Source organism: Lampris incognitus, chromosome 4, assembly GCF_029633865.1.
Source record: "Lampris incognitus isolate fLamInc1 chromosome 4, fLamInc1.hap2, whole genome shotgun sequence".
Taxonomy (NCBI): Eukaryota; Metazoa; Chordata; class Actinopteri; order Lampriformes; family Lampridae; genus Lampris; species Lampris incognitus.
In genome coordinates this window covers 1,668,253-1,737,500 of record NC_079214.1, presented here as the reverse complement: position 1 = coordinate 1,737,500, position 69,248 = coordinate 1,668,253, and the positions used below count along the sequence as shown (strand labels likewise).

Genomic DNA, 69,248 nt, shown 5'->3' with positions numbered 1-69,248 from the left:
CATGAGACATGGAGGTCAGGTGACTCAAAGACATGTAGGTCAGGTGACTCAAAGAAATGGAGGTCAGGTGACTCAAACACAGGTAGGTCAGGTGACTCAAAGACATGGAGGTCAGGTGACTCAAAGACATGGAGGTCAGGTGACTCAAAGACATGAGACATGCAGGTCAGGCGACTCAAAGACATGAGACATGGAGGTCAGGTGACTCAAAGACATGTAGGTCAGGTGACTCAAAGACATGGAGGTCAGGTGACTCAAAGACATGAGACATTGAGGTCAGGTGACTCAAAGACATGTAGGTCAGGTGACTCAAAGACATGGAGGTCAGGTGACTCAAAGACATGAAGGTCAGGTGACTCAAAGACATGTAGGTCAGGTGACTCAAAGACATGGAGGTCAGGTGACTCAAAGACATGAGACATGGAGGTCAGGTGACTCAAAGACATGTAGGTCAGGTGACTCAAAGACATGGAGGTCAGGTGACTCAAAGACATGGAGGTCAGGTGACTCAAAGACATGAGACATGGAGGTCAGGTGACTCAAAGACATGGAGGTCAGGTGACTCAAACACATGTAGGTCAGCTGACTCAAAGACATGAGACATGGAGGTCAGGTGACTCAAAGACATGAGACATGGAGGTCAGGTAACCCAAACACATGGAGGTCAGGTGACTCAAAGACATGAGACATGGAGGTAAGGTGACCCAAATACATGGAGGTCAGGTGACTCAAACACATGTAGGTCAGGTGACTCAAACACATGGAGGTCAGGTGACTCAAAGACATGGAGGTCAGGTGACCCAAAGACATGGAGGTCAGGTGACTCAAACACATGGAGGTCAGGTGACTCAAACACATGGAGGTCAGGTGACTCAAAGACATGTAGGTCAGGTGACCCAAAGACATGGAAGTCAGGTGACATGGAGGTGAGGTGACTCAAAGACATGTAGGTCAGGTGACCCAAACACATGGAGGTCAGGTGACTCAAACACATGTAGGTCAGGTGACCCAAAGACATGGAGGTCAGGTGACCCAAAGACATGTAGGTCAGCTGACTCAAAGGCATGTAGGTCAGGTGACTCAAACACATGTAGGTCAGGTGACTCAAACACATGTAGGTCAGGTGACTCAAACACATGTAGGTCAGGTGACTCAAAGACATGTAGGTGAGGTGACTCAAAGACATGGAGGTCAGGTGACTCAAAGACATGTAGGTGAGGTGACTCAAAGACATGGAGGTCAGGTGACCCAAAGACATGTAGGTCAGGTGACTCAAAGACATGGAGGTGAGGTGACTCAAAGACATGGAGGTCAGGTGACTCAAAGACATGTAGGTCAGGTGACTCAAAGACATGGAGGTCAGGTGACCCAAACACATGTAGGTCAGGTGACCCAAACACATGTAGGTCAGGTGACCCAAAGACATGGAGGTCAGCTGACCCAAACACATGTAGGTCAGGTGACTCAAACACATGGAGGTCAGGTGACTCAAAGACATGGAGGTCAGGTGACCCAAAGACATGGAGGTCAGGTGACTCAAATACATGGAGGTCAGGTGACTCAAACACATGGAGGTCAGGTGACTCAAAGACATGTAGGTCAGGTGACCCAAAGACATGGAAGTCAGGTGACATGGAGGTGAGGTGACTCAAAGACATGGAGGTCAGGTGACCCAAACACATGTAGGTCAGGTGACCCAAAGACATGTAGGTCAGGTGACTCAAACACATGTAGGTCAGCTGACCCAAACACATGTAGGTCAGGTGACCCAAAGACATGGAGGTCAGCTGACCCAAACACATGTAGGTCAGGTGACTCAAAGACATGGAGGTGAGGTGACTCAAAGACATGGAGGTGAGGTGACTCAAAGACATGGAGGTCAGGTGACTCAAAGACATGTAGGTCAGGTGACCCAAACACATGTAGGTCAGGTGACCCAAAGACATGGAGGTCAGGTGACTCAAAGACATGTAGGTCAGGTGACCCAAACACATGGAGGTCAGGTGACCCAAAGACATGGAGGTCAGGTGACTCAAAGACATGTAGGTCAGGTGACCCAAACACATGGAGGTCAGGTGACTCAAAGACATGGAGGTCAGGTGACCCAAACACATGTAGGTCAGGGGACCCAAAGACATGGAGGTCAGGTGACTCAAAGAAATGGAGGTCAGGTGACCCAAAGACATGTAGGTCAGCTGATCCAAACACATGTAGGTCAGGTGACCCAAAGACATGGAGGTCAGGTGAGTCAAAGACATGGAGGTCAGGTGACATGGAGGTCAGGTGACAAGGAGGTCAGGTGTACTAAATTGCCCTAGGAATGAATGGGTGGGTGTGTGTGTGTGTGTGGGGGGGCTGTGTAATGGCCTGGCGGCCTGTCCAGGGTGTCTCCCCGCCTGCCGCCCAGTGACTGCTGGGATAGGCTCCAGCATCCCTGAGAGCAGGATAAGCGGTTTGGATAATGGATGGATGGATGGACGGATGGATGGATGGATGATGGATGGATAATGGACGGATGGATGGATGGACGGATGGATGGATGGATAATGGATGGATGGATGGATGGATGGATGGATGGATGGATAATGGATGGATGGATGGATGGATGGATGGATGGATGGATGGATGGATGGATGGATGGATGGATAATGGATGGATAATGGATGGATGGATAATGGACGGATGGATGGATGGATGGACGGATGGATGGATGGATGATGGATGGATAATGGACGGATGGATGGATGGATGGATGGATAATTGATGGATGGATGGATGGATAATGGACGGATGGATGGATGGATGGATGGATAATTGATGGATGGATGGATGGATTCATCTCTCTGTCTTTAATAGTTCAGTCAGTAAAAAACATGGCAACTGGTGTGTAAAGTCAGATGAAATACTTTACAGTGTGTTCTATCACTACTACTACTACTACTACCACTACTACTACCACTACTACCACTACTACTACTACTACTACCACTACCACCACTATTACTACTACCACTACTACTAGTACTACAACTACTACTACTAGTACTACTACTACCACTACTACTACCACTACCACCACTATTACTACTACCACTACTAATACTACTGCTACTACTACCACTACTACTACCACCACTATTACTACTACCACTACTACTAGTACTACAACTACTACTACTATTACTAGTACTACCATTCCTACTACTACGACTCCTACTAGTACTACTACCACTACTTCTAGTACTACTACTACCACTACTACCATTAGTACCACTACTACTAGTACTACCACTACTACTACTGCTATTAGTACCACTACTACTAGTATTACCACTACTACTACTACTACCACCCCTACTAGTACTACTACCCCTACTACTACTATCACCACTACTAGTACTACCACTACTACTATTACTACTACTACCACTACTAGTACTACCACTACCACTACTACTACTACTTCTACTAGTACTATCACTACTACTATTACTACTACTACCACCACCACCACCGCCACTACTACTACTACCACTACTAGTACTACCGTTACTGCTACTAAAACTACCATTACTACTACTAGCACTACTACTACTAGTACTACTACTTTCGGCTGCTCCCGTTAGGGGGCGCCACAGCGGATCATCCGTTTCCATCTCTTCCTGTCCTCTGCATCTTCCTCTGTCACACCAGCCACCTGCATGTCCTCCCTCACCACCTCCATAAACCTCCTCTTTGGCCTTCCTCTTCTCCTCTTCCCTGGCAGCTCCATATTCAGCATCCTTCTCCCAGTATACCCAGCATCTCTCCTCCACACATGTCCACACCATCTCCATCTTGTCTCTCTTGCTTTGTCTCCAAACCGTCCACCCACTCCACCCTGCCTGCACTCTCTTCTTCACCTCTCTTCTTCACCTCTCTTCTTCACCTCTCTTCTTCACCTCTCTTCTTCACCTCTCTTCTTCACCTCTCTTCTTCACCTCTCTTCTTCACCTCTCTACTGCACTCCCCGTTACTTTGGACAGTTGATGCCAAGTATTTAAACTCATCCACCTTCGTCACCTCCACCCCTTGCATCCTCACCATCCCACTGTCCTCCCTCTCATTCACGCATATGTATTCCGTCTTGCTCCTACTGACTTTCATTCCTCATCTCTCCAGTGCATACCTCCACCTCTCCAGGCTCTCCTCCACCTGCACCCTACTCTCACTACAGACCACAATGTCATCCGCAAACATCATCGTCCACGGAGACTCCTGCCTGATCTTGTCCGTCAACCTGTCCATCACCACTGCAAACAAGAAAGGGCTCAGAGCCGATCCTTGATGTAATCCCATCAATCAATCAATCCGTCAATCAATCAATCAATCAATCAATCAATCAATCAATCAATCAATCCCAAGGTCAAACTTTAATACAAATACTTATCTAATGCTTGGAATGAAGGTTACAAAAAGTAAGACGCATAAGCATTGAACATAGGCTCAATTTAAATTGTAAAATAATAATAATAATAATAATAATAATAATAATAAATTAAACTTATACAGCGCTTTTCTGACGCTCAAATTCGCTTTACAATAAACTGGTTGAAACAAGACAACAAATTAACACAACACAGACGTACAGGCATGAATGGAAGGGGGGCTACGAGAGGGAGAAGACATACAGGGGTGGAGGGGAAGGGGGCTACGAGAGGGAGAAGACACACAGGGGTGGAGGGGGAGGGGGCTAGGAGAGGGAGAAGACATACAGGGGTGGAGGGGAAGGGGGCTACGAGAGGAAGAAGACATACAGGGGTGGAGGGGAAGGGGGGCTACGAGAGGGAGAAGACATACAGGGGTGGAGGGGAAGGGGGCTACGAGAGGGAGAAGACATACAGGGGTGGAGGGGAAGGGGGCTACGAGAGGGAGAAGACATACAGGGGTGGAGGGGGAGGGGGCTACGAGAGGGAGAAGACATACAGGGGTGGAGGGGGAGGGGGCTACGAGAGGAAGAAGACATACAGGGGTGGAGGGGAAGGGGGCTACGAGAGGGAGAAGACATACAGGGGTGGAGGGGAAGGGGGCTACGAGAGGGAGAAGACATACAGGGGTGGAGGGGAAGGGGGCTACGAGAGGGAGAAGACATACAGGGGTGGAGGGGGAGGGGGCTACGAGAGGAAGAAGACATACAGGGGTGGAGGGGAAGGGGGGCTACGAGAGGGAGAAGACATACAGGGGTGGAGGGGAAGGGGGCTACGAGAGGGAGAAGACACACAGGGGTGGAGGGGGAGGGGGGCTACGAGAGGGAGAAGACATACAGGGGTGGAGGGGGAGGGGGCTACGAGAGGGAGAAGACATACAGGGGTGGAGGGGGAGGGGGCTACAAGAGGGAGAAGACATACAGGGGTGGAGGGGAAGGGGGCTACGAGAGGGAGAAGACATACAGGGGTGGAGGGGAAGGGGGCTACGAGAGGGAGAAGACACACAGGGGTGGAGGGGAAGCGGGCTACAAGAGGGAGAAGACATACAGGGGTGGAGGGGGAGGGGGCTACGAGAGGGAGAAGACACACAGGGGTGGAGGGGAAGGGGGCTACGAGAGGGAGAAGACACACAGGGGTGGAGGGGAAGGGGGCTACAAGAGGGAGAAGACATACGGGTGGAGGGGAAGGGGGCTACGAGAGGAAGAAGACACACAGGGGTGGAGGGGAAGGGGGCTACAAGAGGGAGAAGACATACGGGTGGAGGGGAAGGGGGCTACGAGAGGGAGAAGACATACAGGGGTGGAGGGGAGGGGGCTACGAGAGGGAGAAGACATACAGGGGTGGAGGGGAAGGGGGCTACGAGAGGAAGAAGACACACAGGGGTGGAGGGGAAGGGGGCTACGAGAGGGAGAAGACACACAGGGGTGGAGGGGAAGGGGGCTACAAGAGGGAGAAGACATACAGGGGTGGAGGGGAAGGGGGCTACGAGAGGGAGAAGACACACAGGGGTGGAGGGGAAGGGGGCTACAAGAGGGAGAAGACACACAGGGGTGGAGGGGAAGGGGGCTACGAGAGGGAGAAGACATACGGGTGGAGGGGAAGGGGGCTACGAGAGGGAGAAGACACACAGGGGTGGAGGGGAAGGGGGCTACAAGAGGGAGAAGACACACAGGGGTGGAGGGGAAGGGGGCTACGAGAGGGAGAAGACACACAGGGGTGGAGGGGAAGGGGGCTACAAGAGGGAGAAGACACACAGGGGTGGAGGGGAAGGGGGCTACGAGAGGGAGAAGACACACAGGGGTGGAGGGGAAGGGGGCTACGAGAGGGAGAAGACACACAGGGGTGGAGGGGAAGGGGGCTACAAGAGGGAGAAGACATACAGGGGTGGAGGGGAAGGGGGCTACAAGAGGGAGAAGACACACAGGGGTGGAGGGGAAGGGGGCTACAAGAGGGAGAAGACATACAGGGGTGGAGGGGAAGGGGGCTACAAGAGGGAGAAGACACACAGGGGTGGAGGGGAAGGGGGCTACAAGAGGGAGAAGACATACAGGGGTGGAGGGGAAGGGGGCTACAAGAGGGAGAAGACACACAGGGGTGGAGGGGAAGGGGGCTACGAGAGGGAGAAGACACACAGGGGTGGAGGGGAAGGGGGCTACAAGAGAGAGAAGACATACGGGTGGAGGGGAAGGGGGTGTAACTTGTGGTACATGTCGTGGATACAACGACGCTAAGTGGACGGATTCACAGAACAGGGGAACACGTATTTAATTCCCAACTATCAAGTCTTCACCTACAAGGTTTAGGGTGCCTATGCAGGTCCTGACCGAGACCTTCTCACCAGCCAGGAGCCGTCACCCGTACTGCAGCTAACAGTCCTGCTTATGGTCTGGGATGTGATTCACTAGTTGAAAGAACATGCAGAGTTTGTGGCTCCTGTCAGCTGAGGTCTACTGAGTAACGCCCAAAACTTCCCCAGATCAGAGCCGTTCAGCGTCCGCTGCACCAGACTGTCAGGTGGATCTGAAGCTGATTCAGAGCCGTTCAGCGTCCGCTGCACCAGACTGTCAGGTGGATCTGAAGCTGATTCAGAGCCTTTCAGCGTCCTCTACACCAGACTGTCAGGTGGATCTGAAGCTGATTCAGAGCCGTTCAGCGTCCGCTGCACCAGACTGTCAGGTGGATCTGAAGCTGATTCAGAGCCTTTCAGCGTCCGCTGCACCAGACTGTCAGGTGGATCTGAAGCTGATTCAGAGCCTTACAGCTTCAGATCCACCAGACTGTCAGGTGGATCTGAAGCTGATTCAGAGCCTTTCAGCTTCAGATCCACCAGACTGTCAGGTGGATCTGAAGCTGTACCATATTCAAGCTGGGTGTGGAAGTCTTCGTAACTGCTTTGCTTTTGACAGATCCGTGATTAATACTGAGGCTGAGGCGGCAACATAGAGACGGACAGATGGATTCATGGGAGAGAGGCAGCGCCCCCTGTGTTTGTTTTGGTCAGCCCTCCCATGTTAAAACTCCATTTTCCCGTCCCCTTTCTCTGCCTATTTGGCACCGATGTTCAAGCCGCTTAGCACATAAAGTGGTCCGCCCGACGCCTCGCCACGGCGCGAAGACCGGCAGGATTACTGCGCCGTGTTCTTGGTGAGATGCTTCACGCCAGCGTCACAGGGTTGAAACTCTTTCATCGCCACCGTCGTCTCCATTCGACACCGCAGAGCCCGATGATGGACAGAATTCCTCCATTCATGACAGCCTGCAACGTCACCAACGCAGACGCCGCTTCCTCCATTCGTTACCCTGGCAACGAAAACACCTCGGACACCTGCTGCTGATGAGGACATTTTACACAACTGAAATAAATAGTGTGTGCTGAAAGCAACACTGATGCCAGCACAACATGTGTTCGCTTGAAATGTGTGTAACATGTCAATCAGAACCACAATCACGGTTACTGGCCATGTAGGTCTGCACACACATGGACTGTGACTCTGGTGTCATAACTCCCTCAGCAACAACACTACAACACAACTCTCTCAGTGTACTGAACACAGAATAACAACACTACAACACAACTCTCTCAGTGTACTGAACACAGAATAACAACACTACAACACAACTCTCTCAGTGTACTGAACATAGAACAACAACACAACTCTCCCAGCGTACTTAACATAGAACAACAACACTACTACACAACTCCCTCAGTGTACTGAATATAGAATAACAACACTACAACACAACTATCTCAGTGTACTTAACATAGAATAACAACACTACAACACAACTCTCTCAGTGTACTGAACATAGAATAACAACACTACAACACAACTCTCTCAGTGTACTTAACATAGAATAACAACACTACAACACAACTCTCTCAGTGTACTGAACATAGAATAACAACACTACAACACAACTCTCTCAGTGTACTGAACACAGAATAACAACACTACAACACAACTCTCTCAGTGTACTGAACATAGGATAACAACACTACAGTACAACTCTCTCAGTGTACTGAACATAGAATAACAACACTACAACACAACTCTCTCAGTGTACTGAACATAGAATAACAACACTACAACACAACTATCTCAGTGTACTTAACATAGAATAACAACACTACAACACAACTCTCTCAGTGTAATGAACATAGGATAACAACACTACAGTACAACTCTCTGTGTACTGAACATAGAATAACAACACTACAAAACAACTCTCTCAGTGTACTGAACATAGAATAACAACACTACAACACAACTCTCTCAGTGTACTGAACATAGAATAACAACACTACAACACAACTCTCTCAGTGTACTGAACACAGAACAACAACACAACTCTCCCAGCGTACTTAACATAGAACAACAACACTACTACACAACTCCCTCAGTGTACTGAATATAGAATAACAACACTACAACACAACTCTCTCAGTGTACTGAACATAGAATAACAACACTACAACACAACTCTCACAGTGTACTGAACATAGAATAACAACACTACAACACAACTCTCTCAGTGTACTGAACATAGAATAACAACACTACAACACAACTCTCTCAGTGTACTGAACATAGGATAACAACACTACAGTACAACTCTCTCAGTGTACTGAACATAGAATAACAACACTACAACACAACTCTCTCAGTGTACTGAACATAGAATAACAACACTACAACACAACTATCTCAGTTTACTTAACATAGAATAACAACACTACAACACAACTCTCTCAGTGTACTGAACATAGAACAAAAACACTACAACACAACTCTCTCAGTGTACTGAACATAGGATAACAACACTACAGTACAACTCTCTCAGTGTCCTGAACATAGAATAACAACACTACAACACAACTCTCTCGGTGTACTGAACATAGAATAACAACACTACAACACAACTATCTCAGTGTACTGAACATAGAATAACAACACTACAACACAACTCTCTCAGTGTACTGAACATAGAATAACAACACTACAACACAACTCTCTCAGTGTACTAAACATAGAATAACAACACTACAACACAACTCTCTCAGTGTACTGAACACAGAATAACAACACTACAACACAACTCTCTCAGTGTACTGAACATAGAATAACAACACTACAGTACAATTCTCTCAGTGTACTGAACACAGAATAACAACACTACAACACAACTCTCTCAGTGTACTGAACATAGAATAACAACACTACAGTACAACTCTCTCAGTGTACTGAACATAGAATAACAACACTTCAACACAACTCTCTCAGTGTACTGAACACAGAATAACAACACTACAACACAACTCTCTCAGTGTACTGAACATAGAATAACAACACTACAGTACAACTCTCTCAGTGTACTGAACATAGAATAACAACACTTCAACACAACTCTCTCAGTGTACTGAACACAGAATAACAACACTACAACACAACTCTCTCAGTGTACTGAACATAGAATAACAACACTTCAACACAACTCTCTCAGTGTACTGAACACAGAATAACAACACTACAACACAACTCTCTCAGTGTACTGAACATAGAATAACAACACTACAACACAACTCTCTCAGTGTACTGAACATAGAATAACAACACTACAACACAACTCTCTCAGTGTACTGAACATAGAATAACAACACTTCAACACAACTCTCTCAGTGTACTGAACACAGAACAACAACACTACAACACAACTCTCTCAGTGTACTGAACATAGAATAACAACACTACAGTACAACTCTCTCAGTGTCCTGAACACAGAATAACAACACTACAACACAACTCTCTCAGTGTACTGAACATAGAATAACAACACTACAACACAACTCTCTCAGTGTACTGAACATAGAATAACAACACTACAACACAACTCTCCCAGCGTACTTAACATAGAACAACAACACTACTACACAACTCCCTCAGTGTACTGAATATAGAATAACAACACTACAACACAACTCTCTCAGTGTACTGAACATAGAATAACAACACTACAACACAACTCTCAGTGTACTGAACATAGAATAACAACACTACAGTACAACTCTCTAAGTGTACTGAAAATAGAATAACAACACTACAACACAACTCTCTCAGTGTACTGAACATAGAATAACAACACTACAACACAACTCTCTCAGTGTACTGAACATAGAATAACAACACTACAACACAACTCTCTCAGTGTACTGAACATAGAAAAACAACACTACAACACAACTCTCAGTTGTGCTGAACATAGGACAACAACACTACAACACAACTCTCTCAGTACACTGAACATAGAATAACAACACTACAACACAACTCTCTCAGTGTACTGAACATAGAATAACAACACTACAGTACAACTCTCTCAGTGTACTGAACATAGAATAACAACACTACAACACAACTCTCTCAGTGTACTGAACATAGAATAACAACACTACAACACAACTCTCAGTGTACTGAACATAGAATAACAACACTACAGTACAACTCTCTCAGTGTACTGAAAATAGAATAACAATACTACAACACAACTCTCTCAGTGAACTGAACATAGAATAACAACACTACAACACAACTCTCTCAGTGTACTTAACATAGAATAACAACACTACAACACAACTCACTCAGTGTACTGAACATAGAATAACAACACTACAACACAACTCTCAGTGTACTGAACATAGAATAACAACACAACAACACAACTCTCTCAGTGTACTGAACATAGAATAACAACACTACTACACAACTCTCTCAGTGTAATGAACATAGCATAACAACACCACAACACAACTCTCTCAGTGTACTGAACATAGAATAACAACACTACAACAAAACTCTCTCAGTGTACTGAACATAGAATAACAACACAACAACACAACCCTCTCAGTGTACTGAACATAGAATAACAACACTACTACACAACTCTCTCAGTGTACTGAACATACCATAACAACACCACAACACAACTCTCTCAGTGTATGAAACATAGAATAACAACACTACAACACAACTCTCTCAGTGTACTGAACATAGAATAACAACACTACAACACAACTCTCTCAGTGTACTGAACATAGAATAACAACACTACAGTACAACTCTCTCAGTGTACTGAACATAGAATAACAACACTACAACACAACTCTCTCAGTGTACTGAACATAGAATAACAACACTACAACACAACTCTCTCAGTGTACTGAACACAGAACAACAACACTACAACACAACTCCCTCAGTGTACTGAACATAGAATAACAACACTACAACACAACTCCCTCAGTGTACTCAACATAGAATAACAACACTACAACACATTTCCCTCATTGTACTGAACATAGAATAACAACACTACAACACAACTCCCTCAGTGTACTGAACATAGAATAACAACACTACAACACAACTCTCTCAGTGTACTGAACATAGAATAACAACACTACAACACAACTCCCTCAGTGTACTGAACATAGAATAACAACACTACAACAAAACTCCCTCAGTCTACTGAACATAGAATAACAACACTACAACACAACTCCCTCAGTGTACTTAACGTAGAATAACAACACTACAGTACAACTCTCTCAGTGTACTGAACATAGAATAACAACACTACAACACAACTCCCTCAGTGTACTGAACATAGAACAACAACACACCTCTCCCAGTGTACTTAACATAGAACAACAACACTACTACACAACTCCCTCAGTGTACTGAATATAGAATAACAACACTACAACACAACTCTCTCAGTGTACTGAACATAGAATAACAACACTACAACACAACTCTCTCAGTGTACTGAACATATAATAACAACACCACAACACAACTCTCTCAGTGTACTGAACATAGAATAACAACACTACAACACAACTCTCACAGTGTACTGAACACAGAATAACAACACTACAACACAACTCTCTCAGTGTACTGAACATAGAATAACAACACTACAACACAACTCTCTCAGTGTACTGAACATAGGATAACAACACTACAACACAACTCTCTCAGTGTACTGAACACAGAATAACAACACTACAACACAACTCTCTCAGTGTACTGAACATAGAATAACAACACTACAGTACAACTCTCTCAGTGTACTGAACATAGAATAACAACACTTCAACACAACTCTCTCAGTGTACTGAACACAGAATAACAACACTACAACACAACTCTCTCAGTGTACTGAACATAGAATAACAACACTACAGTACAACTCTCTCAGTGTACTGAACATAGAATAACAACACTTCAACACAACTCTCTCAGTGTACTGAACACAGAATAACAACACTACAACACAACTCTCTCAGTGTACTGAACATAGAATAACAACACTACAACACAACTCTCTCAGTGTACTGAACATAGAATAACAACACTACAACACAACTCTCTCAGTGTACTGAACATAGAATAACAACACTTCAACACAACTCTCTCAGTGTACTGAACATAGAATAACAACACTACAACACAACTCTCTCAGTGTACTGAACATAGAATAACAACACTACAGTACAACTCTCTCAGTGTCCTGAACACAGAATAACAACACTACAACACAACTCTCTCAGTGTACTGAACATAGAATAACAACACTACAACACAACTCTCTCAGTGTACTGAACATAGAATAACAACACTACAACACAACTCTCCCAGCGTACTTAACATAGAACAACAACACTACTACACAACTCCCTCAGTGTACTGAATATAGAATAACAACACTACAACACAACTCTCTCAGTGTACTGAACATAGAATAACAACACTACAACACAACTCTCAGTGTACTGAACATAGAATAACAACACTACAGTACAACTCTCTAAGTGTACTGAAAATAGAATAACAACACTACAACACAACTCTCTCAGTGTACTGAACATAGAATAACAACACTACAACACAACTCTCTCAGTGTACTGAACATAGAATAACAACACTACAACACAACTCTCTCAGTGTACTGAACATAGAAAAACAACACTACAACACAACTCTCAGTTGTGCTGAACATAGGACAACAACACTACAACACAACTCTCTCAGTACACTGAACATAGAATAACAACACTACAACACAACTCTCTCAGTGTACTGAACATAGAATAACAACACTACAACACAACTCTCTCAGTGTACTGAACATAGAATAACAACACTACAACACAACTCTCTCAGTGTACTGAACATAGAATAACAACACTACAACACAACTCTCAGTGTACTGAACATAGAATAACAACACTACAGTACAACTCTCTCAGTGCACTGAAAATAGAATAACAACACTACAACACAACTCTCTCAGTGAACTGAACATAGAATAACAACACTACAACACAACTCTCTCAGTGTACTTAACATAGAATAACAACACTACAACACAACTCACTCAGTGTACTGAACATAGAATAACAACACTACAACACAACTCTCAGTGTACTGAACATAGAATAACAACACAACAACACAACTCTCTCAGTGTACTGAACATAGAATAACAACACTACTACACAACTCTCTCAGTGTAATGAACATAGCATAACAACACCACAACACAACTCTCTCAGTGTACTGAACATAGAATAACAACACTACAACACAACTCTCTCAGTGTACTGAACATAGAATAACAACACAACAACACAACCCTCTCAGTGTACTGAACATAGAATAACAACACTACTACACAACTCTCTCAGTGTACTGAACATAGCATAACAACACCACAACACAACTCTCTCAGTGTATGAAACATAGAATAACAACACTACAACACAACTCTCTCAGTGTACTGAACACAGAACAACAACACTACAACACAACTCCCTCAGTGTACTGAACATAGAATAACAACACTACAACACAACTCCCTCAGTGTACTCAACATAGAATAACAACACTACAACACATTTCCCTCATTGTACTGAACATAGAATAACAACACTACAACACAACTCCCTCAGTGTACTGAACATAGAATAACAACACTACAACACAACTCTCTCAGTGTACTGAACATAGAATAACAACACTACAACACAACTCCCTCAGTGTACTGAACATAGAATAACAACACTACAACACAACTCCCTCAGTCTACTGAACATAGAATAACAACACTACAACACAACTCTCTCAGTGTACTGAACATAGAATAAACCCACTACAACATAACTCTCTCAGTGTACTGAACATAGAATAACAACACTACAACACAACTCTCTCAGTGTACTGAACATAGAATAACAACACTACAACACAACTCCCTCAGTGTACTTAACGTAGAATAACAACACTACAGTACAACTCTCTCAGTGTACTGAACATAGAATAACAACACTACAACACAACTCCCTCAGTGTACTGAACATAGAACAACAACACACCTCTCCCAGTGTACTTAACATAGAACAACAACACTACTACACAACTCCCTCAGTGTACTGAATATAGAATAACAACACTACAACACAACTCTCTCAGTGTACTGAACATAGAATAACAACACTACAACACAACTCTCTCAGTGTACTGAACATATAATAACAACACCACAACACAGCTATCTCAGTGTACTGAACTTAGAATAACAACACTACAACACAACTCTCTCAGTGTACTGAACATATAATAACAACACCACAACACAGCTATCTCAGTGTACTGGACGTAGAATAACAACACTACAACACGACTCTCTCAGTGTACTGAACATAGAATAACAACACTACAACACAACTCTCTCAGTGTACTGAACATAGAATAACAACACTACAGTACAACTCTCTCAGTGTACTTAACATAGAATAACAACACTACAACACAACTCTCTCAGTGTACTGAACATAGAATAACAACACTACAACACAACTCTTTCAGTATACTGAACATAGAATAACAACACTACAACATAACTCTCTCAGTGTACTGAACATAGAATAACAACACTACAACACAACTCTCTCAGTGTACTGAACATAGAATAACAACACAACTACACAACTCTCTCAGTGTACTGAACATAGGATAACAACACTACAACACAACTCTCTCAGTGTACTGAACATAGAATAACAACACTACAACACAACTCCCTCAGTGTACTTAACGTAGAATAACAACACTACAACACAACTCTCTCAGTGTACTGAACATAGAATAACAACACTACAACACAACTCTCTCAGTGTACTGAACATAGAATAACAACACTACAGTACAACTCTCTCAGTGTACTGAACATAGAATAACAACACTACAACACAACTCTCTCAGTGTACTGAACATAGAATAACAACACTACAACACAACTCTCAGTGTACTGAACATAGAATAACAACACTACAGTACAACTCTCTCAGTGTACTGAAAATAGAATAACAACACTACAACACAACTCTCTCAGTGTACTGAACATAGAATAACAACACTACAACACAACTCTCTCAGTGTACTTAACATAGAATAACAACACTACAACACAACTCTCTCAGTGTACTGAACATAGAATAACAACACTACAACACAACTCTCTCAGTGTAGTGAACATAGAATAACAACACTACAACAAAACTCTCTCAGTGTACTGAACATAGAACAACAACACAACTCTCCCAGCGTACTTAACATAGAACAACAACACTACTACACAACTCCCTCAGTGTACTGAATATAGAATAACAACACTACAACACAACTCTCTCAGTGTACTGAACATAGAATAACAACACTACAACACAACTCTCTCAGTGTACTGAACATAGAATAACAACACTACAACACAACTCTCTCAGTGTACTGAACATAGAATAACAACACTACAACACAACTCTCTCAGTGTACTGAACATAGAACAACAACACAACTCTCCCAGTGTACATAACATAGAACAACAACACTACTACACAACTCCCTCCGTGTACTGAATATAGAATAACAACACTACAACACAACTCTCTCAGTGTACTGAACATAGAATAACAACACTACAACACAACTCTCACAGTGTACTGAACATAGAATAACAACACTACAACACAACTCTCTCAGTGTACTGAACATAGAATAACAACACTACAACACAACTCTCTCAGTGTACTGAACATAGGATAACAACACTACAGTACAACTCTCTCAGTGTACTGAAAATAGAATAACAACACTACAACACACCTCTCTCAGTGTACTGAACATAGAATAACAACACTACAACACAACTATCTCAGTGTACTTAACATAGGATAACAACACTACAACACAACTCTCTCAGTGTACTTAACATAGAATAACAACCCTACAACACAACTCTCTCAGTGTACTGAACATAGGATAACAACACTACAGTACAACTCTCTCAGTGTACTGAACATAGAATAACAACACTACAACACAACTCTCTCAGTGTACTGAACATAGAATAACAACACTACAACACAACTCTCTCAGTGTACTGAACACAGAATAACAACACTACAACACAACTCTCTCAGTGTACTGAACATAGAATAACAACACTACAGTACAACTCTCTCAGTGTACTGAACATAGAATAACAACACTACAACACAACTCTCACAGTGTACTGAACATAGAATAACAACACTACAACACAACTCTCTCAGTGTACTGAACATAGAATAACAACACTACAACACAACTCTCTCAGTGTACTGAACATAGAATAACAACACTACAACACAACTATCTCAGTGTACTTAACATAGAATAACAACGCTACAACACAACTCTCTCAGTGTACTGAACATAGGATAACAACACTACAACACAACTCTCTCAGTGTACTTAACATAGAATAACAACCCTACAACACAACTCTCTCAGTGTACTGAACATAGGATAACAACACTACAGTACAACTCTCTCAGTGTACTGAACATAGAATAACAACCCTACAACACAACTCTCTCAGTGTACTGAACATAGGATAACAACACTACAGTACAACTCTCTCAGTGTACTGAACACAGAATAACAACACTACAACACAACTCTCTCAGTGTACTGAACATAGAATAACAACACTACAACACAACTCTCTCAGTGTACTGAACACAGAATAACAACACTACAACACAACTATCTCAGTGTACTGAACATAGAATAACAACACTACAACACAACTCTCTCAGTGTACTGAACATAGGATAACAACACTACAGTACAACTCTCTCAGTGTACTGAACATAGAATAACAACCCTACAACACAACTCTCTCAGTGTACTGAACATAGGATAACAACACTACAGTACAACTCTCTCAGTGTACTGAACACAGAATAACAACACTACAACACAACTCTCTCAGTGTACTGAACATAGAATAACAACACTACAACACAACTCTCTCAGTGTACTGAACACAGAATAACAACACTACAACACAACTATCTCAGTGTACTGAACATAGAATAACAACACTACAACACAACTCTCTCAGTGTACTGAACATAGGATAACAACACTACAGTACTCTGTCGTGTTTCTAAGCATCCGGTGAGAAAAAGACAATCCTCTATTTTGTTGTTCCAAACTTAACTATAACATCTGAAGGGTGAGTTGGCGGGCAGTCGTGGGTGAAGAGGGGGAAAAGGAGGGGGCTCAGAACACAGCCTTGAGGGGCACCTGTGCTGAGGGTCAGGATGGTGGAGGTTTGGTCACCTAAGCTAACAGACTGAGGTCTGTTGGTCAGGAAGTCCAGGATCCAGCTCCAGAGGGAGGGGTTGAGGCCAAGGGGGAGGAGTTTGGTGGTTAGTTTGGTCGGGATGATAGTGTTGAAGGCAGAGCTGTCATCTGTAAACAGCATCCGGATGTATGTGTTGTTAAGTTCAAGGTGGGTCAGAGCAACGTGCAGGGCAGTGGCAATGGCATCCTCAGTAGACCCTTTGGGACGATAGGCGATCTGATGTGGGTCAAATGTGGGGGGATAATGTTTTGATGTGAGCCAGAACCAGTCTCTCAAAGCACTTCATGGCAATGGGGGTGAGTGCTATGGGTCGGTATGTTGGTAGACCAGTTAGGCCTGTAAACAGGCTTGTTCAGATTACGTCCACACAAAAGGTTAAGGATGTTAGTTAAGGAGTATTTTCTCCTTGTGGGTGATTTTTTTTCCAGTACTTATGTGTTGTTTGGGGGTATTGTGCAAGAGATCTTTATTAGATGTACGGTACATAGAGAGGTACTACATGCAGTTGTCTAATACTGGGTGCGCATTATTAGTACTGTGTGTTTCATAGCCTTGAAATGTGTATACGGCATGTTTTCCTGTGGGTGACCGTGTGACTGATCACCTCACTTTCACCCTGGTCCTCAGCTGGGTAGCTTCCTAACTGCTCGGGCTAGCTTGTTGTGAGTTTGCAGTAAGGGGGTTGCATAGTTGCACCTGTGGACGCTGTATGTGATGGTACTTATGTAGTGTGCGCGTCGGTAATGTAAGGCATGTTCATCATACAGCGTGAAAGCAGTGGGGGTGAATGTAGTAGTGTGAAGCTGCTGCCTTGTGTTGTGAACTTGGCATGCTATACTACTAGTTCAGAGAATGTTGTATGGGTTGAAACACAAGCTTTTATTCTGAAAGACACAGGTCAGCGTGTTTTCTTCTCGGGGTTCCTGTGTTCGCTCAGTGTTGTTAATATGTGTTAATATGTCTTTATAAAATGTAAATAATTAATGGTTCATTTGGGTTTTCACATTATGAGTGGGCACCTTTCTCTGGGAAATCGCCGGGATGTATCCAAGCGGAGGTCGCGAGCATTTTATTGTGAAATACACGTGTCTGGAGGTCGAAAGCATTTTATTGTGAAATACAGGTGTCTGGAGGTCGCGAGCATTTTATTGTGAAATACACGTGTGTGGCGGTCGCGAGCATTTTATTGTGAAATACACGTGTCTGGAGGTCGCGAGCATTTTATTGTGAAATACACGCGTCTGGAGGTCGCGAGCATTTTATTGTGAAATACACGCGTCTGGAGGTCGCGAGCATTTTATTGTGAAATACACGCGTCTGGAGGTCGCGAGCATTTTATTGTGAAATACACGTGTCTGGATTCCGCTGGCTTGACTTCCTCTGCGCTGGGATTTCTTGGGGAGCGGTGCGTGGTTTCTGCTCGCTATAATCTCGCCGTGTATATTTGCGAAGAGACGTGAAAAGTACTTGAAAACACGTGTAAAGTCGGCGTAACAACAGCGTTGTGTTTTAGAGTCGCCATTTCAGTTGTTATAGGTGTAAATCTGCTGCAGAAGTGTGTCGAGGCTTTAGTGTGTGGCAGGGCTGCCGTGTGTCTCGTCACGCTGGTGTGTGCTGCTGCTGAGACTCGTTGTGCGGACCGCTGCACTTCCGCGTTGGAACGTTAGAGCGGGGGGGGGCGCTAGAGGGGCATAGAAGCCGGCAAGTTTGAACACGGTTTAAATGGCTAACTATGTCGCTACGTTGGCTGCTGCGGACAAGAACCGATATTTGCGAAAAATTCGCAGTATCGGTGGTGGCCAGTGTCCTTTCAAGGGACAGGAGTCCGGGTGCATGGGGTCCTTCGCATTACACCCTGAAATGATAAGAGGCAAACATTAAATCACACGTCATGACCCAGAGCAGCCATGGGGAAAAGACACAGGAACTAGGCTACATTTTCAACACGTGTTTGCATTTTATTCAGTTATGACTTTTTACTGGATTCCACATGGCTGCATACAATGATGCATGATGATATACTGCTCAATAAGGATGACCATAATAATGTGATAACACTGTCTGCATTGTAACTGGGTAAGGGAGACCGGGGTAGTGACCCCTTGTTTCTTGGAAAGAGAAACAAAGTTGAGCACGTGACCAAATATTCAGGGGGGGCGGGGCCATTTTATGATGTTTAATGGATAAAAATGCATATGGGTTTGAAGAATGTGATCCCATTCAGACAGGTTTAGCTAACTGTGGACTGCCACATAGCCACCGGCTCTTGACATGTTGGTGATGATAAAATGTAGAATAGACGTCACCTATTATTAGCTACTAGTTAAGCTAGCTAACATTAGCAGTGATGACGTGCAGACCGCAGACGTAAACATGTCTGCTGTCAGGATCCCAAAGTTGTCCATCCTTGTCTTCCCTTCTGATCGCCTGGAGCCATTTCAGTCGTTGTTCTCCCTCCTTCTGCCTTTTAGGCAACACAACAAAACGAGTATTTGGGTTGTTTATCTTGTTAACAGTACAGTCCACCACACACACAGCAGCTTGTGGGCATGGTAGCTACTACGGCTAGGCTGCGTGTCTAATACAGCGCGGCTTGGGTTTTCTAGCCCCCTCTCCTGGCGGCCTGTTGTCACGGTACCCGGAAGTGTTCCGGTGGTCTATCGAGCGTGTAGTGGCTGTACTCATGTTACGCAGGCGCGGAATGAGAGCATGTCTGAAACTCATAATGTGAATGTTTCTCCATACACAAATACAGATCACATAATATGTGAATCTCCGGAATGTCTGTCTTCATTTATGACACAACGCAGTCAGACCTACTACATCTAGATGCCACTGTTACAGCCCAGAATGGACCCGAGCCACGTGACCAGCACCACCATGGAGACAAAAACAAACAACAACAAAAAACTCATCTCATCTCGTCATCAGCCGCTTCTCCGGGGTGGGGTCGCGGTGGCAGCAAGCTAAGCAGGGCACTCCAGACGTTGCTCTCCCCAGCAACACGCTCCAGCTCCTCCTGGGGGATCCTAAGGGGTTCCCAGGCCAGACTGGACATACAGTCCCTCCAGCGAGTTCTGGGTCTACCCCGGGGTCTCCCCCCAGTTAGACCTGCCTGGAAAACCTCCAAGGGAAGGCGCCCAGGAGGCATCCTAATCAGATGCCCGAACCACCTCAACTGGCTCCTTTCAACGCAAAGGAGCAGCGGCTCTACTCCGAGCTCCCTCCGGATGTCCGAGCTCCTCACCCTATCTCTAAGTGGTTCCACACACAGAGTAAGAAGTAGCGGGGAAAGAGGATCCCCCTGCCTGGTATACGTCATATATTCCCATTCCACCCTATCAAATGCGTTCATGGCATCAAGCCAGAAAGCAGCAACTGGTGCGTCTTTTGTATGACTTAACCATATAAGATGGAGTAGGCATCTAAGGTTGTCATTTGACGAAAACCGACCTGGTCATCATTAATAACTTGTGGTAGAGCTTTCTCCACTCTTATTGCTAATACCTTAGTCAAAATCTTGCAATCTACATTCTCCAGAATAATTGGCCGAAAGCTGCTTGGCTCACGGGGGCTCTTGTCCTTTTCCGCAGTACAGTGATTACTGCGTCAGTAGATGGTGCTGGCAGCTGTCCCTGTGCCAGCACTTCTGCTTAGTCTTCAGTCCCAATAGGTGCTACTGTGCCAATGTTCTTCCTATAATACTATAATATTTGAATGGAAAGCCTGGTGATTTACTGGACTTCACTGATAATATAGCCTCCCTAACTTCAGACTCAGCTACAGGCACATGCGACATGTCCACTTGAGCTGGGGACATTGTAGGAAGATCTGTTTTCGGAAGAATAAAACAACTCCTAATATTTGCCTTCATCTACATATGCCTCTGACTTGTACAAATTCTCATACAAGCTTTGGAAGACCGTGTTGATTTCCACCTTATCTGTTCAAAGGTTCCCCTTGTCATCATTAATCGCTGGAATTAAAAGCTGGCTGCTTTTTGTTTCAGTTGTCAGCTCATCTTCAGCGTTTATAATCTGAGACTCAAGCTCTTCAATTCCCATGTTGGTCAGTTTTTCATAGAACTAGAGTGTGAAATGATCCTGCCCCTTATGTGTGTTTTGAAGCTTCCCACGCCGTCCTCAGTCTCTTGATTTATGATTTAAGAAATCCTTAAGGCAGGTTTCTAAAAGTCTTAAAGGAGCAATAGGCGGCCGTTGGTTTTGGGCAGAATTTAGAAATATTTTCAAATCCTTAAACCTGATTCGACGCCGCCCTTCCCGGTCAGAAGGCATCGGGATGCCTCCAAAGCCACGCCCAGAAAACACATGCACGCGCTGGACACACCCGCTGATTGACGCGAAAGCATCGTTGTGCGCCGAGCCGAATTAGCTGTACCGGATGGACGTCACACAAGTAAGAGAAAACTAACTTTGTTTGGGTTTCTGGATTCCTCAGGATCCAGCTCCGTTGCTGTAGCAACCACGACTGGCTCACTAGGTAGCCAGCAGGCAGCTATGTGTTAGCAACCGGCCTTTGTGTACGCGCAAGTGTTATGCACATAACAAACGCGCGTGTCGCTGAGGGTTTGATTGACAGCTCGCTCGTTCCAATCATTTGACTTGGTCGTTCGTTTGATTGGATGGATGTCGTTGTTTTAGCTCCTGCCTCTTACGGGAACGACGGATTTTGTTCATTTCGGTGTCAAACTTCTTCTCTTTTTTTTGAGTACTATCGATTACTGTCGAGATATAATAAGAAATTAAAAATGTTGCCAAAAATCAGCGGCCGCCTTTATGTGGGGTCCTGAAGCACTGATGTATTTAGTCTCCACCTATTTACCCTATTTCCACTCAACTTAACCCCTATGGTTAACTCTACCGGAGCATGATCAGACAGCTATCACCCCAATCTTACAACCCGTCACTTCCTCAGTCATTAATCATTTCTCTGGAGACCAGGAAACATCCTAGCCTTGAGTATGATGTATGCATATGTGAAAAGAAGGTATACTCTTTCTCAGGGATTGACCAACCTCCATATGTCTACCAGACTCAGATCTTCCATCATCAACTGTATAGCTAATCTGTCCCTCGGCACAACTCTATGATATGTTGTTCAGTCTAATTGGGTATCTTGTACCTGGCTGAAGTCTCCAGAAATCAACATGTGGCCCTCCTCAATTTCTCCCATTGTTTTGTTAACCATATGAATAAAATCGCCGTCCTCTTTGTTTGGAACGTACAGATTACATATGTTAACTTTTACGCCATCGATGGTGACCTGTACATATATCATCCTGCCCTCGTTGTCCTTTTTTTTTTGATTAAGTACAATTAAATTCAGTTTCTTATGCACCAATATTGCCACCTCATTCTCTTTAATAGAAAATGACGTATGAAACATGCATTTGCATTTTGCATGTTTTCTCTACTGTACACGAACACAAGCCATATCAACTAGCTGGCTAACATTAGCTTTTATTGCAGCAGCGTTGTGGTTACACCACCCCGAGCTGCCTCCCCGGCACGTTCAAGCCACGCCCCCAGCTCGGACGTGCCGGAAACATCCGGGGCCATCAGACAGCCCTCTACAAGAAGCCTCCCAGAACACCAATCCGGGCTTCGACGTACTGAACCCTGTGGTAAAGCTCTGACACGCCCTCCAGCGGCGGTCCTTGCCCTCTTGCTATTCCCTTTATTCCCAGTGTCTAATATTCGTGTCTCTCTTTTTCCCCACCCAGGACTCTCCTTCCACGGCTCCCCGCCTCTCCCTCGCTCCTCGCCCCCAGCGACCTTCACGTTTCCCCCCGGACCTCTCCAGCGATCTCCCTCCGTGTCTCTCTACCTGGACCCCTCCTATTCGGACTTGACTTCCTTGATCTCGGACCCGGACTTCCTCGGACAACCTCTCGCTCTACGGATTCGGACTTTGGTAGCCAGGCGCACACCGTCTCAACAACGCCCACCTGAGACTCACCCGAGACTCACCCGAGACTCACCCGAGACTCACCTGAGACTCACCTGTCATCCTCCCCTCTGGCGGTGTTGTTTGTGTTTCTTCCCTGCATTAAATCGCCCTTCAGGTTATCCCGGTGCCCTGTTGTCTGTCTGTCCTTTTGGGTTTCGCTACACTGGCCTCTGGCCTCTGGTCTTCATTCGAGAGCCGTAACAGGCAGTCCGTGAACTGCCAGCTTAAATCTGCTGCTATGTTAACCGCGAATGAGCAAGGGATATCTGCCAGAGCACATTTATTTAGATGAGCTTAAATTAGAACATGTTCTAAGTTAACAAAGTTAAACCTCGCCTCTGATACAGTGCACATTGTGAAATTAACTTGAATAGTGTCCCCAGGGACAAATGAGTTTGTAGAGCAACTCGTTTGTTGGAGGTCTGCTAAGGAGGGCCTGTTCACCGGCCAAAGGATTCGAGTACATTAAGATAAAGCCGCTGTTTGGTATGCTGTGATTTGTTCTCGATGAAACGGTTTTAACTGTCCACTTAGGCCTATGATCACTTCCCCTTTACTAACTGTGACTGTACTTCCTTTAGGGCATTTGTTAGGGAACATGAACTGCTACTACTATTTCTGGCTGCTCCCGTTAGGGGGCGCCACAGCACATCATCCGTTTCCATCTCTTCCTGTCCTCTGCATCTTCCTCTGTCACACCAGCCACCTGCATGTCCTCCCTCACCACCTCCATAAACCTCCTCTTTGGCCTTCCTCTTCTCCTCTTCCCTGGCAGCTCCATATTCAGCCTCCTTCTCCCAGTATACCCAGCATCTCTCCTCCACACATGTCCACACCATCTCCATCTTGTCTCTCTTGCTTTGTCTCCAAACCGTCCACCCTGAGCTGTCCCTCTGTTAGGGAACATAAACTCTTGGGTAAAATGAACCCTGCATGTTTTGTTGTTGGTTTTCTTTAAGGGGAAATCTGAAGCAAAATATAAGGTAAACTGACTCCACAGTCGCATTTGCAACAAAATCTACATATTGAATCACCACGTGAAAGTTGTGGTTAGAAGTCTAAATTATGCTCCTGTGTTTTGTCGGACTTAAGATGTCCTCAGTCAGGTGTCAGCACTGAGGGTGGTGCCATGGATGAAGCAATAGGTGGCAGGCCATCAATAACCCCTCGGCAGCCTGTCCTTATTGCTCATTATACCAGCCAGGGTGCCACTGATGCCTCGCCATCATCCAGTAGCAGGGAGGAGGAAGATACAACAGTGAGGAAGCAGAGGAGGGGCGATATCCTCCTCTGCTTGAGGGAGATGGAAGAAGGAGAGGAAGGGAGAGAGAAAGAAGAAAGGCTGAAACCGTATTGTTTTTATAATGGCTTGTTACAATGTTACAATTTCGTTTATCAATCAATCAACTTTATTTCACACAAATATGTAAAAATACAGTTTCTACGTATATAATACACAAAATGGTGTGAAAAGGGACACCCCAAGCAAGCTCAGCAGGGCTTATGGACGGGGGCCCACACCGTAAGCAAAGTAATTTACATAAAGGGCCGGGTTCACAGACTGGGCTTAAATCAAGCCCGGATCGGTCCTTAATCCATACCAGTGAAACTAGGCCATTTAGGTAGCCTCCATGGGCGTATGGTAAATGTGGTTTAGTTAGTGGAAGACTGTGGAGTCCTGGAGTAGGACAGGTAAGTCTAACTGAGAGCACCTGGGCTACACCTCAGCAGGTTCAGTATGGGCACGTGCTGTTCGTCTCATGGTGCTCAAAAACCCGGAGTGGAATCGAAAACCCCATTTAATGGTGTGAATCCTGAGACGGAACAATGGCAGAGGCAAAAAGAATTCGTTCAAAAAAACTTTAGTGAGTATGAAAAAAACGCTACTAAAACCAATGTTATCAAACCATCCAGGTGTTGAAAGTAAAACCCATCCTGCCGCCGCTGCCGCTGCCGCTGAGCAACAGAAAGAGAAGGCTTGGGCCGCAATGTGCAGTGAATTCAATGCAAACGAAAATGTCACCACAAGAAGAGTACAACAACTTCAGCTGAGAGATCTACATTATTATCGGCATTCCCCATTTATCATATTCATAGTTTTGACATTACTAATATTGAATGATATCTGCCTTTAAAAAGAGAAAATGCAAAGACCAGAAGAGAGAGATTTCATACTGGTGGTGGACCACCAAAAAAAGGCAAGGCTGATGAATTGAGTGACTTGCTGTCTGGAATTATTGAACCCCAGCAACCTCTGTGTTAAGCTCGCGCACCAGAACCTGACCCGTGTGGCGAAACCCAAGACAGACACGAGATAACTTCCAAAGCTGCAAAAGGGGGGTTTTATTGTGGGAGGGAAATGTATGGTGGAAAAGGCGTCCCGTTAGTGGGATGTGTGAGTAAACTATGTGTGGTGTCCCGTGGATAACTATGTGTGAGTGTTTTTAGCCAATGTGTGGTGCGGTATGTAAATGACCAGGAGGTGTTGAAGAAATGTGCGTGCACCTGGCGAGAAAGTCCAGTCCGTGATCCAAGGGGGGTTGTCCGAGAAAGTCCAGGTCCGAGATCCGGGAAGTCGAGTCCGAAAGGAGGGGTCCGGGGAGAAACGTGAAGGTCGCTGGGGACGAGGGAGCCGTGGAAATCGCGGAGGGAGAGTCTTGGGAGGAAACAGACACGAAGATAAGACACTGGGGAATAAACAGAAAGCAAGGAACGCTGGAGGGCTTGTCAGAACTTTACCTCAGGGTTCAGTACGTCGAAGCACAGAGAGACGTTCTGGGAGGCTTCTTGTAGAAGGCTGCCTGATTGCCACAGGTGTGCCTGATGGATGATGGCAAACACCTGGTGCAGTGCTCCGCTCGTCTCCTCAGAGCGCGAGCCGAGCGCTCGGATGTTTCCGGCACGTCCGAGCTGGGGGAGTGGCTTGAACGTGCCGGGGAGGCAGCTCGGGGCGGTGTAACCACAACAGGACCCCCCCTCCTACGGGAGACACCGGGCGACCGTCCGATGGCGTTGGCCCGATAGAACTCCTCCACGAGTGCGGGGTCGGCCAGGTAGGACCGGGGAACCCAGCTGCGGTCCTCGGGCCCATAGCCAACCCAGTCCACCAGGTATTGGTACCCACGCCCCCGGCGGCGTACGGCGAGCAGCTGGTCGACATCCCTGACCATGTCACCACCGTCGAGGACCCTGGGGGGTGGAGGAGCTTGGACAGGGGGAGACAGGGGGCTGGTGGCTACCGGTTTGAGGCGCGAGACATGGAAGACGGGATGGATCTTGAGTGAGGTCGGGAGATGGAGACGCACCGCCGAAGGGTTGACGATGCGGTCGATGGTGTAGGGACCGACGTAGCGGGGAGCCAGCTTCCGGTTGAGGGTAGGGAGGGGCAGGTCCCGGGCCATGAGCCATACCCTCTGGCCAGGTCAATAAGCTGGGGCCGGCACTCTCCGCCGGTTGGCGCTGCGCCGGGCCCGCTCTGTAGCTCGCAACATAGCGGCCCAGGCGGTCTTCCAAACGCGCCGGCATCGGCGGAGATGGGCCCTCGTGGACGGGACCGCTACCTCCAACTCCTGATGGGGGAACAGAGGGGGTTGATAGCCCAGGGAACACTCGAAGGGGGACAAACCGGTAGCCGAACTCTCCATGGAGTTGAGCGAGTACTCCACCCAGGGCAGGTACTTGCTCCAGGAGGCGGGGTTGCTGGTGGTAACGCAACGCAAAGCCGCCTCCAGGGCTTGATTGGCCCGCTCTGCCTGCCCATTGGTCTGGGGGTGATACCCGGAGGAGAGGCTGACCGTGGCCCCAATCCCCTTACAGAAGGCCTGCCATACCTTCGAAGTGAACTGGGGACCACGGTCAGAGACAATGTCCAGGGGAATCCCATGAGGTCGGACGACGTGGGAGACGAGAAGGTCCGCCGTCTCGGCTGCAGAGGGGAGTTTGGTGAGGGCAACAACATGGACGGCCTTGGAAAACCGGTCGACAATGGTGTCATTGCCTTGGGACACGGGGAGGCCAGTTACAAAGTCCAAGGCAATGTGGGACCAAGGTCGGCCGGGGACAGGAAGGGGGCGCAGGAGACCTGCTGGAGAGCCTTGCTGCGGGCGCAGGCTGCCACGAACTCTCTGGTGTCTGCCTCCATGGTGGGCCACCAGAAACCCCTGCGGATGAAGGCCGCCGTTCGGTAGACACCGGGGTGGCAGGCAAGATGGCTGGAGTGGCCCCACTCCAGCACCTGGGGCCGGACAGAGGGAGGCACAAATAGCCGGTTCCGGGGTCCATTGCCTGGGTCGGGATGGGCGTGCTGGGCCCTTCTCACCACTGATTCGATGGCCCAGGTGACGGCGCCCACCACCCGGGCCGGGGGAAGGATGGTGTCTGGGGCGTCAGGGGACCCCTCGGGAAACAGACGGGAGAGGGCGTCTGCCCTGACGTTCTTGGGTGCCCGGGCGGTAGGTGAGGGTGAAGTCGAACCGGCTGAAGAAGAGAGCCCAGCGCGCCTGCCTGGGGTTGAGCCTCTTAGCCGTCCGTACATAGGTCAGGTTTTTGTGATCGGACCATACGATGAACGGCTGCCCTGCTCCCTCCAGCCAGTGTCTCCACTCCTCTAGGGCGGCGTGGACGGCCAGCAACTCCCTGTTTCCGATGTCATAATTCTTCTCCGCAGGACTGAAACGCCGGGAGAAGGCGCACGGGTGGATCTTCTGGTCCTCCTCCGACCGCTGGGAGAGGACGGCTCCGATGCGTCCACCTCCACGATGAACTGTCTGCACGGGTCCGGGTGGGCGAGCACCGGAGCCGTTGTGAACAGCCTCTTCAGGGCCGAGAAGGCGGCTTCCGCCTCCGAGGTCCAGGAGAAGGGGCGGAGGTAGGAGGTGAGTGCAGTGAGGGGGGCGGCCACACGGCTGAACCCCCTGATGAAGCGCCGGTAGAAGTTTGCAAACCCCAGGAAGCGCTGGAGTTGCGTCCTGTTGGTGGGCCGTGCCCACTCCTCCACCGCTCGGGTCTTCCTGGGGTCAGTGCGGACGAGCCCCTTCTCCACGATGTGGCCAAGGAACTCCACGGAGGCGGAGTGGAACACGCACTTCTCGGCTTTCACGAAGAGCCTGTTCTCCAGCAGCCGTTGGAGGACCAGGCGGACATGCTGGTGGTGTTCCTCAGTCCTGGAGAACACGAGGATGTCATCCAGGTACACCACCGCGAACGTGTTCAGCATGTCCCGGAGCACGTCGTTGACCAATGCCTGGAAGACGGCCGGGGCGTTGGTGAGGCCGAAGGGCATAACGAGGTACTCGAAATGCCCTAGGTGGGTGTTGAAGGCCGTCTTCCATTCATCCCCTTCCCGGATGCGCACCAGGTGGTACGCGCTGCGCAGGTCCAGCTTCGTGAACACCGTGGCGTGAGTGAGTGGCTCGAACGTGGAACTCATAAGGGGGAGTGGGTATTTATTTTTCACCGTGATATCATTTAACATTCGATAATCTATGTAAGGCCTCAGGCTGCCCTCCTTCTTTGCCACAAAAAAGAAGCCCACCGCCACCGGGGAAGACGAGGGCCTTATGATTCCTGAGGCCAGGGACTCTGATATAATTGCGCATAGCCTCCTTCTCTGGGATGGAGAGGTTATACAACCGACCGGTGGGAAGGGCGGCCCCGGGAAAGAGATCTATGGCACAATCATAGGGACGGTGAGGGGGGAGGGAAAGTGCACTCTCTTTACTAAATACAGGGGCTATATCGTGATAAATGGAAGGAACACCAGTGAGATCCGTGGGAGGAGGCACGGGTCTAAGGCCGCTGGACGGGGAGTGGGCGGAGCGAAGGCAGTTGGCATGACACGCAACGCTCCAACCCAAAATCCGCCCAGTAGACCAAGAGATGTAGGGATCGTGCCGTTCCAACCACGGTCTTCCTAACACCAGGGGCGCTGTGGGGGCGTGCAAAACCAAGAAACGGATAGCTTCCACGTGATTACCCGAAAGGGTGAGGGTGAGGGAAGCAGTGCTGTGTGTGATTTTACCAAGTGAACGTCCATCTAGGGCTTGGGCTGTGAGGGGTGTGTCTAGGGGGACGAGTGGAATGCCGGCCTGCCGGGCCAGCGAGGTGTCCATCAAACACTCGTCCGCCCCCGAATCCAGGAGTGCACCAACAGACAGTGAGCGGTTACCCCAGGTGAGAGTGACCGGAAAGAGGTGGTTGTGCTCCTTCTTGGGCTGGGGCTGAGGAAGGGTCGTCAGACTCACTAGGACACCCCTCACTAGTGAGCCGGGTCTTTTTGGGCGAGTCGGGCAGGCCTTGATATAGTGGCCCGACCTCCCGCAGTAGAGGCAGAGGTGGCCATGCATCCTCTGCTCCCTAACTTCCAGCGGGAGCCGTGACCGACCCAACTGCATGGGCTCCTCCTCCGGCCTGGATCCAGAAGCCACCCAGGGTTGCGAGGTGGAGTGAGCCCACGGGACGCTGATCCAGGGAAGGCACCGGTAGGACGGACGGGGGTTGGTCTATGCGAGGGGCCAGCGCGCGGGGCGCGTTCCTGGCGCCGCTCCCGCAGCCGTTCGTCCATCTGGAGGGCGACGAGCTCGTTGAAGGAGGCAGGGCGGTCCCGAACGATAAGATCTTTGATGGGCTCGCTCAGCCCCCTCCTGTACGCGCTCTTGAGCGCAGAGTCATCCCACCCACTGTCTGCCGCGAGTATCCTTACCTCCAGGGAATACTCTGCCACCGACCTGGCTCCCTGTTGGATGGAATGGAGGCGGCCGGCAGCGTCCTGCCCGTCAGCTGGGTGGTCGAACACCAGATTGAACTCGCGGCGGAAGGCACCATAGTCCGAGGCGAGCTGCTCGGTATGGCCTACCGCCGCTATGGCCCAGCTGAGGGCTTTGCCGGTGAGGAGGGACATGACAAGGGCTACCTTGGTCTCTCCTGTCCTATACCTGGCTGGCTGGTGTTTGAACAGGAGCTCACACTGACCAAGGAAACCCCTGCACAGCTCGAATTCCCCACCGAAGGCCTTGGGGCAGGGGAGGTTAGGCTCGCACCGGGGGTCCAGTGGGGGTTGACTCGGAGGGGGAACGTCGGGACCAGGAACGGAGAAACCGGAGGCCGAGACCGAGGCCAGGGCAGGGTGGTCGCTCATCCTGGAGACCGCTGTGGAGAGTGCAGCGATCTGCGCGGTGAGGGCATCTAACGTGCTCGTCGCGGCCTGGGAGCCGGACTGAAGATCGCTGATCTCTCCGGTGACACGGGTGAAGGCAGTAGTAAGCTCTGAGCAGAGAGAGGCAAGTTGGCAACTGTGACTCCTTACTACTGCCTCTAGGGGGACGGGGCTCAGGGGCGTCACAGGGACCGTCCGCTCCTTGGGTTTGCCTGGGTCCAGAATGGCTTCGACGTTATGTTATGCTCGCGCACCAGAACCTGACCCGTGTGGCGAAACCCAAGACAGACAGACACGAGATAACTTCCAAAGCTGCAAAAGGGAGGTTTTATTGTGGGAGGGAAATGTATGGTGAAAAAGGCGTCCCGTTAGTGGGATGTGTGAGTAAACTATGTGTGGTGTCCCGTGGTTTGCGTGTATAACTATGTGTGAGTGTTTTTAGCCAATGTGTGATGCGGTATGTAAATGACCAGGAGGTGTTGAAGAAATGTGCGTGCACCTGGCGAGAAAGTCCAGTCCGTGATCCAAGGGGGGTTGTCCGAGAAAGTCCAGGTCCGAGATCCGGGAAGTCGAGTCCGAAAGGAGGGGTCCGGGGAGAAACGTGAAGGTCGCTGGGGACGAGGGAGACGCGGGGAGCCGTGGAAATCGCGGAGGGAGAGTCTTGGGAGGAAACAGACACGAAGATAAGACACTGGGGAATAAACAGAAAGCAAGGAACGCTGGAGGGCTTATCAGAACTTCACCGCAGGGTTCAGTACGTCGAAGCACCGAGAGACGTTCTGGGAGGCTTCTTGTAGAAGGCTGCCTGATTGCCACAGGTGTGCCTGATGGATGATGGCAAACACCTGGAGCAGTGCAGCGCTCGTCTCAGAGCGCGAGCCGAGCGCTCGGATGTTTCCGGCACGTCCGAGCTGGGGGCGTGGCTTGAACGTGCCGGGGAGGCAGCTCGGGGCGGTGTAACCACAACACTCTGGATGGTATACCAGACGATGACCATTTGGAGAGTTCAGATGAGGAACTGAGCACCAATGGTAAATATACCAAAGACAGTAAATTGGTTACTTCCTTTAGTAAATGTATTACACTGACTGTGTCGATCTTTATTCTCCTTCCGTTCTATGGACCATATGAGTTTATTTGTGCTTCTAACAGTGTTGTTTTTCCAGAGGAAAGGAATCTGAGCAGTGTGGAAGAGCCTGCAGTGTCCAGTGAGTGTGGGCCCTCTACATCTACTATAACATCCTTAAGAGAAGATGCTGCTGCCACCTCTCAACAGAGAACAAAAAAGATGACCACGCATGAAAAGTTAGCCAGAGAATTTCATGAGCATAAAATGAAATATCTGAAGGAAGAACATGAAATGAAAATGAGAATTCTACAGGTTGAATTGGACATGAGGTTGGAAGAGAGAGCTATCCAAAAAAGACAGTAATGAGACAATTCTGATTGCCAGTCATGATGAACAATATATGTAAAAATAAATAAATGTTTTGTCATTTGCATATTCACGAGTTTGAGTATTTTAATCACCACAAACTACATTTTAAACCAGCTTTGGTTTAGTCACTCATTTAATTTGCTGCACACCATGTACCGAAAAACATTATCCAAACAAAAATAGGCCATAATGAGTACGTTCCATATTTAAATGCATCTCATCTAGCTGAAGTGCTGCGATGTGAAAGCAGCTCTGTATGCAAGTCCTCTTTGGTCATTCCCTGCCTCAGCCATGGGCACCTCTGTTTAATCCTGGTCTTCCATTGGTCAGGACAGCAATGCTGCCTCAGGTAGTTGTGGAGCACAGCTGTAGCAATGATCACCTTGCAGCATCTTCTTGGCTCAAAACGAAGTGTATTGCGTAAACACTGGAATCGATTTTTCCATACTCCAAACATACGCTCGACCAGCCCTCTAGTGCGGATATGAGCTCTGTTGTATCTTTGCCGTTCAGCTGTTGTGGGATTTATGTATGGGGTGAATAAAAAGTTACTCTGACCATACCCACTGTCACCAAGGAGTAGTCCACTATGTTGTCCTCTCTGAAACTGAGCACACAATGAAGAGTTGAGAAAAATCCTTGAATCGTGAGTTGCACCTTTCCAACGGGCAACAATGTTAGAAAACTCTAAATTAGGAGTGCATACACCCTGAACATTGATGGAAAACCAGTTCTTGCGGTTCCTGTACTCCTCAGCATCAGCAGTTGATGGACACTTGATGGGAACATGACATCCATCTATACAGCCAATCACTCCGGGGAAGTGCCCATATTCATAGAATTGCACTTTATAGTTGACTTGGCCAGGAGCATCAGGAAACTTGATGTAAATATTCCTCAGTTCACAAATGACCCTAGAGAGTTTGTGAACTATTCTACACACAGTTGCTTCACTGGCACCACATAAATCACCAGTTTCACGATGAAACATTCCAGAAGCCAGAAATCTCAAAGTGATCAGAACTTGGAGAGAACTGGGTAAGGGCCTTCCTCTTTGAGACAGAGAGGAAAGTCTAGGATCAAGCAAAGATATGATCTCCAGCGCATTTTCTTTATACATACGAAAGCGGTCTTGAAAAGTTATTTCATCAAAGTAATTTAATGGATTACTTCTATCCACAAGTACTCGTCTGGCTGGCCTCTGTATTGCATGTTGGTCTTCGTTTAGATATTCCAAGTAGTCCATGCTCCCTTGCAAACTGCTAAGCAGAAATTAAACCTGCCTCTTTGAAGGATTAATTTAAGCTTCAATTTAGTCCTAGAGTAACTATGATTCTCCTTCTCGCAGTCGGTTTAGTTTAATCCAGAACAGGCTAAATCTAGGACTATTTTAAGATGTGTCTGTGCAAGTCACTTTGAGTTAAGACAACTCAAACAGACATTTTAGTCTGGGACTAGGCTTAAGCCTTGTCTGTGAAACCGGCCCAAAGAGTAACAGTCATAAAAGGTAAAAGGAAAGAAAAATAAAAGAAACAAAACCTATGTAGCAGATGGTTTTATCCAAAGCGACGTACATCTGAGGGTTAATACAACACAAGCGAGGATTTAGTCAGGACGCAACAATGCAGTTAAGTGCCAAGAACTAGGTTCAAGTCCGACAGGACATAGGTGTCAACAGGCAGTGCACAAAGGCGATGCATAGGGTGCAGAGAAGTGAGTTTTTTAGTTTTGTATTTATATTAACACCATCAGGTGTAGAGGTGTTAGAGAAAGAGCTGGGTCTTTGGCTTCTTCTTAAAGATGGAGAGGGACTCAGCGGATCAAATGATAACTCGTTCCACCACCGGGGAACTACAGAAGAGAAGAGTCTAGCTAGTGACTTAGGGCCCCATTGAGGCAGAAGTGCCAGATGCTTTTCATTGGCACAGCATAGTGAGCGGGACTGAGTGTAGACCTGAATGAGGGAGTTCAGGTAGGCAGGAGGAAGCCGTTTTAGTTGCTGTTTTGTAAGCGAGCATTAAGGTTTTGAATTTGATGTGGGCAGCTACTGGCAGCCAGTGGAGGGGTATAAACAGTGGGGTGACATGTGCTGTTTTGGGTTGGTTGAAGACCAGACGTGCCGTCGCATTCTGGATCATTTGCAGAGGTTTGAAAGTGCATGCAGGGAGACCTGCCAGTAAGGAGTTGCAGTAGTCAATGTGTGATATTACAAGAGCCTGTACCAGGAGTTGTGCTGCATGCTCACACAGGTAGGGTCTAATTTTCCTGATATTGTATGGGGTAAATCGGCATGACCGAGCAATCGAGGCCACATGAACCTTAAAGGGTAGTTGGTCATCAATCATGGCACCCAGGTTTCGGGCAGACTTTGTGGGCATGAGTTGGGCTTATCCGAGTTGGATATTGAACTGTTATTGTCAGGATGGACTGGCTGGGATGACAAGGAGCTCAGTCTTAGATAGGTTAAGCTGAAGGTGGCGTTCTTTCATCCATGCAGAGATATCAGCAAGGCATGACGATATCTGTGCCGAGACTGTGAGGTCATCTGGCGGGAATGACAGGAGGAGTTGGGTATCATCAGCATAGCAATGGTATGAGAAACCATGGGAGTGGATGATTGTACCAAGTGAGGTGGTGTATATTGATAAGAGGAGGGCACCGAGCACTGACCCTTGAGGCACCCCCGTGGATAAGCCGTGCAGTTTGGACACTTCTCCCCTCCAGGATACGCTAAAAGATCTCCCTGAGAGGTAGGACATGAACCAGCGAAGGGCAGATCATGAGATACCAAGCTCAGTGAGTTCGAGAGAAGGATTTGGTGGTTAACTGTGTCAAAGGCTGCTGACAGATCTAGCAGCAATAAAGCTGAGGACTGACCAGCAGCTCTAGCCAAACGCAGTGATTCCATTACCGACAGGAGCGCAGTGTCAGTTCTCTGATTCAGATCATACAGATTGTTCTGAGAAAGGGTGTCAGAGACTTGGTTAAAGACTGTGCACACCAATATTTTTCATAGAAAGGGTAGGAGTGAAATCAGTTTTCAACCTGGACTGGGATGAGTGTAGGTTTTTTCAGCAGCGGGGTGACCTGAGCTTGCTGAAATGCGGTGGGGAACACACCCGTTGTAAGCGAGGAGTTGATGATGTGTGTGACTATCGGGTTAAGTTTGGGGGAAATGGTCTGTAGGAGGGCAGCACGGTGGCGCAGTGGTTAGCGCAGTCTCCTCACAGCAAGAAGGTCCCGGGTTCGAGTCCCGGGGTAGTCCAACCTTGGTGGGTCGTCCCGGGTCGTCCTCTGTGTGGAGTTTGCATGTTCTCCCCGTGTCTGTGTGGGTTTCCTCCGGGGGCTCCGGTTTCCTCCCACAGTCCAAACACATGGAGGTCAGGTGACTCACCTGTACTACATTGTCCCTAGGAATGAATGTGTGTGTGTGTGTGTGTGAAAATGAGGTGAGTGAGGCACTGTTAGCTAGCAGTGAGAGAAAGAGTATTTAAACTCATACACCTTCGTCACCTGTACTCCTTGCATCCTCGCTGTTCACACACACATTTATATGTATGTATATATTCCATCTTGCTCCTACTGACTTTCATTCCTCTTCTCTCCAGTTGTCCAGTGCATACCTCTACCTCTCCAGGCTCTCCTCCACCTGCACCCTACTCTCACTACAGATCACAATGTCATCCATGAACATCGTCGTCCACAGAGACTCCTGCCTGATCTTGTCCATCAACCTGTCCATTGCGAACAAGAAAGGGCTCAGAGCCGATCCTTGATGTAATCCCACCTCCACCTTGAACCCATCTGTCATTCCTACCACACACCTCACCATTGTCACCCTTCCCTCATACATATCCTGCACCACTCCTACATACTTCTCTGCAACTCCTGACTTCCTCATACAATACCACACCACCTCTCTCGGCACCCTGTCATATGCTTTCTCTAAATCTACAAAGACACAATGCAACTCTTTCTGGCCTTCTCTATACTTCTCCATCAACATTATCAAAGCAAACATCCCATCTGTGGTGCTCTTTCATGGCATGAAGCCATACTGCTGCTGCTGATCATCACCTCTCCTCTTAACCTAGCTTCTATTACTCTTTCCCATATCTTCCTATCTCCAGGCCACGGTCAAGCCCTACACCCCCACCCGACCACTTGTCTCTGCTGCCTTGGGACGCCTGGTTGCCCCGTCACTCAGAGGCCCCTGCTGCTGATCGACCCGGTCCCGGCTCGGTTCTGTCCTGGCCCCACAGTGGTGGACTGAACTCCCCACTGATGTCAGGACAGCGGAGTCGCTGCCCATCTTTCAGCACAGGTTGAAAACTCACCTCTTCAAGAACTACTACCCTGTTACTTGCTCTTAGCACTTATTGTATTCACTCATTTAAAACAAAATAAATCTCTTCTTGCACTTTTACTTCAGCACTGGTTTTGCTCTTAGATGCTTGTTTAGATGCACTTATGACCTCTGATGACTAGTAGTTCTCCTGATCTCCTACGTTAAATGATGCACTTATTGTAAGTCGCTTTGCATAAACGCATCGGCTAAATGACTGGAATGTCATCTCATGTAATGTAGTATCTTCATGCTGTGGCTGATCAACTTTATACCTCTGCAGTTGCTACAGTTCTGCACATCACCCTTGTTCTTGAAAATCGGTACCAGTATGTGGGATTACATCAAGGATCGGCTCTGAGCCCTTTCTTGTTGGCAATGGTGATGGACAGGTTGACGGACGAGATCAGGCAGGAGTCTCCATGGACGATGATGTTCGTGGATGTCATTGTGGTCTGTAGTGAGAGTAGGGTGCAGGTGGAGGAGAGCCTGGACAGGTGGAGGTATGCACTGGAGAGAAGAGGAATGAAAGTCAGTAGGAGCAAGACGGAATACCTATGTGTGAATGAGAGGGAGGACAGTGGAATGGTCAGGATGCAAGGAGTGGAGGTGACGAAGGTGGATGAGTTTAAATACTTGGGGTCAACTGTCCAAAGTAACGGGGGGTGCAGAAGAAAGGTGAAGAAGAGAGTGCAGGCAGGGTGGAGTGGGTGGAGAAGAGTGTCAGGAGTGATGTGTGACAGAAGGGTACCAGCAAGAGTTAAAGGGAAGGTTTACAAGATGGTAGTGAGACCAGCTATGTTGTATGGTTTGGAGACAGTGGCACTGATGAAAAGACAGGAGGAGGAGCTGGAGGTGGCAGAGATGAAGATGATAAGATTTTCATTGGGAGTGATGAAGGAGGACAGGATTAGGAAGGAGTATATTAGAGGGACAGCTCAGGGTGGACGGTTTGGAGACAAAGCAAGAGAGACAAGATGGAGATGGTGTGGACATGTGTGGAGGAGAGATGCTGGGTATACTGGGAGAAGGATGCTGAATATGGAGCTGCCAGGGAAGAGGAGAAGAGGAAGGCCAAAGAGGAGGTTTATGGATGTGGTGAGGGAGGACATGCAGGTGGCTGGTGTGACAGAGGAAGATGCAGAGGACAGGAAGAGATGGAAATGGATGATTTGCTGTGGCGCCCCCTAACGGGAGCAGCTGAAAGTAGCAGTAGCAGTAGTAGTAGCAGTAGTAGTAGTAGCAGTAGTAGTAGTAGTAGTAGTAGTAGTAGTAGCAGTAGTAGTAGTAGTAGTAGTAGTAGCAGTAGTAGTAGTAGTAGTGTGTGTGTGGGTGTGTGTGGGTGTGTGAGTGTGTGTGTGTGGGGGGGGGGGTGAGAGAGAGAGAGAGAGACCGAGACAGAGAATGTGCCACTATTTAAACTACTTTACTTATATTGAAATGTTGCTCGTCTCTCTTTCAAAGCAGCAAAGTGATCAATAACCCTCTCACTGAAATCAGGCATGTTCCTGACTAGTTCCCTCTCCATGGAAAGCATGGCCAGTGCATTCAGATGCATTTCAGAGGAACATCTTAATTCTCGTTACTGTTGAGAAACACCTCTCAGCTTCAGCAGCCGTCATGGGAGTGGTCATGAGGATGTTCAACAGAGCCACAGTCTCAGAAAATGTCTCCTGGAGGTTGTGTCTCAGTAGAACCTGGTACAGCGCCAGTGCACCACAGCAGCCCTTGAATTCTGGATTCTCGTAGATAAGAGATAGTTCTGTCTTTGCCTTGTTCAACGTGGGATATGCCCTCACAGTGGCATTCAGAGCCTCAACAGGAAATGTATGACAGTGCTGTTCAAACACCTCTGCTTGTAGTAGTGTGGCACCTGCAAGGTGGTCAGTGAAGGAGCACCTTTCTTTGGCGTGAGCCAGGATGGTATCGCAGACCTCTTTAGACAGCCTCTGCTTCTCCTCTTCTGCTAAGGCCCTCCTTGGTCTTGTGGTTCCTGTCACTACTTGCTGCTGCTGTTGTGATGAGTCCCTGAGGGCAAGCAGACCAACAGTGTTTGTCAGTACATGAAAATATGAGGGCCTGATAGAATTTAGAAATGAGAAGAAAATACTAATTTCCAACACTAATATAGCTTTACTTCATGTATCCGTTTCGTTGTAGCAAGGTTCTGTATTGAGAAGGACTGAACAATATTATTGAATCTTGCCTTGCGGCCTGCACACTGCTTGTGAAGCTCTGGAGGGCACGTTTGATGAAGACTGCATCGATGTCCTTCTTCTGCAGCTGCTGGTACAGCATGTCAACGTGAGGCATGATATGATGAAATAACTGCAGAAAATCTGGAAGTCGTCATCCTGCAGCACCTCAGAAAGCCAGATGCCTCCCTCAACGTGGTGTTGTCAGATGAACCCGATGTCCTGATGGATCCGAAACACTGTACGAGGTCATCTAGGTTCTCGTACACGGTGTTGCCGATTCCGCTGCTGAAGTTTCATCTTGTGGATGAAGCTCTTGGCGGCCTTCGTGCGACAATCTGGTCAAGAATGCTGGTGCATGGGTCCGGGTCCGCGGTGGTGTAGCGGTCTAGGCGTTTCTTCATTTTGATAATTGTTTGTTTTATTCAGATGTATGCCTGATGTTCAAGATGATTCGTGGACTTGCACCCCCCCCCCTCTGAGAGCTTGCCTGGCCTCTCCCGACAGTGACAGAACTGTACGGGTCAGGACCTGAGCATCTTCAAGGCCAGATTGGGTACCACAGTTTAGGAAGACTACTTTTGGTCAATCAGCCTTTCCAGTAAAAGTGGTAGAAAGTGGACTTCCTTCCCCCTGATGTCAGAGAGTCAGCCAGCTTCACGGTGTTTAAAAAGCGTCTTAAGCTTTGGTTAAAATCAGCACACACGTGTCATCACAAATACACGTCCTTGCTTTAATATGTTGCACTTACTTTAGATGTCACTCGGGCTTTTTGTTGTGCTTGTTATTCAGAGTAGTTACTAGTATATGTTTCTTAGTCAAGAGCAGCCTAGGGTTCTGGCCTGAACCAGCCCGGGGTTCTGGCCTGAACCAGCCTAGGGTTCTGGCCATAACTAGTGTCACTATCACTAGTGTCAATATAACTAGTGTCACTATAACTAGTGTCAATATAACCAGTGTAAACATAACTAGTGTCACTATAACTAGTGTCATTATAACTAGTGGCACTATAACTAGTTTCAATATAACTATTGTCACTATAACTAGTGTCAATATAACTAGTGTTACTATAGCTATTGTCAATATAACTAGTGTTACTATAGCTATTGTCAATTTAACTAGTGGCACTATAACTAGTGTCACTATAACTAGTGTCATTATAACTAGTTTCACTATAACTAGTGTCAATATAACTAGTGTCACTATAACTAGCGTCAATATAACCAGTGTAAATATAACTAGTGTCATTATAACTAGTGTCACTATAACTAGTGTCAATATAACTAGTGTCACTATAACTAGTGTCAATATAACTAGTGTCACTATAACTAGTGTCATTATAACTAGTTTCACTATAACTAGTGTCACTATAACTAGTGTCAATATAACCAGTGTAAATATAACTAGTGTCATTATAACTAGTGTCACTATAACTAGTGTCACTATAACTAGTGTCAATATAACTAGTGTCACTATAACTAGTGTCATTATAACTAGTTTCACTATAACTAGTGTCACTATAACTAGTGTCACTATAACTAGTGTCAATATAACCAGTGTAAATATAACTAGTGTCATTATAACTAGTGTCACTATAACTAGTGGCACTATAACTAGTTTCAATATAACTATTGTCACTATAACTAGTGTCAATATAACTAGTGTTACTATAGCTATTGTCAATTTAACTAGTGGCACTATAGCTATTGTCAATTTAACTAGTGTCACTATAACTAGTGTCATTATAACTAGTTTCACTATAACTAGTGTCACTATAACTAGTGTCAATATAACTAGTGTCACTATAACTAGTGTCAATATAACCAGTGTAAATATAACTAGTGTCACTATAACTAGTGTCACTATAACTAGTGTCAATATAACTAGTGTCAATATAACTAGTGTCACTATAACTAGTGTCATTATAACTAGTTTCACTATAACTAGTGTCACTATAACTAGTGTCAATATAACCAGTGTAAATATAACTAGTGTCATTATAACTAGTGTCACTATAACTAGTGTCACTATAACTAGTGTCAATATAACTAGTGTCACTATAACTAGTGTCATTATAACTAGTTTCACTATAACTAGTGTCACTATAACTAGTGTCACTATAACTAGTGTCAATATAACCAGTGTAAATATAACTAGTGTCATTATAACTAGTGTCACTATAACTAGTGGCACTATAACTAGTTTCAATATAACTATTGTCACTATAACTAGTGTCAATATAACTAGTGTTACTATAGCTATTGTCAATATAACTAGTGTTACTATAGCTATTGTCAATTTAACTAGTGGCACTATAGCTATTGTCAATTTAACTAGTGTCACTATAACTAGTGTCATTATAACTAGTTTCACTATAACTAGTGTCACTATAACTAGTGTCAATATAACTAGTGTCACTATAACTAGTGTCACTATAACTAGTGTCACTATAACTAGTGTCATTATAACTAGTTTCACTATAACTAGTGTCACTATAACTAGTGTCAATATAACCAGTGTAAATATAACTAGTGTCACTATAACTAGTGTCATTATAACTAGTTTCACTATAACTAGTGTCACTATAACTAGTGTCACTATAACTAGTGTCAATATAACCAGTGTAAACATAACTAGTGTCACTATAACTAGTGTCACTATAACTAGTGTCAATATAACTAGTGTCACTATAACTAGTGCCAATATAACTAGTGTCATTATAACTAGTGTTACTATAGCTATTTTCAATATAACTAGTGTCAGCTTGACTTTTATCCAGCCAAGTCCAACAAACCAAATAATTCAGAGAAGGTTGAATCAGTTTATCTAGACACCACGTTTATTGACAGATATGTTTCATCATCACCTAAGTGATCATCTTCAGTCTTACCTGACTACAAGTGTCCCCACCCTTATAAACAAGACAGTGTCTGCAGGTGTCCCCACCCTTATAAACAATAGTGACTGTAGGTGTCCCCACCCTTATAAACAAGACAGTGACCGCAGGTGTCCCCACCCTTATAAACAATACAGTGACTGCAGGTGTCCCCACCCTTATAAACAATACAGTGGCTGCAGGTGTCCCCACCCTTATAAACAATACAGTGACCGCAGGTGTCCCCACCCTTATAAACAATACAGTGACTGCAGGTGTCCCCACCCTTATAAACAATACAGTGACTGTAGGTGTCCCCACCCTTATAAACAAGACAGTGACCGCAGGTGTCCCCACCCTTATAAACAATACAGTGACTGCAGGTGTCCCCACCCTTATAAACAATACAGTGACTGCAGGTGTCCCCACCCTTATAAACAATACAGTGACTGCAGGTGTCCCCACCCTTATGGACAATACAGTGGCATAACGACCCAAACCAACGATCAGTTTCATATTTAAATTGCTGTGACCATTAAGTAGAGTTACAATGGCGATGTGTACTATTCACAAAGGATTTGGGAATAGTTGCAATCACAGCATTGTAAGATGGTGACAGATGTGCTCTTTGCCCCCCCCCCCTTCGGTTCAGGGATGGTCTTTCCCGCTTCACATAGATGACCTCTTTGACTCTCCATTCAAACCCGCGTTCCTCGCTATCAAGGATGTTCACATCCTCATCCTTAAAATGGTGGCCACTGTTCAGAAGATGGTGTAGACTGTGGAGTCCTGGCCTGACGTGTTAGCTCTCCTGTGCTGTGCCATCCTCTTGGCCATTAATGGTCACACCCATATAGTATTTGCATTGTTGGTTTGGGTCGTTATGCCACTGTATTGTTTATAAGGGTGGGGACACCTGCAGTCACTGTCTTGTTTATAAGGGTGGGGACACCTGTAGTCACTGTATTGTTTATAAGGGTGGGGACACCTGCAGTCACTGTATTGTTTATAAGGGTGGGGACACCTGCAGTCACTGTATTGTTTATAAGGGTGGGGACACCTGCAGTCACTGTATTGTTTATAAGGGTGGGGACACCTGCAGTCACTGTCTTGTTTATAAGGGTGGGGACACCTGCAGTCACTGTCTTGTTTATAAGGGTGGGGACACCTGCAGTCACTGTCTTGTTTATAAGGGTGGGGACACCTGCAGTCACTGTCTTGTTTATAAGGGTGGGGACACCTGCAGTCACTGTCTTGTTTATGAGGGTGGGGACACCTGCAGTCACTGTATTGTTTATAAGGGTGGGGACACCTGCAGTCACTGTATTGTTTATAAGGGTGGGGACACCTGCAGTCACTGTCTTGTTTATAAGGGTGGGGACACCTGCAGTCACTGTCTTGTTTATAAGGGTGGGGACACCTGCAGTCACTGTATTGTTTATAAGGGTGGGGACACCTGCAGTCACTGTCTTGTTTATAAGGGTGGGGACACCTGCAGTCACTGTCTTGTTTATAAGGGTGGGGACACCTGCAGTCACTGTCTTGTTTATAAGGGTGGGGACACCTGCAGTCACTGTCTTGTTTATAAGGGTGGGGACACCTGCAGTCACTGTCTTGTTTATAAGGGTGGGGACACCTGCAGTCACTGTCTTGTTTATAAGGGTGGGGACACCTGCAGTCACTGTATTGTTTATAAGGGTGGGGACACCTGCATTCACTGTCTTTTTTATAAGGGTGGGGACACCTGTAGTCACTGTATTGTTTATAAGGGTGGGGACACCTGCAGTCACTGTATTGTTTATAAGGGTGGGGACACCTGCAGTCACTGTCTTGTTTATAAGGGTGGGGACACCTGCAGTCACTGTCTTGTTTATAAGGGTGGGGACACCTGCAGTCACTGTCTTGTTTATAAGGGTGGGGACACCTGTAGTCACTGTATTGTTTATAAGGGTGGGGACACCTGCAGTCACTGTCTTGTTTATAAGGGTGGGGACACCTGCAGTCACTGTCTTGTTTATAAGGGTGGGGACACCTGCAGTCACTGTATTGTTTATAAGGGTGGGGACACCTGCAGTCACTGTATTGTTTATAAGGGTGGGGACACCTGCAGTCACTGTCTTGTTTATAAGGGTGGGGACACCTGCAGTCACTGTCTTGTTTATAAGGGTGGGGACACCTGCAGTCACTGTCTTGTTTATAAGGGTGGGGACACCTGCAGTCACTGTCTTGTTTATAAGGGTGGGGACACCTGCAGTCACTGTCTTGTTTATAAGGGTGGGGACACCTGCAGTCACTGTCTTGTTTATAAGGGTGGGGACACCTGCAGTCACTGTCTTGTTTATAAGGGTGGGGACACCTGCAGTCACTGTCTTGTTTATAAGGGTGGGGACACCTGCAGTCACTGTCTTGTTTATAAGGGTGGGGACACCTGCAGTCACTGTCTTGTTTATAAGGGTGGGGACACCTGCAGTCAGGTGAGACTGAGGAGGCCACTCAGATGATGGTGGTGAAACGTTTCTGTCCATCAGCACTGTGTCCAGATGAACTGACACCTTCTGTGATTGTCTTACCTGGATTATTGAGCATGTTGAGCAACCTCAAGACAAAACCAAGGAATGAGCAGTTAAGCCCGCCCTGCCACTGCCCAGGGGCCAGATTCTCAAAACTCTTCTTAAAATAGATTTTAAAAAATCAAATTGAAGAAATTTTAGGATTTTTGATAGAAGGCTCTCAGGTGCAATTCCTCAACAACGTCCTCATAACAGTCTGATGTGCAAGAGCTTTCAGTGTGTCCAGCCATGGTGGAGATGACTGGCTGTATTATGGGAGCTGACGCCATCCTCCACACGGAGAAAGCACGTAGTTATTAGTGGAGTGACGTCACAGCTTCCGGCTTCAGTGTGGCCGTCACGTTTGCTAGCTGTCAGATACAGCAGTTAGACCTATAAAGACTCAAACTACCACTTTAATTGTTTGAAAGGTGATTAACTGGATTAAATTAGAGGCCTTTTCACCGTAACACTTCTAAGACGGCTCGAGGGTTATTTGAAAGTTAAGGGAAAGAAGTAAATAGCAATTTAATGAAATTCCATCTTAAGACCCGAAAGGTTGAATCCGTTCATCTGGACACAGAATAGTTTCATCTTGTGCCCCTTTTCCCCTACATGGTACCAGCTCACTGGACTCCACTCGACTCGCACAGTGTCGTTTTCCACCACTGTAACAGCGCCCCCTCGGTGTAGCTGGTCTGCATTGATTTTGGTACCCGCTCCATTTTTTTTTTAACCTCGACAAAGGTGGTGCCAGAAAGGTGGCAACACTTACGAAAATGCCGGTACTGTCCAGTAATGGAAAACGAAAAAGTCAAGTCGAGTTGAGCCGGTACCATGTAGTGCAAAAGGGTGGAAAAGGGTGACCCCTTCAGTCTCACCTGACTACAGGTGTCCCCACCCTTTTACCCAGTACAGTGACTGCAGGTGTCCCCACCCTTGTAAACAATACAGTCACTGCAGGTGTCCCCACCCTTATAAACAATACAGTGACCGCAGGTGTCCCCACCCTTATAAACAATACAGTGGCTGCAGGTGTCCCCACCCTTATAAACAATACAATGGCTGCAGGTGTCCCCACCCTTATAAACAATACAGTGACCGCAGGTGTCCCCACCCTTATAAACAATACAGTGGCTGCAGGTGTCCCCACCCTTATAAACAATACAATGGCTGCAGGTGTCCCCACCCTTATAAACAATACAGTGGCATAACGACCCTAGTGTCACTAGGAGAGATCAGCTTCATATGCAAATTGCTGTGACCATTAATTAGAGTTACAATGGCCACGTGTACTATTCACAGAGGATTGGGGGATAGAAGAACAGTTGCAATCACAACATTCTAAGATGGCAACAGATATACTCCCCCCTCCCCCCCATCTTAGAATACTGTGATTCCAACTATTCCCCAGTCCTCTGTGGATAGTTTTGGTCGTTATGCCACTGTATTGTTCATGGGGGGGACACCTGCAGTCAGTTCAGACTGAAGAGGTCACTTCGAAACGTTTCTGTCAATAAACCTTGTGACCAGAACCGGTTCAACTTGCTGTGATTTCCTTACCTGGATTATTGAGCATGCATCAAGACATTCCATCTCGAGAATCCCACTTATTCTTAGCTTTTCTCTTAGAAGGAATAACAATAAGAAAGTTAGGAAAAACATAAGAACTTTTTGTGAATACCATCTTTTCATAACTTTTCCCCACTGACTTGAAAGCAGCCGAGCCCCCTGGCCAGCTTTCAGTCATCAACAGTTCTTTATCTTCTGGATATGCTCCTGATTATTTTAAGACTGCTAGTGTCCGGCCACTTCTCAAAAACCTGGTGCTGATGCCACTGACCATAGCAACTATAGACAAATTTCTAAACTTTCGTTTTTGTTTTTCTTTAAAAAACCTCAGAGAAAATTGTCTCAAATCAGTTGTTAGAAATCTTGATCAGTAATTATATTTTTTGTGAAATGTCAATAAGGTTTGTGACAGGAACACAGCACAGAGACTGTTCTGCTTGATCTTGGCGCCACTTTTGACACGGTGGATAGCATCATAACTTAAAGGCTGAGAACTTGAGTTGGTATCTCCAGGACTGCCCTCCAGTGGTTATCTTCATACTTTTCTAACAGAAAATTACTTGTGTCTGTTGATGGCTTTACCTCCTCTCAAGCATTGTCTATGTATGGAGTGCCGCCGGGCTCCATTCTAGAACCAATTTTATTTTCTCTTTGTTTATACTCCCTCCGGCCCAGATTATCAAACAGCATGATATTTCATTTCTTGCTACGCGGATGATACTCAGTTGTACTTGTCCTGCAAACCATCTGAATTAGCCACATTAATTATTCTCTGCATAGTTGTATAACTGCGGTTAAGCACTCACTGGATGGCAGAAAAGTTTCTTCAGCTTAACTCCAAAACCGAAGCTCTCATTATGGGCCCTGAGTGCTCTTATGACCAAGGTCTGCCTGCTCTTGCCACTCTAGCTCAACATATACCCAGTGCTAAGAACCTTGGAGTTATTTTAGATCAGAATCTCACTCTCGAGTCCCATGTTAAAAAGCTGGCTCAGTCATGTTTTTCCACTTGAGAAGTATCTCTAGAATTAGATCTTTTATTAATTTTAATGATCTTCAAAAAGTTAGTCATGCTTTTATTGCTTCTCATCTGGATTATTGTAATACCGTGTTTATATGCCTCGGCCAAAACATGATTGCACGGCTTGAGAGTGTCCAAAATGTAGATTTTTAATCAAATCATGAAAGCTTGATCCTATCTCCCCTATTTAGCTTCCCTTCACTGGCTGCCTGTCTGCTGTATAATTGATTTTAAAATTTTTAGTCTTGACTTCTAAGGACCTGCATGATATCCCAGAAAGTTGAATCGGTTCATCTGGACACAACATTTAGTGGGAGAAACGTTTCATCATCATCATCTAAGTGACCTCATCAGTCTCAGCTGACTGAACGTATCCCGCCCTATAAATAACACAGTTGCATAATGACCGAAATCGGCACAGTTGTGTCACAACCAAAACTGCCGATCGGTTCCATATGCAAATTGCTGTGACCGTTAATTAGAGTTACAATAGCCACAGATGATTGGGGAATAGTAGCTGCAATCACAGCATTGTAAAATGGCATAGTAAGATGACAATAATGACAGATGTACCCTAACCCCCCCCCCCTTCAGTTCAGGGATGTTCGTTCCCTCTTCACATAGATGGCCTCTGACTCCCCGTTCAAACCAGCGTTCCTCCCTATCAAGGATGTGCACATCCTCATCCCCGAAAGAGTGGCCACTGGTCTGTAGATGGTGTAGACCGTGGAGACCTGGCCTGATGTGTTAGCTCTCCTGTGTTGTGTCATCCTCTTGACCAGCGTCTGTTTGGTTTCCCCAATGTACAAGTCATGGCAATCCTCCTGGCAGTCAACGGACGAAGTCACTTAGATGAGTGATGAAACATTTCTCCCACTAAACGTCGTGTCCAGATGAACTGATTCAACTTTCTGGGATTTTCTTACCTGGATAATTGAGCATGCATCAAGACCTGCATGGTATGGCACTTAGCTAGCTAGCTGAACTTCTAAATCACTACTCATCAGCCCCTAGCTTAAGATCCTCTAATAAGACCCTGGCAACTATTCCCTGGTCCAGGCTGAAGACGAAGGGTGACTGGTTTTTCACTGTTAGGGCCCCAACCCTTTGGAATAGCTTACCTCAGCATATTAGACTGGTAAGTTCACTGCCTTCTTCTAAAGGGTCGCTCAAGACTTACTCTTACCGAATGGCTTTTTCTTCATTCTTTTATCTGTTACTTTTATCCATTATGTTATTCCTACTTTTAACTGTTTTTATTGCTATTGTGTTTGTTGACTGTGATTTTGATTTTCTGTGTCTTATTGTCCTGCTTTTTTACTTTTCCTTGTTTGTGACACACGTTGTAATTGTAGTTTGACAGGTTCTGTATCGATACAGTTGTTATTATTACTTAAGTTATCAAAAGAATGGCACTTGAGAAGATTTTTTCTTTTTTCAGAAGAAGGTTTTATGAATCCGGCCCCAGTCCTGCTAGCCACACTTCATCTCAGTCAAGTTCATCCCCCCGAACATTGTTCCAAAACATGATTCTGTCATTCTGATCTCAGACTCCCAGGTGTTTGTTGAGACGATTCAGTGCGTCTCCTACAATGTCCAATTCGTGGCGTAGGTCTTCCACCATGTTGGTGATGCTGTTGGTGTCCTTCAGGACATCCACGCTCTGTGTATACGGGTTGTAGCGCACGGTGAATGGACGATGGATGGTCTTGGCAAACTCCCTACCAAGAGGCAAAATAAAGAGGCCATTAAAGTCACAAGACAGTTTATTATACCATACATTGTATGTCAGTTTGACGTGGACGATACACAGCCTGCTGGACTGATATGTGAAGGGCTCTGCTTTATTAAAAACTGTGATGGGGGTCTTGACTTAAACTAATTGGATGGAGACATGTTATAATGTGGCTGCACCCAACAAGCACACCAGAAATGGGGTCATCTCTGGTGTGCTTGTCCAAAGACTTTTCAGTCTTCTGGCTGTTTTATCTGGTGGTTTTAGTTTTGTTTCATGCTCATGGACCATCTGTGTCCATGTCTCTGTCTTTACTGTGGTGTGGGATTGCCACAAAATACAGGTTTGTTTAATTTTCAGATTTCATTCATTAATTACAGCAAAGGAAAATTTCCAAAATACTTCAAAAATCCTTTACTGAGGCCATAAATGAACACAATCCTAAAAGTTTCATGGAGCAACCTCAACAGTTTTTTAATTCCACCGACCTCATCTTTGTTTTGGCCTCCTCAAAGCTTTCTGAGACAAAGTAGACATCCTGGAAGGTGGTTATGATGCACTCTTGATTGCAGGTTATCATGGGGTCAAATGGGAGGATGTGGGCATTTCCAGACAGGGCATGCTAACAGAGGACAAACCATGTTTTATTCAGATTCATCCCACCTACTTATAATACTCATCATCCTGAGAAGGAGGTCAACATCTCCCCATATTACCTTCAGCTCACTGACGGAGGAGAGAAGACCAGCTCCGTAAGCTCTCAGTTTACCATCTTGCTTGCACAGACCAAACTCCACCGTGAAGAAGTAGCACTGAAAATAAGACATTTAATGTTAACACAATGTAGTTAACACACAATCTGATAGACGCTGTCATGTGTAACTGTTCAGTGTGTTGTGTTTTTCTTTGTAATGTGTGTCTTCACCGTTGCCAGTTTCTGTACTGAGTCATCTGCAGCTCCCAGTGAAGCAAGACCGATTTCCTGAGAGAACTGAGCAAAGCTCGGCTCGGCCAGCAGAGGAACATGACCCAGCAACTCATGACATGTGTCCCTGCAACAGACACACACACACACACACACACACACACACACACACACACACACACACACACACACACACACACACACACATCAACATCGCCATCATCATCATCATCATTGGCAGTCACTCGAAGCGAGTATGACTGTCTTCTCCGTTGGGTTGTCTACTTGTGGGTCTTCAGATGGCCAATCCATGTAGAGGCCAATCCATGAGCCACATGCTTTGGTGCAGTGTGGACAGGGAAAGTGATGGTGGTGGTGGTGGTTGAGCCTTTTTCTCTCTCTCCTTGAGGTGCTGTCGCTTTTTCTCTGCAGCAGAGTGAAGTTCCATTTCATGCTGTGCAGCTCCTCCCTGCATGGATTTCTTCCAGGAGCGCCTGGCCAGTGCAATGTGTTCCCTGTTGCTCGATGTGATGTTGAATTTCTTCAGACTGGTCTTGATATTGTCCGTGAAGCATTTCTTTTTCCCGCCAGGAGCTCGCTGACCTTCCTTCAGCTGGGAGTACAGGATCTGTTTGGGGAGATGTTTGTTGGATATGCAGATGACATGGCCTGTCCATCAGAGATGGTGCTGCATTATTCTGATGGTGGCTTCTTCATGTTGCATTATTCTCATGTTGACTTCTTCCAGAAGGCTGATGTTGGTGCTTCTGTCCTTCCAGCTGATCCTCTGGATCTTTCCTAAGGATTTTTGGTGGTATTGTTCTAGGGCTCTCGTGTGCTTGTTGTAGGTGGTCCGTGACTCTGCTCCATACAGCAGGGTGGGGAGAACAACAGCTCTGTAGACCAGGAGTTTTGTTTGGGTCTTTAGGTCTCGGTCTTCAAAGACTCTTTTCCTGAGTCTGGCGTAAGCGCCACTGGCACAACTCAGGCAATGGTTGACCTCAGAGTTGATGTCAGCTTTTGAGGAGAGAAGGCTGCCAAGGTAGGGAAAGTGACCAACGTTTTCAAGAATTTTGTTGTCCACTCTTATGGTGGGCTGTGTAGATGGCTGGTTGGGTGGAGGTTGATATAGGACCTGGGTCTTCTCGATGTTTAATGCTAACCCAAGGCTCTGTATGCCTTGGCAAAGGCATTCAGAATGTCCTGGAGGTCTTCTGCTGAGTGTGCTGCAATGGTGTTGTCATCTGCATACTGACGCTCCATGATGGTGGTGTTGCGGACTTTGCTCTTGGCCTTGAACCTGTTAAGGTTGAAGAGCCTGCCATCAGTTCTGTATAGGATTGGGATCCCCTGTGGCAGCTCTTCACCAATGAGGTGGATTATGGCAGCAATAAAGATAGTAAACAGGGTGGGTGCAATGATACATCCCTGTTTGACCCCTGTTTCCACAGTGAAGGGCCCTGACTCAAAGTTGCTGTTGCTGAGCACTGTGACTGACATTTCATCATGTAGAAGCCTCAATATGCACATGTATTTGTCAGGGCAACCATATCTTAATAGTATGCTCAACAGAACCTGGTGATCTACTGAGTCAAAGGCCTTTGTCAAGTCTATGATAATAATGATAATAATAATACTAGACACCTTAACACCAAAAATGGCCCCCTTCTCATGATTGCTAGAGAGCATGAAAAACAAAACAAAAAGTTTTCAGTAGCCAACCAAGCCGCAATATTCAGAAGAGAGCTCCACCTCCCTGAAACACCGCAATCTGAAAATGAAGCTCCAACCATCCACGCTCGAAAAGTCAAACAAAAAGCAAAGTGTCATGCCCAAGAACAAATGACACAAAAATGGGAAGGGAAGCAAATGCACGGGCAATACCCAAAAAGAGAAGGTGAGAAAGATGTAGACAAACATATGATCAACCAATGGCTCAAAACAGCTGGGCTGAAATCCCAAACAGAGGGCTTTATCATCGCTGCCCAAGACCAGGCCATCAAGACCAGTTACTACCGGAGCAAAATCCTCCAAGATGGCACAGACCCAGCGTGCAGGATATGTGGTCAATTCCAGAAAACCATTGACCATATGGTGGCAGGGTGCCATGAGCTGGCCAAAACTGAATCCCTACAAAGACACAACAAGGCCGCCACATACCTGCACTGGAACATCTGCAAAGAATTCAACACCAACACAAAAGACAAATGGTACGAGCACGAGCCCCAAACAGTAACAGAACAAGACCACATCACAATCTCATGGGACATGCTAGTACAGACAGATCGTGAGATGAAGGCCAACAGACCAGACATCATCATCAAGAACAAAAAAGAAAAAAGCTGCCCTCTCATCGACATGTCCATCCCGACTGAAAGGAGCACCTCAATAAAAGTAACTGAAAAACTGTCCAAATATAAAGACCTTGAAATCCAGACTGAACGAATGAGGGGAATGAAAACCACAACAGTACCAGTAGTGATAGGAGCCCTGGGACTTGTAAAAACCACAACAGTACCAGTAGTGATAGGAGCCCTGGGACTTGTAAAAACCACAACAGTACCAGTAGTGATAGGAGCCCTGGGACTTGTAAAAACCACAACAATACCAGTAGTGATAGGAGCCCTGGGACTTGTAAAAACCACAACAATACCAGTAGTGATAGGAGCCCTGGGACTTGTAAAAACCACAACAACACCAGTAGTGCTAGGAGCCCTGGGACTTGTAAAAACCACAACAATACCAGTAGTGATAGGAGCCCTAAGACTTGTAAAAACCACAACAGTACCAGTAGTGATAGGAGCCCTGGGACTTGTAAAAACCACAACAGTACCAGTAGTGATAGGAGCCCTGGGACTTGTAAAAACCACAACAGTACCAGTAGCGATAGGAGCCCTGGGACTTGTAAAAACCTCAACAGTACCAGTAGCGATAGGAGCCCTGGGACTTGTAAAAACCACAACAGTACCAGTAGTGATAGGAGCCCTGGGACTTGTAAAAACCACAACAATACCAGTAGTGATAGGAGCCCTGGGACTTGTAAAAACCACAACAGTACCAGCAGTGATAGGAGCCCTGGGACTTGTAAAAACCACAACAGTACCAGTAGTGATAGGAGCCCTGGGACTTGTAAAAACCACAACAGTACCAGTAGTGATAGGAGCCCTGGGACTTGTAAAAACCACAACAGTACCAGTAGTGATAGGAGCCCTGGGACTTGTAAACAAAGGCGTGGAGAAATACACCCAACGGATCCCGGGTAACATCAGAATACAAGAACTAGAGAGGATGGCACTACTTGGAACATCTCATATCCTAAGAAAGGCACCATCCATCACATAGACTTCTACCCTCATTCTAACCCTAGGCCCAAGGAATGGACCCGCCCGCTTATTATGTTGGATTATGGCATGAAGTTAAAGGACATTTGTATCATAATAATAATGATAATAATAAAAAACATTACATTCATACAGCGCTTTTCTAGACATCCAAAGTGCTTCACATTGAAGGGGGTAACTCACTTCAACCACCACCAATGTGTAGCACCACATGGGTGATCCACGGCAGCCATTGGGATCTTGAATGACCACAGTGAGTCAGGACCTCGGTTTAACGTCTCATCTGAAGGACGTTATCTCCTACAGCACAGTGTCCCCGTCACTGCACTGGGGCATTGGGATTCGATATTTGTCGTTTTTATTAGGACCAGAGGAAAGACTGCCCCCTACTGGCCTACCAACACCACTTCCACCAGTTACTCAGTTTTGCTGAGAGGTCTTCCATCCAGGTACTATCCAAGCCCACACCTGCTTAGCTTCCGTCATTTGGCAGAGCTAGAGGCATGTTGGTGTGGCTGCCGGCATACCATAAAAGCCATGTACAAAGGTTGCCAAATAATACCGACCATTTTCAAAAGGGGTAGGAAGAAGTTGAGAACGTTTCTAGTCTCCCTCCCTTATACTGTTTGTGCACTGATAATAGAAAATAGCTGATAATAGAAAATGAAAGTTCAATGTACAGCCATCGGTATCCGTGATATCTATCTCAGCCAACTCAAACAAATCAACCCATTTGGACAAAAAAAGAAAAAAAATGGTCCCTGGTCCATCTCATAACCATTCAATATTGTAGCGGATTCGGGGGGCAGCCCGGGGCCCGTGACCCAGCCGGGACGCGAACCCCTGGTTCCCGCTCCGCAAGCGACAACGTTAACCAGTCGACTAAAGGATCCTGCCTTCCCGTCTAGGACCAGCGGGTCTAATTATCCGTGCTCGTTACAATATTGTGTTTCTGAGGCGTGTCTTTGGTTGAGATGAAGTACCTACCTACCACATGTTTTCAGCGGGTCGCCGCAGTGACTCCACAAAGCAAGCCCTCTGGGGCAAATGGGTCATTTGTGGTGTGGGGTTGTACAGAGCAAGCTGCCTTGACTTGGCTGTAACCCAGGGATGTTCTGCATCCGCCCTTGTTGGTGGTGTTTTGAACAGGCTCCTCTCAAACTGTGTTGACTTTTTCTCAGTTGGAACACCCTTGGAATGGATACTAACAGGTAATGGTTGATTTATTACGCTGTTCATAACTTTAATAGTTTTAAACTCAACCAAATCTTTAAACCTAATGCCTTTAGTTTGATAAAATGTCGATGTGTTGATTCTCTGTAAGTGGGTTTTATGTACAGCTCTTACAGCTCTTTTTGGGAGGTTGCAGATTGGATCTGTGTTGCTTCGTGTGTTTCCCCACACTTACACACAGTAGGTCATCTATGGGAGAATGAAGGAACAGTACAATGTATATAGGGGAGCTTGATATAGTAGATCTTTGACTTTGTTCAATATTGCAATTGATTTGGATATTTTAGCTTTAACATCATTTATGTGGGGCTTCCAACTTAATCTGTTGTCTATTACGTATCTCCAGTACTACTGGGCTGGGCCTGTCAGGCCAATAATGTCTGTGCACAGTTATGACTGTATGATCAAGGACCTCTGTGGTTGTGGTGATTTAAAACCTTTGAAAAACCTGTTTTACACCACAATTGAGTGCTAACTCTGCAGTCCGAGCACCGAAGAAGCACTGAAGAAGCCCCGAAGAAGCACCGAAGAAGCACCGAAGAAGGGGCATACACCTGGTGGAGATCTGCACTCTTCTAGTATGTGTTTGTGATCTACAAAGAAACTGATCTTCTTTGATTGTGAACTAATACATTGGCTAATATATCGTATTATTTTTGTACATCTTTTTAAGCATTTGTGTGTGTGTGTGTGTGTGTGTGTGTGTGTGTGTGTGTGTGTGTGTGTTTACACTCACGGTTCAGGGGTATAGAGAGGGTCAGAGCTGTGGCGGACATACTGGGTGCAGTGGAAGACTCTGAAGGCCAAACCTGCCAGGAAATCTCTGGGAGAAAGATAACCTGCAACAGGCCTGATGGTAAAGCCTGAGCGCTCTGCACATACACACACAAGCACACACAAATACAAAAACACACACTTGCACATTCAAATACACACATGCACACACACAAAAAAGATCCATGTAAATTCTGATATGGTGCCTCAGCAAAAACAGTAAGCCGTAGAAGTTGTCATTAAAAGGATCATCTATATGAACCAAATCACGATCCGATTTGAGGAACGTGCGTTTGAATCCCACCACCACACTCCCTCCTCATTCAGGGGTACTTCCAGAATTATTCTAAAACTGGGAACGTTTGGAACAAAAATGCAGTTTCTACCATCATTGGGTTGGATGAGATGTTGGATGAGATGAGATTATACATCTGTGTCTAGCACAGCTGGACTCGTCTTTACAAAGGAGAACTGAACAGGAGCCCCCCCCCCACCCCCCACCGCATTATCGACAGTGACTTAGTAGAGCTTGATAGTAGAGACAGGGAGGGGAGCAGAGGCAGAGGGGAGGACATGCTGCAAAGCGCCCGAGGCCGGTACGAGCTCTACCAGATGAGCTCCGTGAATAGGAGTGTTAAACGTGTCCTTTAAACTACAGCGCCCCCGAGTGTCTCAGTCAGACCGTGTCCATGACTGTCCATTATGACTTCTCTACGGTGCTGGCCGGCTAGTTTGTGGATGGAGCTCCTACCCACAGTGAATGCAGGCTGCTACTTCCTTCCATACGTATCAGGCTACAGGCCTTACGAGCCAGGACGTGGTGACATATCGCCATACTGTAAGAAAGGCGACGTATCGAGGTGCCACAGGCCTGTGTTCTCTGTGCCTATGCTACTTCCTTCCATACGTATCAGGCTACAGGCCTTACGAGCCAGGATGTGGTGACACATCGCCATACTGTAAGAAAGGCGACGTATCGAGGTGCCACAGGCCTGTGTTCTCTGTGCCTATGCTACTTCCTTCCATACGTATCAGGCTACAGGCCTTACGAGCCAGGACGTGGTGACACATCGCCATACTGTAAGAAAGGCGACGTATCGAGGTGCCACAGGCCTGTGTTCTCTGTGCCTATGCTACTTCCTTCCATACGTATCAGGCTACAGGCCTTACGAGTCAGGACGTGGTGACACATCGCCATACTGTAAGAAAGGCGACGTATCGAGGTGCCACAGGCCTGTGTTCTCTGTGCCTATGCTACTTCCTTCCATACGTATCAGGCTACAGGCCTTACGAGCCAGGACGTGGTGACACATCGCCATACTGTAAGAAAGGCGACGTATCGAGGTGCCACAGGCCTGTGTTCTCTGTGCCTATGCTACTTCCTTCCATACGTATCAGGCTACAGGCCTTACGAGTCAGGACGTGGTGACACATCGCCATACTGTAAGAAAGGCGACGTATCGAGGTGCCACAGGCCTGTGTTCTCTGTGCCTATGCTACTTCCTTCCATACGTATCAGGCTACAGGCCTTACGAGCCAGGATGTGGTGACACATCGCCATACTGTAAGAAAGGCGACGTATCGAGGTGCCACAGGCCTGTGTTCTCTGTGCCTATGCTACTTCCTTCCATACATATCAGGCTACAGGCCTTACGAGTCAGGACGTGGTGACACATCGCCATACTGTAAGAAAGGCGACGTATTGAGGTGCCACAGGCCTGTGTTCTCTGTGCCTATGCTACTTCCTTCCATACGTATCAGGCTACAGGCCTTACGAGCCAGGACATGGTGACACATCGCCATACTGTAAGAAAGGCGACTTATTGAGGTGCCACAGGCCTGTGTTCTCTGTGCCTATGCTACTTCCTTCCATACGTATCAGGCTACAGGCCTTACGAGCCAGGACATGGTGACACATCACCATACTGTAAGAAAGGCGACGTATCGAGGTGCCACAGGCCTGTGTTCTCTGTGCCTATGCTACTTCCTTCCATACGTATCAGGCTACAGGCCTTACGAGTCAGGACGTGGTGACACATCGCCATACTGTAAGAAAGGCGACGTATCGAGGTGCCACAGGCCTGAATTCTCTGTGCCTATGCTACTTCCTTCCATACGTATCAGGCTACAGGCCTTACGAGTCAGGACGTGGTGACACATCGCCATACTGTAAGAAAGGCGACGTATTGAGGTGCCACAGGCCTGTGTTCTCTGTGCCTATGCTACTTCCTTCCATACGTATCAGGCTACAGGCCTTACGAGTCAGGACGTGGTGACACATCGCCATACTGTAAGAAAGGCGACGTATTGAGGTGCCACAGGCCTGTGTTCTCTGTGCCTATGCTACTTCCTTCCATACGTATCAGGCTACAGGCCTTACGAGTCAGGACGTGGTGACACATCGCCATACTGTAAGAAAGGCGACGTATTGAGGTGCCACAGGCCTGTGTTCTCTGTGCCTATGCTACTTCCTTCCATACGTATCAGGCTACAGGCCTTACGAGCCAGGACGTGGTGACACATCGCCATACTGTAAGAAAGGCGACGTATTGAGGTGCCACAGGCCTGTGTTCTCTGTGCCTATGCTACTTCCTTCCATACGTATCAGGCTACAGGCCTTACGAGCCAGGACATGGTGACACATCGCCATACTGTAAGAAAGGCGACGTATTGAGGTGCCACAGGCCTGTGTTCTCTGTGCCTATGCTACTTCCTTCCATACGTATCAGGCTACAGGCCTTACGAGTCAGGACGTGGTGACACATCGCCATACTGTAAGAAAGGCGACGTATTGAGGTGCCACAGGCCTGTGTTCTCTGTGCCTATGCTACTTCCTTCCATACGTATCAGGCTACAGGCCTTACGAGTCAGGACGTGGTGACACATCGCCATACTGTAAGAAAGGCGACGTATTGAGGTGCCACAGGCCTGTGTTCTCTGTGCCTATGCTACTTCCTTCCATACGTATCAGGCTACAGGCCTTACGAGTCAGGACGTGGTGACACATCGCCATACTGTAAGAAAGGCGACGTATTGAGGTGCCACAGGCCTGTGTTCTCTGTGCCTATGCTACTTCCTTCCATACGTATCAGGCTACAGGCCTTACGAGCCAGGACGTGGTGACACATCGCCATACTGTAAGAAAGGCGACGTATTGAGGTGCCACAGGCCTGTGTTCTCTGTGCCTATGCTACTTCCTTCCATACGTATCAGGCTACAGGCCTTACGAGTCAGGACGTGGTGACACATCGCCATACTGTAAGAAAGGCGACGTATCGAGGTGCCACAGGCCTGTGTTCTCTGTGCCTATGCTACTTCCTTCCATACGTATCAGGCTACAGGCCTTACGAGTCAGGACATGGTGACACATCGCCATACTGTAAGAAAGGCGACGTATCGAGGTGCCACAGGCCTGTGTTCTCTGTGCCTATGCTACTTCCTTCCATACGTATCAGGCTACAGGCCTTACGAGTCAGGACGTGGTGACACATCGCCATACTGTAAGAAAGGCGACGTATCGAGGTGCCACAGGCCTGTGTTCTCTGTGCCTATGCTACTTCCTTCCATACGTATCAGGCTACAGGCCTTACGAGTCAGGACGTGGTGACACATCGCCATACTGTAAGAAAGGAGACGTATTGAGGTGCCACAGGCCTGTGTTCTCTGTGCCTATGCTACTTCCTTCCATACGTATCAGGCTACAGGCCTTACGAGCCAGGACATGGTGACACATCGCCATACTGTAAGAAAGGCGACGTATCGAGGTGCCACAGGCCTGTGTTCTCTGTGCCTATGCTACTTCCTTCCATACGTATCAGGCTACAGGCCTTACGAGTCAGGACGTGGTGACACATCGCCATACTGTAAGAAAGGCGACGTATCGAGGTGCCACAGGCCTGTGTTCTCTGTGCCTATGCTACTTCCTTCCATACGTATCAGGCTACAGGCCTTACGAGCCAGGACATGGTGACACATCGCCATACTGTAAGAAAGGCGACGTATTGAGGTGCCACAGGCCTGTGTTCTCTGTGCCTATGCTACTTCCTGTCTCACGTTACATTGCTGGGTTGGAGTGGAAGAGTCACATGCTGAAGACAGATTACAACCCTGTTGTGTAGCGGTCGTGGGGTTACACACAACACAGCATGTTGATTTGCCACGAACCTTTACATGTAAACAATTAAAAACCCATAGAGTGGCTTTTGAGAATGAATACGGTATCACAAAAGGTGATGTCGCCATACTCGAGTGTATCGACATGTTCTCATGCCCCTCTAATGACTTGCTGATGTGGGGTTGACTCTCTACTGCCCTCTGTCTTACCCTTGAGGAAGCGAGACACGTCGTCCAGCTGCGGGATGTTGTCCTCGCTGTAGTTGCAGTGTTTGGTCAGCAGGGGAAGGTTCTTCATGTACTCCCTGCACGCGTGACTCGGGTAGATGTTGTTGAGCTCGCGGAAGACCGCGGCCCACGTGCGCACCTCCTCCTCTGTGAAGTCAATCCGGGGGATCGGATCTCCGCTAAGGAGGAGACACACCCAACAAGAGCTGACATATCGCAGAGCGACTGTGCCGGAAGTCTGTCTCCGCGGTGACGCCGCGTCATGACTGACACGTGTGCTGGGACTTACTGTTTGTAGCGAGTGGCCTGATCAGCGAAATAAGTTCTTCTTCTACGGTACACGCTGTCTTTAAAGCCCTGTGAAAACAGCAAGCACGCATGCGCTCGTGCCTTTTATGACTACACCCAAATGTTCTGCACATCATGTAGAACAAACGCAGTTTCGTGTGCAAATTCAACAAACCACAAATCTGGAAGATCATGGCTGGGGTTTACATGAGGACATGAATGATATCTATCTTCCACATTTGACTTTTGACTGAGTTACATACCGGGTGGTCTGCATCCAGCTCAGAACCATACATCAGAACCTGATTGGCACACAGATCCAGATCAGAGATCTTCTTCGGGAACCAGGGCACACCAGCCATATCTGTGTTGGCAAGCAGTTATTAATTTCTTCCTCGAGTAGGCTTAACCATAGCAGGAACAACGTATAAGAAATCTCTGTGACTTATAGAAAAAATCCTATCAGGACTGATAAAGTATTAACTGATCAAGTATTAATTGATCATTCTATGATGACATACACCATGAACAACTAATTCTTGCAGTTTCCACCAGCATTAAACACTGTCACAGCTCATGTTCGTTAGCATTCTTCTTCTTCTCTCAGCTTGTTCCCTGCTTGTCAGGGGTCACCAGAGCAGGTTTTACAGTTTCCATCAGGACCCTGTGACGCCACAGCACCAATGCTGCTGGCCTCGACCGAGCCATATTAATAATGTTCATTAGCATATTTGCCTCAATTAAAAACCATCTGTAGTTTGTCTGTAATGAAATACAATCGTCACAATGTCAGAACTACTCCCCCCCCCCCCCCGTCCACATTGCTCTAATAAAAAGCTATGTAGAAGATAAGGAACAGATGTACTCACCATCCTGGGGCAGAGCAGAGTGGTCCGGTGGGTCCAGGTCCACTACGTTAGCATGTCTCCGCAGCAGCTGGGTCAGCTCTTTCAGCTGCTCGTGATCACTGTCACAATCCACAAAGATCTCAAAGTCGGAGTTCCTCCGCTTGGACTTACGGGACTCGATGTGCACCAGGTTGACGTGTTTCTCCTGCATGTGTAAACGCACCAATGAAAAGCACAAGGTGAAGAAAATGGTAACCCAAGTGCTGCACAAGCTTCCACCAAACAGCATTTACCACTATTTCAGTCATCCTAACTGAACAAGACCGGCAGATCCTGAAAAAACCCACTTGGAAAAGTTTGAGAGCCTTCACCAAACCCCCGACTTCATTCTTCAGCGAGAACACGATGGCTGCACGAGCCGGTCCAGAAGCAGACGAGCTCTTGTCGTTGTTTTCAGGCATTTTACTAATCGTCACCTTGCTCACCTGAGGAGGAAAAACAATCTTACCCACGAGAGTTCTAATAACTTCTCATTTCTGATGAAATATTTACCCATAGGCCCACGAGAGTTCTAATACCTTCTCATTTCTGATGAAATATTTACCCACAGGCCCACGAGAGTTCTAATAACTTCTGATTTCGGATTAAATATTTACCCACAGGCCCACGAGAGTTCTAATAACTTCTGATTTCTGATGAAATATTTACCCACAGGCCCATGAGAGTTCTAATAACTTCTGATTTCCGATGAAATATTTACCCACAGGCCCATGAGAGTTCTAATAACTTCTGATTTCTGATGAAATATTTACCCACAGGCCCACGAGAGTTCTAATACCTTCTCATTTCTGATGAAATATTTACCCATAGGCCCACGAGAGTTCTAATACCTTCTCATTTCTGATGAAATATTTACCCACAGGCCCACGAGAGTTCTAATAACGTCTCATTTCGGATTAAATATTTACCCACAGGCCCACGAGAGTTCTAATAACTTCTGATTTCTGATGAAATATTTACCCACAGGCCCACGAGAGTTCTAATAACTTCTGATTTCGGATTAAATATTTACCCACAGGCCCACGAGAGTTCTAATAACTTCTGATTTCCGATGAAATATTTACCCACAGGCCCACGAGAGTTCTAATAACTTCTCATTTCTGATGAAATATTTACCCACAGGCCCACGAGAGTTCTAATAACTTCTGATTTCGGATTAAATATTTACCCACAGGCCCACGAGAGTTCTAATAACTTCTGATTTCTGATGAAATATTTACCCACAGGCCCATGAGAGTTCTAATAACTTCTGATTTCCGATGAAATATTTACCCACAGGCCCACGAGAGTTCTAATAACTTCTGATTTCTGATGAAATATTTACCCACAGGCCCACGAGAGTTCTAATAACTTCTGATTTCCGATGAAATATTTACCCACAGGCCCACGAGAGTTCTAATAACGTCTCATTTCGGATTAAATGTTTAACCCACAGGCCCACAAGAGTTCTAATAACTTCTGATTTCTGATGAAATATTTACCCACAGGCCCATGAGAGTTCTAATAACTTCTGATTTCTGATGAAATATTTACCCACAGGTCAACGAGAGTTCTAATAACTTCTCATTTCTGATGAAATATTTACCCACAGGCCCACGAGAGTACTAATAACTTCGCATTTCTGATGAAATATTTACACACAGGCCCACGAGAGTTCTAATAACTTTGCATTTCTGATGAAATATTTACCCACAGGCCCACGAGAGTTCTAATAACTTCTGATTTCCGATGAAATATTTACCCACAGGCCCACGAGAGTTCTAATAACTTCTGATTTCTGATGAAATATTTACCCACAGTCCCACGAGAGTTCTAATAACTTCTGATTTCTGATGAAATATTTACCCACAGGCCCACGAGAGTACTAATAACTTCGCATTTCTGATGAAATATTTACCCACAGGCCCACGAGAGTTCTAATAACTTCTGATTTCTGATGAAATATTTACCCACAGGCCCACGAGAGTTCTAATAACTTCTGATTTCTGATAAAATATTTACCCACAGGCCCACGAGAGTTCGTATAACTTCTGATTTCTGATGAAATATTTACCCACAGGCCCATGAGAGTTCTAATAACTTCTGATTTCTGATGAAATATTTACCCACAGTCCCACGAGAGTTCGTATAACTTCTGATTTCTGATGAAATATATACCCACAGGCCCACGAGAGTCCATTCAGATGCATAGCAAATAACACTGGTCAAACTGTGGTGGCGTGCTTTACAGCTGTGTCATGAGCTGCACTCATGTGTGAGAGCTAAATTGTGTCTACTGCATTGTTAAACGTGCACCACTAGTAGTCTGGACCAGGTCCCCATCACAGCCTTTATAAGTCTGGGAGGACAAACCAAATAAGGAATGTTTCATTGAGGGGGAAACAGACATTACGGATTATTTCCCCTTGTTGATCTTGAGATTTCAAAAGTAAGAAGGAACTTGCAGAACTTCATGAGTTCCATGATGTGACCTCAGACGACAGACGGGTCTGTGGCACCGTCCGGCCTTTAACAAAGAAGAAGAAAGCCACTTTAGTTCGTCATTGTACAGTTACAGTGAATGTGTTCTCTGCATGCAGTGGGCAGCTGCAGTACCCGGGGACCAACTCCAGTTCTTTTACCTACTGCCTTGCTCAGGGGCACAGGCAGAAGTCTTAACCCTTTACAAGCTGCAGCTAACAGGACACTGGCTGACGTCCTTTTGCAGGTTCTAATAGATGTGTGTTGAGTTTGTGTCATCGTGAAGAGGTGTGAGCATCAGTCTTATGGAGACAGCAGGCAGCTTTATTGACAGCCCCTCATAATCCTCATCCCGGTTGGGGATTAGACTCAGCTCAACAGCCACGACCACAACCACACACAAGACGTGGACTCTTGAAAAGTCTGCCCATCAACCAGCCTTCTAGATATATTTTGATATAAATGCAAGTAAATAATGTGGCTTCATACTAACTATGTGACTGAAACATTCTACCGCAGACTTCCTTCTAGTTTTGATTTGTAGTTGAAGAAATATAAAAGTATCAAACCTTTGAACCCTAAAACCCAACATTATGTAAATGACAACAAATAGGGTCAGATAATTAATCAATCAGTATTAGTTGTATATTTCGCCAGACTGTATTTTCATTGATTCTGACGCGAGCTGAGCGGACACATCAGATGTAGTTTTGTGACGCTGTGAGTCCACATGGAGGAAGTCCTCCACGTCCTGTCATGCTGATGGAATGAGGCAGGAACGAAGTAGACGTCAGAAAAGCCAGAGCTGTTCTGACGTCATTATAGACTAAGTCATGTTCATATTAGACATTAGAATGTGCAGATTATTGCGTTAAAACACTGGTCCACCTTTAGAAACGATCGCTTTAGAATGTTTTAAGAAAAGACAGGGTTCTAGAAAAGCGGCCCGAGTGGAAAACCAGATGGGACCCCGACATGCTACATGTCCCAGTGCTGCCGTCCCCTTGCAAGAGAGACGTGACTCACCTCGCTGCTGAGCAGTTGGTCCTCATAAACTGTCTTCATGGAGTCAAGCGAGCGTCGTGTCTGCGGTGGCTGGCCGTCGGCGGCGTGGGAGCACATGTCTCTCTCCCTCCCCCCCTCCCTCCCTCCCTCCGTGCGTGTGTGCGTGCGTGCGTGTGTGCGTGCGTGCGCACCCCAGATCCCGTCTGCAGCAGCACCGGCAGGGAAGCAGCAGCAGCGGGGAAGCCCGGGGACGGCTGTCGACGTGTTGGCCACCGGCGGCAAACGGGCTGCCACACCTCCACTCCTGGTGTCCGGGGATGTGGAGGCGCTCACGGCTATTTATCTGTCTGCTGAGGGAGCGACGGGAGGTGGAGAGGGTGGAGGAGAGAAGGAGGAGGGGAGGAGGGGGGAGAAGGAGGGATATAGTACCCATGTCTTAGAGCGAGGTGGAGATTAGGATGAAGAAACACAAGCCGTGTGATGTCAGACCCGCTCGGAGGGGCTGCGGATGAAGACCACCCAGCTGGCGGGGTTCGGCCAAGCACTTAGGAAAGTTGGAGTGGATCAGCTGACGTTCTGGCATATGAACGAGCTGTATGCCCCCCCCCCCCACACACACACACACAAACACACCATTACACCACTTCTCCACCTTACTACTGCTCTCTCTCTGTCTCCTTATCTGAGACAGTGAAGAAATTAACAAAACAAAACACAACGGAAATACGTGTTACATTTCTTTCGAAACGTTTTAATTAGCATGTGACTGCATGGACCAAAGGCAAACTGGATCAGAAGACTTTTGGAAGCTTTTTTTGTATTCAAAATACTCAAATGACTGTTGAAGTAGCTACTTTCACACTGACAACGTGACAATACTTAAGGTCTCCTGCTTACTACTGTTATTAAAACATTTCGGGTTTCATGCCACTTCTACTGTCATCATCACCTCTACTGTCATCATCACCTCTACTGTCATCACTTCTACTGTCATCACTTCTACTGTCATGATCACTTCTACTGTCATCATCACCTCTACTGTCATCATCACCTCTACTGTCATCACTTCTACTGTCATCATCACCTCTACTGTCATCATCACCTCTACTGTCATCACTTCTACTGTCATCACTTCTACTATCATGATCACTTCTACTGTCATCATCACCTCTACTGTCATCACTTCTACTGTCATCATCACCTCTACTGTCATCATCACCTCTACTGTCATCACTTCTACTGTCACTATCACTTCTACTGTCATCACTTCTACTGTCATGATCACTTCTACTGTCATCATCACCTCTACTGTCATCATCACCTCTACTGTCATCACTTCTACTGTCATCACTTCTACTATCATGATCACTTCTACTGTCATCATCACCTCTACTGTCATCACTTCTACTGTCATCATCACCTCTACTGTCATCATCACCTCTACTGTCATCACTTCTACTGTCACTATCACTTCTACTGTCATCACTTCTACTGTCATGATCACTTCTACTGTCATCATCACCTCTACTGTCACGATCACTTCTACTGTCATGATCACTTCTACTGTCATCACTTCTACTGTCATGATCACTTCTACTGTCATCACTTCTACTGTCACTATCACTTCTACTGTCATTATCACTTCTACTGTCATTATCACCTCCACTCTCATCACTTCTACTGCCACTGTCACTTCTACTGTCATCATCACCTCTACTGTCATCATCACCTCTACTGTCATCATCACCTCTACTGTCATCACTTCTACTGTCATCACTTCTACTATCATGATCACTTCTACTGTCATCATCACCTCTACTGTCATCACTTCTACTGTCATCATCACCTCTACTGTTATTATCACCTCTACTGTCATCACCTCTACTGTCATCATCACCTCTACTGTCATCATCACCTCTACTGTTATCATCACCTCTACTGTCATCACCTCTACTGTCATCATCACCTCTACTGTCATCATCACCTCCACTGTCATCACTTCTACTGTCATCATCACCTCTACTGTCATCATCACCTCTACTGTCATCACTTCTGCTGTCATTATCACTTCTACTGTCATTATCACTTCCACTGTCATCATCACCTCCACTGTCATCACTTCTACTGTCATCATCACCTCTACTGTCATCACCACCTCTACTGTCACTATCACTTCTACTGTCATTATCACTTCTATTGTCATTATCACTTCCACTGTCATCATCACCTCTACTGTCATCATCACCTCTACTGTCATCATCAACTCTACTGTCATCACTTCTGCTGTCATTATAAGTTCTACTGTCATTATCACTTCCACTGTCATCATCATCTCCACTGTCATCACTTCTACTGTCATCATCACCTCTACTGTCATCATCACCTCTACTGTCATCATCACCTCTACTGTCATCACTTCTGCTGTCATTATCACTTCTACTGTCATTATCACTTCCACTGTCATCATCACCTCCACTGTCATCACTTCTACTGTCATCATCACCTCTACTGTCATCATCACCTCTACTGTCATCATCACCTCTACTGTCATCACCTCTACTGTCATCATCACCTCTACTGTCATCATATCTTCTGCTGTCATCACTTCTACTGTCATCATCACCTCTACTGTCATCATCACCTCTACTGTCATCATCACCTCTACTGTCATCACTTCTGCTGTCATTATCACTTCTAGTGGCATTATCACTTCCACTGTCATCATCACCTCCACTGTCATCACTTCTACTGTCACCATCACCTCTACTGTCATCATCACCTCTACTGACACTATCACTTCTACTGTCATTATCACTTCTACTGTCATTATCACTTCCACTGTCATCATCACCTCTACTGTCATCACCTCTGCTGTCATTATCACCTCTACTGTCATCAATTCTACTGTCATTATCACTTCTACTGTCATTATCACTTCCACTGTCACCATCACCTCTACTGTCATCACTTCTGCTGTCATTATCACATCCACTGTCATTATCACTTCTACTGTCATCATCACCTCTACTGTCATCATCACCTCTACTGTCATCATCAACTCTACTGTCATCACTTCTGCTGTCATTATCACTTCTACTGTCATCATCACCTCTACTGTCATCATCACCTCTACTGTCATCATCACCTCTACTGTCATCACTTCTACTGTCATCACTTCTACTATCATGATCACTTCTACTGTCATCATCACCTCTACTGTCATCACTTCTACTGTCATTATCACTTCCACTGTCACCATCACCTCTACTGTCATCACTTCTGCTGTCATTATCACATCCACTGTCATTATCACTTCCACTGTCATCATCACCTCTACTGTCATCATCACCTCTACTGTCATCATCAACTCTACTGTCATCACTTCTGCTGTCATTATCACTTCTACTGTCATCATCACCTCTACTGTCATCATCACCTCTACTGTCATCATCACCTCTACTGTCATCACTTCTACTGTCATCACTTCTACTATCATGATCACTTCTACTGTCATCATCACCTCTACTGTCATCACTTCTACTGTCATCATCACCTCTACTGTTATTATCACCTCTACTGTCATCACCTCTACTGTCATCATCACCTCTACTGTCATCATCACCTCTACTGTTATCATCACCTCTACTGTCATCACCTCTACTGTCATCATCACCTCTACTGTCATCATCACCTCCACTGTCATCACTTCTACTGTCATCATCACCTCTACTGTCATCATCACCTCTACTGTCATCACTTCTGCTGTCATTATCACTTCTACTGTCATTATCACTTCCACTGTCATCATCACCTCCACTGTCATCACTTCTACTGTCATCATCACCTCTACTGTCATCACCACCTCTACTGTCACTATCACTTCTACTGTCATTATCACTTCTATTGTCATTATCACTTCCACTGTCATCATCACCTCTACTGTCATCATCACCTCTACTGTCATCATCAACTCTACTGTCATCACTTCTGCTGTCATTATCAGTTCTACTGTCATTATCACTTCCACTGTCATCATCATCTCCACTGTCATCACTTCTACTGTCATCATCACCTCTACTGTCATCATCACCTCTACTGTCATCATCACCTCTACTGTCATCACTTCTGCTGTCATTATCACTTCTACTGTCATTATCACTTCCACTGTCATCATCACCTCCACTGTCATCACTTCTACTGTCATCATCACCTCTACTGTCATCATCACCTCTACTGTCATCATCACCTCTACTGTCATCACCTCTACTGTCATCATCACCTCTACTGTCATCATATCTTCTGCTGTCATCACTTCTACTGTCATCATCACCTCTACTGTCATCATCACCTCTACTGTCATCATCACCTCTACTGTCATCACTTCTGCTGTCATTATCACTTCTAGTGGCATTATCACTTCCACTGTCATCATCACCTCCACTGTCATCACTTCTACTGTCACCATCACCTCTACTGTCATCATCACCTCTACTGACACTATCACTTCTACTGTCATTATCACTTCTACTGTCATTATCACTTCCACTGTCATCATCACCTCTACTGTCATCACCTCTGCTGTCATTATCACCTCTACTGTCATCAATTCTACTGTCATTATCACTTCTACTGTCATTATCACTTCCACTGTCACCATCACCTCTACTGTCATCACTTCTGCTGTCATTATCACATCCACTGTCATTATCACTTCTACTGTCATCACTTCCACTGTCATTATCACTTCTACTGTCATTATCACTTCTACTGTCATCACTTCTACTGTCATCACTTCCACTGTCATTATCACTTCCACTGTCATTATCACTTCTACTGTCATCACTTCTACTGTCATCATCACCTCTACTGTCATCACTTCTACTGTCACCATCACTTCTACTG

The 69,248-nt window shown here is 46.2% G+C and overlaps 2 protein-coding genes across 2 annotated transcripts in view; one reads left to right on the top strand and one right to left on the bottom strand.

The window, feature by feature from the left end:
* Positions 1-7,409, top strand: part of LOC130111528 (potassium voltage-gated channel subfamily C member 1-like) — an 81,335-nt gene extending 73,926 nt beyond the window's left edge. The window contains exon 5 of the mRNA XM_056278751.1: positions 6,943-7,409. Coding sequence (XP_056134726.1) covers positions 6,943-7,409 — 467 coding nt within the window. The remainder of the gene's footprint in view (positions 1-6,942) is intronic.
* Positions 7,410-48,882: 41,473 nt separating this feature from the next.
* LOC130111790 (tryptophan 5-hydroxylase 1-like) lies at positions 48,883-64,463 on the bottom strand. Its single transcript, XM_056279071.1, has 11 exons — positions 64,368-64,463; positions 61,169-61,306; positions 60,843-61,026; positions 60,237-60,337; positions 59,975-60,042; positions 59,668-59,864; positions 55,307-55,442; positions 49,997-50,123; positions 49,788-49,883; positions 49,560-49,693; positions 48,883-49,057 (listed from the first exon to the last, which is right to left on the bottom strand). Exons 1-11 carry the CDS (start codon positions 64,461-64,463, stop codon positions 48,883-48,885), a joined length of 1,452 nt encoding a protein of 483 aa, XP_056135046.1.
* Between the last annotated feature and the right edge of the window lie 4,785 nt (positions 64,464-69,248).

Bases quoted from the DNA above. Each gene is read 5' to 3' on its own strand.
- LOC130111790 (XM_056279071.1), bottom strand. From the start codon at position 64,463: ATGTGCTCCCACGCCGCCGACGGCCAGCCACCGCAGACACGACGCTCG. The intron at 49,884-49,996 runs GTGAAGACACAC...TCTTATTTTCAG, and splicing joins CAGTACAGAAACTGGCAACG to TGCTACTTCTTCACGGTGGA. The intron at 49,694-49,787 runs GTAATATGGGGA...GTCCTCTGTTAG, and splicing joins CCTCCGTCAGTGAGCTGAAG to CATGCCCTGTCTGGAAATGC.